The sequence below is a fragment of the Podarcis pityusensis genome (assembly GCF_964106645.2).
Source record: "Podarcis pityusensis genome assembly, chromosome: 16".
NCBI lineage: Eukaryota > Metazoa > Chordata > Lepidosauria > Squamata > Lacertidae > Podarcis > Podarcis pityusensis.
In genome coordinates, this window is record NC_138041.1 from 34,253,814 (window position 1) to 34,325,902 (window position 72,089).

Here is a 72,089-nt window from a genome sequence, read left to right on the forward strand (position 1 = left end):
ATTTGAAGATGAAAATGACTGCCATTAGTTTAGAGCTGCTCTCTCTATCTCCTCCAATGGCTTGGACAATGGCACAGGAGGGATTTTAGTTTCATAAATATGATGATAGAAAACTCGACTATAGGTCTCCAGTGAGCACTTCCCACCATACACTCAGGAGCTCTCGTTTTCAACAGTGATGACAATTAGTTCTGCCTAGTGTTCCTAATTGAAGACAGATTGAAACCTTTGTATGTGTGTGATGGCCTGGGAATCCGATTCAGAGGCTGAACCTGAGGGATCCCAGCCTGCACAGGAGTCCCCGCTTCCAAGGCTGGCTGAGCTGGGGCAGGGGCTTGAACCTGAAGGGCCCTCACCTGTGCTGGATCCTCAGGAGCAGACACCAGCTGAATCCTCTCTGGCTCCGGAGGTGATCGAGGACCCATTGCCTGCAGGTGCTCCTCTCCCAGCCCTGTCAGGGGAAGGTGAGGTTGCCTCTGGGTCCAGTAACCCTCCAGCCTCTCCCAAGCTGCAGAGGCTCAGGGCAGAGAGGCGGAGGGAACTAAGTTCTCACAGGAGGAGTGCTCACCTTAAGGCCAGGAGAGGCGGGTCACCTGTGGGCTGGGACCGCCCTATGCCTCAGAGGCGATAAAGGTCAGTCAGCCCAGTCTTAGGTTGCGGGAGCAACATCGTAGGAAACCTGATCCTGCCAGCACCCTGTCCTGCTCTTCCAGGGTTCCTGACCATGCCCAGCTCCTTGCCTTGGACCCCGCTTCGCCCTTGACGGACAGCCTCGACCTAGGACCAGAGTCAGACCATGCCGCACTGTAACCTCCCGCCCGGGACCAGCACAATGTGTGTGTGTATGCGCTCTCTCTCTCTCTCTCTCTCTCTCGTACATCAGGATGTTGAATAGATCTAGTATGATAGCTCTGCCTCGCAAATTCCTACATCTACCTGCTAAATGTGACCAAATCGTTGTTGTTGTTATTTAGACTTGTTAGTCGTTCATTGCCTAAAGATCTCAAAGTGGCTTATAAGTCAAAAGAAAGTAATTCTTCATGCTGTGTAGAGCTAAATGATGGAATTCACTCCCACAAGAGGCTGCCATGACCACCAACTTGGATGGTTTTGAAAGCAGATCAGATAAATTTATGGAGGGGATGGCTAGCAACAGCAACTAACCCCAATAGTTATGTTCTACTCCCACTATTGGAGGCAGTATGCCTTTGAATCACAGTGGCTGGGAATCACATTTAGGGAGAGAGCTGTTGGGCTCACGATACGTTCGTGGGCTTCTCAAAGGCATCAGGTTGGCGACTCTGAGAAGAAGATGATGAACTCAATGGGTCGTTGATGTGACCCAACAGGCCTCTCCTTATGTTTTTTATGTGCCTCCACCTGCATGCATCAAAGATGCTCCACCTCTTATCGTTACATGATTGCAGGGATTCACTCTCCTAGATGCCATAGTCACTTTTGATGGAGTGGCAGACTGGAATTGCTAACCACCTTGAACATTTTTTTTTGGGGGGGGGGGAAGGACAAAGTATCTCCCCCCCCCCCCAAATCAATACATGCATTTTAACCTGTCTTTGCTTTCAACTTTCTGACGAAAGCAGTGTTGTGGGGGGGTCTGTATACCCAAACATATGTTAGAAACATCTAACTCCCAGGTGATGGCCCACAAGAGGTTCCCACCTTTGCTGAAACTAAGCCAGGGAACCACAGGCATGCTTTTTCCATGATGGAATTAAGGGTGGGATTTAAATGTAAAAAGAGAAAGAAAGGAAAAGAAAACAAGAAGGAATGAAATAAGATGGTTGATTCCAGTGGGGTGTTTTGTCCTATGAAAATGTGTATATACAGTGGTAAAGGTAAAGGTAAAGGGACCCCTGACCATTAGGTCCAGTCCTGACCGACTCAAGGGTTGCAGCGCTCATCTCGCTTTATTGGTCAAGGGAGCTGGCGTACAGCTTCCGGGTCATGTGGCCAGCATGACTATGTCAGAAATCAAGCCTTTATCAGGAGAAACTGGCAACTCTCCCAGGCACCCGGCTTGGTCTCCTGTTGACCTCCCTGTCTGCATTCCCCAGCAGGATACAGGCTAGGTCGCGATAGGCGATTCTTCTCGGCATGAGAAGAACACACCCCCTCTTCCCTGCCCCCCCCCGGCAGGGGAAAGAAATAGACAGAAACGTATTTACATTCCTTTATTTCTGTCTTTGCAGCATTACAAAAGCATGACTGCTCTCTTCAAGCTCCAGCAGTCGAGAGAACAAACACTTCCTGTACTTCCTGTACAAGAGCAAAAGGAAGAGCTCATATTACACTCTGAGCTAATTCCGGTGCATTGCCCTGTGAATTGACTGTTTCCCACGGAACAGTCCTAACATTGCATCATGTGCTGTTTTCAAGCTAGCAGCTCGTGGCTGCATTGCTTCTATATTGTAACAGACTAAGCCGCTTCTGGCAAACCAGAGCAGCACACGGAAATGCTGTTTACCTTCCCACCAGAGCAGTACCTATTTATCTACTTGCACTTTGATGTGCTTTCAAACTGCTAGGTGGGCAGGAGCTGGGACTGAGCAATGGGACCTCACCCTGTCGTGGGGATTCAAACCGCCAACCTTCTGATCAGCAAGTCCTAGGCTCTGTGGTTTAACCCACAGTGCCACCTGCGTCCCATATACAGTGGTACCTCGGGTTAAGTACTTAATTCATTCCGGAGGTCCATTCTTAACCTGAAACTGTTCTTAACCTGAAGCACCACTTTAGCTAATGGGGCCTCTGGCTGCTGCCACGCCGCTGGAGCACGATTTCTGTTCTCATCCTGAAGCAAAGTTCTTAACCCGAGGTACTATTTCTGGGTTAGCGGAGTCTGTAACCTGAAGCTTATGTAACCTGAAGCTTATGTAACCTGAAGCTTATTTAACCTGATGTACCACTGTAAATACAAAACATTATATCTATATCTATATATCATCTATATCTATATATCTATATCTATATCTATATCGCAAGAAGAATAGCAAGGGATCACAATAAGAAATATTGAGTGGGAGCATAAAATGTTAAGTAAATGGGATTTCACTCCAAAAGCAAACCCTTCTACTGCAGCACCCTGTAAAACAGATCTTATCACTTTGCTAGAATAACACAAAACTAAGGTTACCTATCAGGTTTCTCATTTATTCAGCAACATCTATTTTAATAACTTCTGATTTTTAAAAGATTAATTTCTAACCTCCAGTGGGATGCACCAGTTAACCTCTTGGCGTACAACAAATGTGCTTCCATTAAGCTGAGTGTTTATTAACATTGCCCCAATTAAGCAGCAGTCATTGACACCAGTTGACTTTACCCCGCAGGAGTCACTCGGCAGATGTCCCAGCAGACCACCCGCCTCTTTGATGGATCATCCTGTTTAGGACAGACTATACTATATGCACGATATTTGCAGAGGAATTTAAAGGTGCTTCTTCCTGAAGTGCCTTCTAGCAACTGGCAGCACATCAGTGTCACATCCAAATGATGGATCTTAGCAAACAGCCATCATTGCAGCTCCAAAACAAAGCAATTTCAGAAAGAAAACAGAAGTGTGCAACAATGTTCGCAAGACAGGAGGCTCCGGGGGACAATTTAAAGGCCCCTCTCTTGTCCCTGAGGGCTGTAACCACGAGGACTATGAAATTAATGAAGCTTAAGCTTCTAGGCCCCTAATCTCAGAAGGGGCCCAGAAGTAACTTTAGTTCACATTGCTTAATTTTTTGGGTCTAGCAGACCTCATTTGAGTGGCACAACTCAAATGGATCATATTTTTGTTGTATATATTGCAACAATCCCAAAAGTTTGACAGTCAGTAGCACAGATGTTGTAAAGGTGTGGTGGTTTGTCGTAGAACAACCCCATTGAAGACGATAACAGTGGTTATCCAGATCTTGTTGCTGGTTGTGAAGGTTGTGAAGACCCACAGTTCAGAAATGTGGGTCCACCACTGAGGGTTATCCATTTCTTTGGAGCAAGGGTGGGGGGATTTGTGTCTCTCCAGATGTTGTTGGATGTCAATGGTGATGGATGATGGGAGTTTCAGCCTGGCAACATCTAGAGGTTTCCCAACCCTTTCTTGAAGGGAAGGGAGGTGTTACATTTCTGAATTTGTTATTTTTTTCACTTTGGTCTTCACAGCCAGAAGCATCACTGAGAAACAACAACACTGGATGGAGTGAGCATTTCATAGATGCCCCTTTGATGCTTTTCCTGTGACGCTCCAGATGTTGTTGGGTACCAATTCTGATCATCTCCAGCCAGCATAGTCAGTGTTTAGGGATTATGAGCATTACAGTCCAGCTGGAGGGTCACCAAGGAATAAGTGGGTAGAGCCATGGATGTGACTTTCAGGCATGCAAAAGCCAGAGGGTTCTCCACCTACCCACACACTTGCCCATCCTAAGTTGAGAAGAAGAAGAGGAGGAGGAGGAGGAGGAGGAGGAGGAGGAGGAGGAGGAGGAGGAGGAGTTTGGACTTGATATCCTGCCTTTCACTCCCCTTAAGGAGTCTCAAAGTGGCTAACAATCTCCTTTCCCTTCCTCCCCCACAACAAACACTCCATGAGGTGAGTGAGGCTGAGTGACTTCAGAGAAGTGTGACTGGCCCAAGGTCACCCAGCAGCTGCATGTGGAGGAGCGGGGAAGCGAACTCGGTTCCCCAGATTACGAGTCTACACTCTTAACCACTACACCACACTGGCTCTCCAGCTGAGGGGAAGCAAGAGGCACTATTGCAGTTCAAGAACATATTGAGGCAGGCAAAAGTATATGGGAGAGAGCTGAGCAGGGTCTGTGCTAGGTGTGGCCTAGGAGAGGGAGGATGTGCTCTGAGCAGGGGACATGTTGTTGGGGGAAGAGTTCCAAAGGCCAAATAGAGATGTATAAATGCAGACATAGACTGATAGATGTAAACATGTAAAGTCACATGATGTCCCCTCAGAAATTATTCTGGGACAGATCTAGAAGCAAAACTCAATCAGCCAGAAGCAGGTTAGAAAAGAAACACCACTGTTTATCAAAAGATATGGAAAAAGCAACTGCCATTAACCGATGGAGAAAAGAGGAGACATGCACACAACACCTCTGTCTGTTTCGCTGCTTGTTTTGAACCTGAAATTTCTCCTGCATATAAATTGCAGCAAATTGCTATCTGGGAAGAACCTGCTAGCAAAAATCTAATTAGCAGTGACATTTGACTGGAAAGGTACACTTGCTTTAATTAAAATCAACAGAAACGGCATTATCTGCCATTTTATGTAAACACAGCTCATTTTCTTAATCAGGCCTGCCTCTTTCCCCAATTATGTTTTTCAAAACATGTATCTGTTGGAAAATAAACTGTACAAATATTTGCAGCCAGATCATATCCAGTGTATTACTGTTGACATCTCCATAGGATTTAGCTGACACTCTTTAGGATCTCAGCCAGACCTGGTACCAGCATCTAGCACAGGAGGGCAACTGCTGGGGGCCATGAAACCCAGCACAAACTTCCTCCAAAATCTCCCCCCAAAACAGATTTCTAAGGGTCTATTGCTCTGAAGAGAAGTACCAAGCTTGGTGTCTGTCATGCCTAAGTCTGTCCAGACACTGAGTCCTCAGAAGAAGAACCAGAAACCCCACAAGTTGAAGACCTTGGGGAGCAAGCACATTCCCATAGAACCAGTGGTGAGGATCCCCTTGAGAGACCCTTTGGGGGGAGGCCCCCTGAAGACCCCCTGGATATGTCAAAGAGGCAGAATCACAAACCCACACACTGTCCTGAGGAACGCCAGTGCCCAAAGGTCTGGTCCAGAGCAAAAAACCCAATGACCTAGCACATGTCTACGGACCCAGAGTCATCACCTACCTTGGGAGCAAGGGATTTCTTTGTGTGCAATTAATCTCCAAAACTTCTTCACCACCACCAGCAGCTGTGGCTAGGATATAAGCTATGAGACCAGAGTATATAAGGTCTCCCTCTTGAGCCTTCCAGTTGCTGGAAGCGACACAGATACCTGGCTCCTACATCCTAAATGGTTTTCCTGTCTTCTTGAGTTGCACCTTGCCTGGACTTGGTGTGACATTGATCTTGGACTGTTACCTGATTTTGTCAGTGAGCCATATTTTGGACCTGAACTGATTCCCCATGCTTGACCCTGGATTGTTTGGACTGCACTGAACTGCCAGACCTGCTCGCCTTGGTGAGTGTTTTGGTCAAGAGCCTTATACTTCTTGGGACTGGCACCTGGGGCCACCCATTAGAACATGGTCGTGTCTACACAATGCCTCTGGGTTATGTATCCTATGTCATCTTACAGAGGCATTTTGGGAAGCTCAAGATGGTGGCTGCTGCTTTGCCTGGCACACTGGGAAGAGAAGAACTGTGCATTGCTGTCTTTTCCTGTTGCTCCCATATACTGAGATAGACCATTGGCCAATCTAGCCCACTGCTGTCTACACTGACTAGCAGCTCTACATGCTTTCAGTCAGGGGATAATCTTAGCCTCTACTTGGAGATGCTGGGATTGAACCTGGGACCATCTGCATGCAGAGCACATGCCCTATTACCAAGTGAAGGGTTGCTGCTTAATTTAATGCTTCCTCATAGGACAAAATCTCCCCACACTTTCAGAAACCAGCTTCTCATGAAGAAGACTAGCCTTGTACCATCTCTTCGTGTGATTCTGCTACCTATTTTATCCCACATTCTCTGCTTCTTTTTTAACCCCATCTTTTGGACAGCAGCTTACAAGAAAAGCAGGCAATTATTTAATGCTTCTTAGCAATAAAAATATATAAATCCCATTTAAAACAGATCAATACAACCAGTTCAAAAGCAGGGGAAAAGAACTATCCATCATACCTTCAAAAGACTGATGCAAGGGGAAAAAACACACAATTAAGTACCATAACTCACTTTCTGAAAGTCATCAAGGGACAAGTTTTGGATATATTGAAGCAGACAATTCCAGAAAATGAGTACAGCAGCCAAAAAGACACCCTCTCACACATATATATATATTTTTGCTAGAGGCTGAGAATGATTTTGGATCTTTTTCGGTGTATGTGTGTGTGTTCAGGAACAAATCATCCCCAGATCAGAAATCACCACGTCATTTACAGTGGTACCTTGGGTTACAGACACTTCAGGTTACAGACTTCGCTAACCCAGAAATAGTGCTTCAGGTTAAGAACTTTGCTTCAGGATGAGAACAGAAATCATGCTCCGGCGGCGCGGCAGCAGCAGGAGGCCCCATTAGCTAAAGTGGTGCTTCAGGTTAAGAACAGTTTCAGGTTAAGTACGGACCTCCGGAATGAAATAAGTACTTAACCCGAGGTACCACTGTAATTCTGAAGCCAACCTTCCTCTAAATTTTGCCTTCCTCAGCATTTTCTCATCTACAAGAACTCTCCTTCCTCTCTCATTCTCACCTGCACGGAAAAGAGGGATTCTCATGAACCTCCAGAAAGCTCATTGGGTCTTCTCAGCTAGATGACCCCCCCACACTGATGATGTGCTGGGTAATCAGCTCTGATGGTAAGAGCTTTTTGACAGTGGAACAGTCAGCATTGGTAGGTGGTGAACTCTCATTCATTGGAGCTTTTAAGCAGAGGATGGATGGTCATCTGCCAGTGATTCGTTAGTTGTGATTCTTGCATTGCAGGGGTTGGACTAGATGACCCTTGGGGTACCTTCCAACTTGGCAATTCTGTGACTCTACGGTGGTCACACATCCCGCTGATCAAGCATTTGGCAGCAGTAGAAGGGGCCATAGGTGCACAACAAAATATGTGTGCAAGGCAGAGAAAGGGAACCTACAGTGGTGCCTCGCAAGACAAAATTAATCCGTTCCGCGAGTCTCTTCATCTTGCGGTTTTTCCGTCTTGCGAAGCACGGCTATTAGCGGCTTAGCAGCTTAGCAGCTATTAGCGGCTTAGCGGCTTTAAGAAAAAGGAAACAAACTCGCAAGAACTCGCAAGACGCTTCGTCTTGCGAAGCAAGCCCATAGGGAAATTCGTCTTGCGGAACGACTCAAAAAACACAAAACCCTTTCGTCTAGCGAGTTTTTCATCTTGCGAGGCATTCGTCTTGTAGGGCACCACTGTATATTCCTTTCATCATCCCTGATGACACTGGCTGAGACTGATGGAAGTTGGGAGTCCAACAAAATCTGAAGGGCTCCATGTTTCCCTGTCTTAGCAACATGGCTCTGATCCAGTTTCTGTACCCTACATATCTGCTTTGGGATGTCAGGTGATCTGATCCTGGATAGTCTATCTTCTCTAAGATATGCAGAAATGACGATGGTGGCAATCATGCCTGCAGTACATGAGACCCACCAGGGACGCAGGTAATGCTGTGGTCTAAACTACTGAGCCTCTTGGGCTTGTCGATCAGAAGGTCGGAGGTTCGAATCCACATGACGGGGTGAGCTCCCATTGCTCTGTCCCAGCTCCTGCCACCCTCGCAGTTTGAAAGCACACCAGTGTGAGTAGATAAATAGGTACCACTCTGGTGGGAAGGTAAATGGCGTTTCTGTGCGCTCTGGTTTCCATCAGAAGTGGTTTAGTCATGCCGGCCACATGACCCGGAAAGCTGTCTGTGGACAAACGCCGGCTCCCTCGGCCTGAAAGTGAGATGAGCGCTGCAACCCCATAGTCACCTTTGACTGGACTTAAACATCCATGGGTCCTTTACCTTTACCTTTTTACACGTGACCCACCAAGCCAAACACCGTAGACAGCCTTGTATTTGTGCTTGCCAGGAGCTTTGGTAACCCATGTGTTTCTGCAGTGAGCAAGGCCAGGAGCCTTATTAAGACCCTCGGTGAAGACCTGGTGTATACAGAGCTACATTTGAGACCAGGGTCTCCAGTTTGGTGGCTCATCCCAAAACTTTTGAAAATGAGAATTAGAGGATGGTCTCTGCGCACACAGAGAGCACCTATGCTTTTGACTGCCCTAAAGCAGCCATCATTCAACCTCTTCAGAATCTGATATTAGTAGAAATGGGCATGGTGTCTCTCTAGGCCTGAACATTGGCATTTTGGTTATACATTTTTTTAAAAAGAAATTAGCACAGTGTAGATCAAGAGTATCTAATTTGTGGCATACCTCAGATAAGAGTCCAGTTTCCATTCAACTCAGTTGCTGGATTCTGTCAGGAGTGCAGCCTACACTCTAGTAGGACCCTGGCAGAGACACATGCCCGACTGGCATGTTCTCTCCCTCCTGGTCAATCGTTCGGGAGCTTCAAAAGCTTTCTTCTGCCCGAACATCACAACGACAGATGCCAACCGGCACCGGCACACTTAGGGATCCACAGAGTTTGCACAGTTGTGTAACAGAACCCCAGCAACTCAGCATTTTGGCTAATCTACTTTATTTACATATAAACACACACAGAGCACTGCAACAAGGCTCCCTCTCTCTCTAGCATCAGACAGCAAAGAGAAAAAGAACAAAGAACAACAGTCCCACTTCACAGATCACAGTAACAGAAACATCCTGTCTCTGTCACTTCCCACTCTGTGGAGTCAAAACATATACCGTCATGTGAAAGACAACAATCCTATAACTGCAATGATGGAGCAGGAATTCTAACAGATTCCACCTCATCTACCTTCAGATGGTATTGGAATCCAACTCTGGTTCATCCTGACAATATGTCAGGACTGATAGTTGTAGCCAAACAACACCTGGAGGTTCGCAAGTTCACTGGTCCCAGTATAGTTCAAAATATAGTTTAGACCTTGATAGGGGTCCTCTTTGTCCTTAGCAACTCTTGGGCACTGAGCATTAGAGGGCTACAAACTCACCATATTTCTCAGAGCTGAAATTGTTTGCCTACAGGACGTGACTTGAAAGATAGTCAGGCCTATTGCTTCATTGGCAAATAACTCAGTGTTAGTAAGCAAAAATCATTCTGCAAATTACTTTTTCCCCCAGTGACTTTCTCTCGGTTTTCCACCTCCCTGTCCCCCCCACCCCCACTTTGGCAAAGCTTATTAAGAAAGATCAGATTGATGGCAGCAGGAAATTGGAAGCTAAATACTCACAAATGTTGACTAATGGCATTTCCCTCTCTCTCGTCCTTTTCCCCTAGCAGAGAGAAGGAAGGTCTTATGCTCCATCCAAAAGCATTAGACAGAATGTCCATCTGTAACACAATAACCTGGGGAATAGCATTTGTTCAATTGCAAAATGTTATCTACACTGCAGGCTATTTCCTATTGTCTTTCATATGGCCATCAGATGTGGAGAGTCAACAGGAGACCTTCTGTACTAGTACTAGTACTGGCTAGCCTGAGCATCTTGTCATCAAGAGCAGCTGCTCCATAGAGTCACCTCACCAGCAAGGCTACCATACAGGATGTTCCTGCATGCCTTAATGCCTCAAAGCCAGGATGTTCCTGACTTTGCTATCTGCTTCTTATCTCCTTGACTTCTGTTCGGTACCTGCCATGGACTGTGCTGCTTGCCCCTGGCCTCTTAGAACATCAACCAGTCCTGGTCATGAAGGATCTGGTTCAGGAAGGGCCATGGTTTGGTGGTAGAACATCTGCTTTGCATGCAGAATGTTCCAAGTTCAATCCCTGATTTCTCAACTTAAAGCCAAGAACGGCTTTTGGGTGAAGTCCTGGAGGACCACAGTCAAGCAGTGGAGACCAGGGGTAGCCAATGTGGTATCCTCAGATGTTGCTGGATTTCAACTTCCATCAGTCCCAGGCAGCATGGCCAATGGTCAGGGATGATGGGAATTGTCGTTCAACAACATCAGGAGAGCACCAGATTTATTACCACTGGTGCAGACAATACTGAACTAGATGGAGAGCATGCAGAAGGTCCCAGGTTCACAGTAACATAGGAAGTTGCTTATTACTGAGGGGACTTCCGGGTTGGCACCACCGGCAATGGCGGAATTCCTCTGACCGGGAGGAATTTGCCTCGTGGAAATTCGGGTCTGGCCGCCACGGCGAAGGCGGAGACCCACTAAAAATCACAGGCGGGTGAAGCCTGTGAACGTGGGATCCGGCGGGCACCTTTTGTGCCTCCCCTACTTGCGGGGAAACCCGATTTCGGGGATCCGGAGCGATGTGGGGTGAGCGGCGCGGTGCTTCGGATCGACTGCTTTTTCCATGAAGCGAAGCCGCATAGCTGTTGCCGGAGAGCGCTGACTTTTTCCTGTGGACAATTTGATTTTAAAGCAACTACCTGTGAGTAGAGTGAAGAATTGGATTTTTAAATGTTTTGATTTGGCACCGAAACGGGGGAGGTTCAAAACAGGAAGTCCACCTCCTCTTTTTGTAAATAAGACTGAGGCAAAGAGGCTGCAAGCTAAAGTCTTGGAAAGCCCATTGTAAAGGACTAAATTCTCATCAGTAAAAAATATTAAACCCCCCTTGGAAGCAGGAGAAGAGGGGGGAGGCTTTGGATTGTATATTCCTGCAGGAGTGAGTGAGGAAGTTAAAATACCACCGTTCCGAACCTGGAAACGGGCTGCCAGTAAAACCGACGTGCTTTGGAAGGTTCATTGACAGCGAATAGAACGTTCGGTGATAGCTAGCATAAGAGAGATACATTGTTTCTATTGTCTTCGTCTGCACTTAAAAAGGAGTAAAGTAATGAAAAATTGAAACAATCTTACTGAACTTTATTAAAAAAGGAGGAAAGTAACTGAAAATTGAAACTAATTTTGGATTATTGAAACTGTGTTCAAAAGAGGACATACTGACCGATACAAATATAACTCGTTTTCCCCTACTGGAAGCTTTTGAAATTTACTTGATAGGAGCTGGGCTAGGGGATTTTCCAGCTGCAAGATGAGAAAGTGTGAGACTTTGGAATTGACCTTGAATTCTTTAAGTGTTATGGCAAACGGAAAGGAAAAAACAGACGGGATGTCGACAGAGGAGGCCTTAGTGGCTGCATTACTGAAAATAAACGATTCGCTGGAACAACTCCACAAGAAAATAGATGCGAGAAATGTGAAATTGGATGTTGCAAGTTTTGAAATTGATTCAACTGTAGAAAGCTTAAACAACTTGGGACAAAAGGTGAATACCAATTCAGAAACCACTCAGAAACTGACACAGGAATTTACTTCGATACGGCAAACTGCAGATGAAGTCAGGGGAAAAACCCTTGCTGCTGAATCTAAAATAATACAACTGGAGAGGAGAGTTCCATCCATACAAAGACAACTGACATACATTATGATTGAACTTAAAGAAGAACGGATGAATTTGAGGACCAGAGCCCCATCTGAATTGGAAAAGGAAAGCCTGACAGTTTCAGGAGGTGATACTAACATTGGTTGAGAAAGAGAGGTATTTGGGGGTTGACATGACTGTCAAAAATGTGAATCTGCTTAAGGATAACTGTGAAGGATGTTGGATTGAAGAGAAGGGGGATTTGGAAATATGGACAAATCAGAAGTTGTCACTGTTGGGCCGAGTTATTGTGGTGGGGATGAGGGCTGCTGTGCTGTTGGGGATGTTGCTTTTGTTTCAAACACTGCAAGCTTTGGATGGGATGGAGGGTTTCAGGAGGTGGCAGAGGGATGCTTCTAGAGTTGTTTGGCAGGGCAGGAAGCCTCGAGTAAAACTTAAGATATTGATGGATGCCAAAGAAGGAGGAGGACCTGCCCTGCTAGACCTTTAAATTTTGCTGTGAACCATCTGCTTTTTGCTGGTTGAGAGAATGGTTGCTTTCTGAAAACATTGAAGCGTTGGACAATGGCAGATGAAATTGATGGACTATATGGAATTGGCGGAAATGACTGGCAAGATCCGAGACCAGGGTGAAGAGTCGGTGGAAGAAGATTGGAAAAAGTTTAAAGACCATTTATAGAGATATTGTAAAATTAAGGAACGTTAAAAAAATGTTGGAATGAAATTATATGGCTTTAGTAGAAATGTCATAAGGAATTAGGTATAAATAGATTAATAGAAAATTAAAGGAAAAATAAGGTAAGAATGTGTTAAGATAATTATAGGATAGAAAACAGAGTAAGATGGAAAGGAATTGCTGAAACAAATAATAGAAGTGGAATACAAAAAGGGAGGAGGTCGCTGGAAATAAGGGAATGAAATATAAAATATTGAAAATGTTTGAGGTGATTTTAAACTGTTTTTGCTTGTCTTTATTTGTTTATTTGTTTTTTTAGTTCATGTAGTGTTTGTGTATTGTATTTGCATTGTTTTTTCTTTTTCTTTTCTTTTTTCTTTTTTTGTTTGTGTAGAAATGTTAAAAAAGTAATAAATATCATTTTTTTAAAAAAGGAAGTTGCTTATTACTGAATCAAGCCACTGGTTTATTGAGCTCAATATTATCTACATTAACTGATGGTGGATCTTCTTTTCAGCCAGAGGGCCACATGCCCTTTAGGACAAATTTCCTGGGAAGTAGTGGAAGGGGCCAGAGCCCAAAGTGGCTGGGGCAATTAATATAAATGTTACCTTTGTACAGTAGGCTAGTTTCTACACGCACACCTCTCTCTCTGCCCATCAACCAGGCTAGCAAGAGGTGCCGCCAGAGTTTAAGGACACATTCCAACCAGCTGGAAAATTCAAAAGAAGGGTGTGAAGCCAGTGAGATGCATGGCCTGGGGAGAGGAGGTCAGCTGGGGTGAAGTGTGGCCTGAGGAGAGTCCCATGGACCAAATAAAGAAGCTTGGAGGGCCACATTTGGCCCTCAGACCCCCTAGGCCTGGAGTACATAACACTAAGTGAGGTGGACAAGTAGTCAGATGTGGTCCAAGACAGTTTCCTCTTTCTCTGTAACATCTGATTGCTTTCTTCAAACCTAACAACAGGACTGTGACCTGGTGAATATGTCTTGGTAAATGCTGGGAAGCAAGGGACAAATTAAAAGCATCCCCTCACCTTCATTTGAGCAATATTTCACACTCCGTTACAAGTGCCTGTGGACAAGATGTTGTTTGAAAACACTCAGGCATATTTAAATAAAATATGAGTAAATCATGCACATGAGAGGAGCTGCACAAGAAATAAACACTATCGTCCTATAAGACTGGAGGGGTTTTGGCAATGAACTAGGTGGTAATTTATGTCAGAGTTCCATTGGAAAGTGAGCGTGTTCCATCTTTGTTGACTGCAATTGTGGGCTATAATGATGTAAATAAAGTGTAGCATTGTTCGTTTTCGTTTGTTAAGGGTACACTTGTTTGGGTAACAAGTGCAATTCATTATAACTGAGCATGCATTACCACTGACATTTAGCTGCTACTTATGTCATTTTGGTTCTACAAGGGGGGAAAGAAAACAGGGATGTCGACCCATTACAGACTTGCGGCTGGTGAATTATCTTCCTTTTGAACAGAATCATCAATTGATTGAATCAGTGAATAGAAGAGCATTTGCAAAACCTCAATTAGCTAGTTTTCTTTTTAAGGAAACATCAGCCCAAAATGAATTATTAGTCTCCGGGGCAAGCCACCTGTGCCTCGCAGCAGCCAATCTGATGCTTCAGAGAAGCCCACAAGCAGGCCACAAAGGCAGTAGCCCTTCCCTGATGTGTGCCTTCATCCTGCAACTTGTATCCAAAGGCATACTTCCTTTGAAGCTGAAGGTTCTATTTAGAGGGGATGCCTGCTGAAGTCAAAATTGGTAGGTCAAATCCAATGGGCTTGAAAATGCCTGGATGATGGCTGACTATTTTTTGTAATCCCCATCAGTACTGAATAGGAGATAATTGGTAGTGCCTGTGCATGCATACTCACTATGCATGTGCAGGTTGCAAACTCCAGCAGAAAGATATCTGAGTCTATATAGAAGAGTGGAAAGGGAGCCTGTATACCTGCTGCTTGCCCTTCAGCTTAGAGGGCAGTGGCTAAGTGATAGAGCACAAGCTCTGCTTGCTGAAGGTGCAATCTCTGGCATCTCCTAGTAGGGTTCCCTGTCTGGCATCTCCTAGTAGGGCTCCCTGTCTGGCATCTCCTAGTAGGGCTCCCTGTCAGAAACCTTAGGGCACCACCGCCAGTTGGTGTAGACAATATGGAGCTAGACGCAGGTGGCACTGTGGTCTAAACCACTGAGACTCTTGGGCTTGCCGATCAGTAGGTTGGCGGTTCAAATCCCCACGACGGGGTGAGCTCCCGTGTCTCTGTCCCAGCTCCTGCCAACCTAGCAGCTCGAAAGAACACCAGTGCAAGTAGATAAATAAGTACCACTGCGGTGGGAAGGTAAACGATGTTTCCGTGCGCTCTGGCTTCCATCACGGTGTTCCATTGTGCCAGAAGCAGTTTGGTCATGCTGGCCACATGACTCAGAAAGCTGTCTGTGGACAAACACTGGCTTCCTCAGCCTGAAAGCGAGATGAGCACCACAAGCCCATAGTCGCCTTTGACTGGACTTAACCGTCCAGGGGTCCTTTGACTTTACCTTTTAGATGGACCAATGTAAACAGCAGGTTCCTGTGTTCCTGGCATGACTAAGCATCAGTTACTGCCATCTTTGTGCATACTCAGATGTTGATTGCTATTACCTTTTCTAGCACGCCTGCCTCCCCCTCACAGACCACCCACCCAGGCCATTGTACATAAAAGAATCATTTATCCATTACTGTCCTCAAATCATTTCCCATCCCATTTCCCTTCATCCCAACATTTGCCTGATTCTGCTCTATGCTTACGCTTCCTCCTCCTTTTTTCACCACCGGCAACTCCTGCTGCCAGCCGCTTCCCCAGTTTCTATCAGATTCAGCAATAACTCACCCTTAACCAAACATAAAGTCAGGATACATGAAAAGAGCTGATCAGTGAAGCATCCCAGTGACACGCAATATCACGATACACATGGGTGCACAAACATCACTCTCAAAGATGCTCTGACAGAATTTTCTCCCCCCTACCTCCAAAACGCAAACTTATACAAAAAATGTAGTCAACTGAAAATTGGGAGGGGGAAACCAAGTAGCCCAGAGACTCAAATTGACAGATTTATCTATCTCTTGCAGAGCGAGTTACGTATGGAATCTTTGGCTCATGTGCTTCTTGCCTGTAATTTCTACCAGGATTGGTAAATGCAGATCAGGCTTATGCATGTTATCTGGCGTACCTCTTGGCAGATTCAAACAAATTACTAACAGAGACTGTGGCTAGATTTCTCTTTCCAGCTGTAGAAACATGAAATGAACTATCTCCCAATTAAACCTATCCTGACCAGCTGCTGTTCTCATTAATTACAATTTTTAATCTGGTTATGCTACTTTTAAAAAAGTTCACTATTCGCTTCTGTATTTTAAGCTGTCATGTTGTATATATTATTTTAAACATGTTTTAGATACTCCTGATATATGATTTATGTATTGCAACCCACTTTAGGGTACAGTAGTACCTCAGGTTAAGAACTTAATTCGTTCTGGAGGTCCGTTCTTAACCTGAAACTGTACTTAACCTGAGGTACCACTTAAGCTAATGCAGCCTCCTGCTGCCACCACGCCACCGGTACACGATTTCTGTTCTCATCCTGAAGCAAAGTTCTTAACCCGAGGTACTATTTCTGGGTTAATCGAGTCTGTAACCTGAAGCGTCTGTAACCCAGGGTACCACTGTATTTTGTATGTCACAGTATTTTACTGGTAGAGTTGTTGGTTTTATTTTGCTCGGGCCCATCACTACATAATAAAGAATTTGTTTCTGTATCTATCTCTAGTATGGTGCCTATTAATTCTTCTCTCTGGGGTCCTTAAAGCTGAAATGGGGTGAAACCACACTTCCGGTTTAGACAATATTCTGTAACATTTTGTTTTGTTATTCTAAAAGGAAAACAAAAACCTTTTCTCTAGAGAGCAAAACATTCAAGGAGAGTCTATGTTATGAAGCCTTTACCTTGAGTTATCTTCGTTTGCTTTGTCTATTGTCTCCCTTGGCACAATTATTTCATACAACTTCCATTTGTTGTCAACTCTTTTCCAAGGTCAGCTGTCATAAAAGTGACAAAGCTTGTGGTTGCTTAGGAATGTCGCTGCACATTTTGCAGTGACTTCTATCTGTTTCTTGGCCTGATGTCTGTTGCATGGATGATAAATAATAATAATAATAATAATAATAATAATAATAATAATAATTTTATTGATACCTCATCCATCTGCCTGGATTCCCCCAGCCACTCTGGGCAGCTTCCAGGAAAATATAAAACATTATAAAATGTCAAGCGTTAAAAACTTCCTGATACAGGGCTGCCTTCAGATGTCTTCTAAAAGTCTGATAGTTCTTTATCTCCTTGGCATCTGATGGGAGGGCATTCCAGAGGGGAGGGCACCACTGCTGAGAAGGCCCTCTGCTTGGTTCCCTATAACTTCACTTCTCACAGTGAGGGAACTGCCAGAAGACTCTCAGAGGTGTATCTCTGTGTCCGGGCTGAACGATGGGGGTAGAGACGCTCCTTCAGGTAAGAGCACTTTATTTGTGCTCTGGATCAAGGAAAGATAATTTTTTTTAAGGGGTAGTGTTTGAAACCCAGATTTCTCAGCTCACCTTCTAAGCCAGGTCTGGGAAACCTCTTACATTCCTAAATATTAGCAAGACAAAGGAGATGGTGTTGGAGTTTTGGAGGGAGAGAGGGGAACTTGCCCTGTTGTATATTGGGTGTTTGTGTGTGTGTGTGGAGAGAGTCTCTTCCTTTAAATTCCTGGGAGTTTACCTTAGTGAAGACCTCACTTGGAAAAACAATATAACTCAGCTGGTTAGAAAGGCCCAACAGAGATTCCATTTTCTCAGGGTCTTGCGAAAGAACAATGTTAAACAACAATTGACCTCCTTCTACCGGTCCACAATAGAAAGTGTCCTCTCATATTGTATCACAGTGTGGTAAGTTGGCTTGACAGCCACAGACAGAAAATCTTTACAGAGGGTGGTGAACACAGCCCATGATATCATGGGCTGTCCCCTGAGCCTGCTAGATGACATCGCAAGGGATCATTGTCTTAGGAGAGTGAGAAAAATTCTCAGGGACTATTCACAACCCAGCCAACATCTCTTTAATCTTCTACCCTTGGGCAGGAGATATAGAAGTATAATCAGTTGTACCAACAGGCTAAAAAACAGTTTCTATCCGTGGGCTGTTAGGCTGCTGAACGGAAAATAATATAGTGCAACTGACTTTCGGGGTTGGTGTGTTGTGTGACAAGCACACAGAGCACAATGAGATTGTTTGTGTGTGGGGGAGGGAGGCTAGGTTAATTTCATTGTAGACAGGTTGTACATTGACAATAAAGGTATGATGATGTTGATGGTGATGATGGTGATGATGATGATGGGATCTGATGGGAGTTGGAGCTCAGCAGAATCTGATGGGCCAAAAGTTAACCAGTCCTGCTCTAAGTGAACATGATGCCCTCTGGATGATGTTAAACCACAACTCCTATCAGCCCCAATCAACATGGCTGATAGGTAGGGAAGATGAGAATTGCCATCTAAGAGCAGTTAGAGGAAATTACATTGGCTACCCCTGCTCTGAACCATATTGCACTCACTATAGGCTGCAGGGCTTACTTGAGAGTAAGACCAGTAAGTCACTGGGACCTATTTCTGTTCTCAATAGACATGTATATGATCGTACTGTTAACCATTCTGAATGGCTTTGTAGAGAGAGAAATCTAGATTGGGGAAGGGTTTGTGGCATAATCAATGTGTGGAATGCCCTTTAACCCGGTGATAGATGGCTTATGTATATTGATCCAAAGTTCTGATTTAAATGAATCCAGACTGAATGTTCCATTAAAAGTTTGGAGCAAGTCAATCCGGAAACCTCAAGATCAATCTTTTTCTTTACAGGGCTTAACATTACTTTGAGACCAAATAAGACTATGGTGAGATGGGGGGAAAATACCAGATGGCTGAATAAAGAGACAGGTATGTATACTGGGTTGAAATGGGCTACTTTATTTAAAATCAAACCATAAAATACCTGCAGAGGGAAAGAAACAATTGGTGCTGAAAGCAAACTTAAACCTAGAACTGCAGCCAATGGGTGACCAAAACCTCTGCCTGCAGGAAATGGTGATATGACTTTCCAGCCTACCACCCTTCCCAGGCCAGAACATGAGAGTGAGTATCACCATCCATTGGGGCCCTATAGCTCCAGGCAGATGAGGCAAGTTGGACCCAGTATAGACCTTCTGGTAGGTCAATGACTTGTGCAATTCAAGACTTGGACCTGGCTTCTGGTCAAGCCCTGGATATTCCTCAGGTGAGTTTCAACCTATGCAACATGGGGGTTGACTGGATTGGTGCCCAGCTGAGCCACGTGTTCTTCAGGGTTGGGGGCCCATCTTTGCTTAGCCTTTCTCTTCTCCAGTTTTGCAGGAGATAGCTTCCCTGGCCTTCTTTAGGGAGCTTGCAACCCAGAAGCCTCCATTTAGTCTGCCTGCAATCAGGCGTGGAGGCAGTAAGGCATGAATGCAATTATGCTCCTTTCACATCTGCTTGGCCACCTTTGGCACTGACTCTAGCTGAACCAATGGTGCCTGCTCCAGCTTCAATCATATGTGACGTGGCTCCAGGTAAAATCAGGCTACAATTGATTATCTTGCCATGTGGTGATGTGGATGGGAAGCAGGGTGAAGGGAGAGGTAGAAAATGAAATCAAGAAATGGAAAGCTAAGTATGGGATCCAATTCCAGCATTAATTTTAGAAATTCTTCTGGTTAAACCAGAAACTTTGGAGGAGTGGGATGAAGAGGGCAGAGGGAACCCACAAAGGAAGGAAAGGGCATAAAAAGGGAGGTTGTCTCCACTGTAGTATGCATTGATCCTAAGTTCTGTTTGAAATAAATCCACACTGAGCATTTAATTAAAAGTGTGGCGCAAGTCAGTTTGACAGCCTCAAGATTACTCTCTCTTTAATCGCCATGGGAGGTTCTTTATGTATTTATTCTAGCTATTTATTAGTCAATTTTCAGAGCCAAGACCTCACAAAGGCCATGCGCAGAGAGAAATAAGAACAACACTGGGGAGATTTCGAAACGCTAGCAGGGAGTGACCAGGTTGCTGGGGGAGCTGTCCCTGGTCCTGCATAGAAATATAGGAAGCTACCTTATGCAGGTGGCGCTGTGGTCTAAACCACAGAGCTTAGGGCCTGCCGATCAGAAGGTCGGCAGTTTGAATCCCCGTGACGGGGTGAGCTCCCGTTGTTCGGTCCCAGCTCCTGCCAACCTAACAGTTTGAAAGCACCCCAAAAGTGCAAGTAGAAAAATAGGTACTGCTCTGGCGGGAAGGTAAACGGCATTTCCATGTGCTGCTCTGGTTCACAATGGGGCTTAGTCATGCTGGCCACATGACCCGGAAGCTGTACGCCGGCTCCCTCAGCCAATAAAGCGAGATGAGTGTTGAAACCCCAGAGTCATCTGCAACTGGTCCCAATGGTCAGGGGTCCTTTTACCTTTACCTACCTTATACAGAGTTAGAATATTGGCCCATCTTGTCAGTATTGTCTACCCTGGCAGTGGCTCTCCAGGGGTTCAAACAGGGGGCATTCCCAATGGCAGGGATTGAACCTAGGAACTTTTGTGTTGAAAGCAAGTGCTCTCCCACTCAGCCACAGCCCTTCTTCACTAAAACTAGCAAAAGAGGGGCTCATGAAATCCCTGTGCTTAGGCTTGTCTCCCACCCACAACAGTAAAATAATGCAGTGTTTTAAACCACCAAAATCACTAAAAAAAATATTTTAGCATACACGCCAAAACTGGGGGTTTCATTAAAAAATGTATTGAACTCTGAGCCCAGCAAGTAAATTGAGAAAAATAAATCAGTGTTGACACATTTTCAATTAAAAGCACAATCACTGCCTTATGTTGAAGCAGCAGTTAAGATAAGAATTTGTTAAATATTTAGACCTACCGGTGTAGGGTTGTTTTTTTGTTTGTTTTTGTTTTACATATCATACTTCTAGGAAGTTTTGAAGGCAAAGATACGGGACTAAAGCATTGGGAATGTCTCAGACTCCATGAAAGGGTCATGGATGATTATTGTTATAACTTTATTCAGACGTCACATTTCTGTAGAACAGGGTGAGGAATCTGTGTCTCTCCAGATATTGTTAGACTCCAAGTCCCATTACTCCCCAGCCAAAATAGTTGAATGTTATGGACGATGGGCATTGTAGTACAGGGTCATCTAGAGGACCACAGGTTGCCCACCCTCGCTATAGAAGTACGCTCAAAGTAAACAACAGAACAAAAATGAAATGCATAAAGCCATAGCTGAATAAAAATACAAAACAAGGCAATGTAAACAAAACCATAAAAACATAGCAACAGCAAAATAGTGTCATCTACAGTATTTTTCACTCTATAAGATGCACCAGACCACAAGACGCACCTAGCTTTTGGAGGAGGAAAACAAGAAAAAAAAATTCTGAATCTCAGAAGCCAGATCAGTAAGACACACACACATTTCCCCTTACTTTTTAGGAGGGAAAAGTGAGTCTTATAGAGCAAAAAATACGGTACTACCTCCCAAGAGCAGACAGCCAAATACTGAAAGTCTGCTGAAATAAAACCAGGCTTATGACAATGATATATAACAGTACTTTAGAATCACTGCCAAAATATGTTGTTGAGAGGCCATAGGTCAGTGGTAGAGGACATTTTTAGCATGCAGGTTTCAGAGTCAAAACCTGGCACCTCTAGTTAGGACTGAGAAATATCCTTGTCTGAAACCCCGGAGAACAGCTGCTGACAGTATAGAGGCAATATTGAGCTAAATGGGCCAATAGTTGGACTTTGTAAAGTAATTTGCCATGCTCCTAGACCTCAATGTCTTTTATTTTTATCTAGGGCTATTCTCCCCAACATCACCTTAACAAAGCCCTTTTGTAAACATACCTCTGAATAGGTTTCTTCAAGAAATTGCACATTTAACGATATTCTCTTGGTGCTATTTTGCCCTCTAGATGTTGTGGACTACATCTCCCATCATCGCTGACCATTAGTCATGCTGGCTTGGGGTGGCAGGAGTTGGGATCCAACAACAACTGGAGAACACCATGTTGGTTTCCCCTGATCTTGATTCTATGCTTACAGGATGTCGTCGTGACACTGCCTGCTGAGGACTTAATTTTTTAAAAAATCTGCTCTATGTGAGTGGAGCTCTGATGATCAGTTTTTAGAACAAAAAGAAATCTAATTTTCTGCTCAGGTGCGTCACAATTACCATTGTTCAATGCAATCTAAGGAAGAAAAGGCTGGACAGATATTTATACAGGCAAAACTCCTCTCCGGTGTGAACTTTGCTTTTAATGTGACAGCACTATTCATCTCGGGGATAAATATTCTCCTGAGAATTTGGCCACCGGCAAAGTTGGTTACATGATCTGCATTATTTACAGATCATTTCCTCTTGGAATTAATACTGAATCATTTCCTGCTCCCAAGGGGGATTCAAAAAGCTCACCATTTGCCTTGGATGATTGTGTAGGTGTGTGAGGGAACAAAGTGAATTTATAGCAGTTCGTGCACAACTTCTCCAATTGCTGATTATTACTGTTTTAAGCTATTGCATTGATTCTAGGTACTGATACCCATTACTGAGACTCATTATAAGGAGAGAAAGCATAGAATCATAAAATGCATGGGTGGGTCCCAAGGGTCATATAGTCCAACCCTTGCGAAGGACCCTATCAGATGGCCACCCAACCTCTGTTTAGAAATCTCCAAGGAAGGAGAGTCCATCTTCTGACTTAGTCCGTTCCATTCTTGATCAGCTGTTACCATCAGAAAGTTCTCCCTAGTGCTTATTTGGAGTCTCCTTTCTTTAATTTGAACCCATTAGCCAGGATCCTAGCCTCTAGAGCAGCAGAAAACAAGCTTGCTCCATCTTCCATGTGACAGTCCCTTAAGATGTTTGAAGACAGCTATCATATCACTGCTTAGTCTTCTCATTCCCCAGGCTCAACACGCCCAACTCTGTGAACCATTCCTGGAACCACATGTTACAGCTTGTCGATATCCACCTTAAACTGTGGTGTCCAGAACTGTGACACAGTACTCCAGGTGGGAGTGATACTGTCACGGTCTGGTCTACAGGTGATTGAAGTCCCGGCTGAGGACGTTGGGACCGGAGGCAAGATGGCGGGGTGGGAGCAGGAACAAGAGTCCAGAAGCCAGGGGTCTGAGGGTCAGGAAGCAGGGAATCAAAAGTCAAGGGTCCGAGGGTCGAGAAACAAGGAGTCAAGAAGCCGAGGTCCGAGGATCAGGAAGCAAGGAGCCAAACGCAGCAAGGCAAGCAACGTGTTGCTGTGGCAAAGAGCTGAAGGGAAATGCTGAACTTATATCCCTTCCCGGCTCTTGCCACCAGGTGCAGTGAGTTACCAAGTTGCCTCACCTGTGCGGCTGTGCCTTACCTCTCCAGAACAAACTTAGGAAGGCCCCAGTCCTGCGAAGCCCTACTGGTCACAGGGCCTGGCTCCTGCACGCACTCCTGACAGATACTCTTATTTCTCTGTGGGGGAATGTGTGAGGGATATGGAATTCTGAAGGGTGATAACTCATATTGTAAAATTCTTAGTGCCCCGTTTGATCTTGAAGATAGGAAAGACCAACGGCTGGCAAAAGGAAGGGGGACTGGGTCTTGCATTCTTATAAGAACCTTCTTTTGACTTCTGAAGACACAGCTGCTTATACAGGCAGCCCCTTGATCTCTTGACCTCAGTCTCCTGTTTTAATTATGATGTTGCTTTAATGAGAATGTTTTATTTCATATTTTGATTATAGATGTTTATATTTTAATGTGATTGTTTTATGGTAGAAAATAATCTTCCATACTTAAAGCACAATTTAAAAATCCCATTAAAATCTAAACAGTCATAGTTAAAATAGTGGTTGTGAAACTGGCCTTTATACTTAGTAAACTTAGAAGCCTATTTTGACATTAAATTGCTATCATCATGATCATTATATGTATTATTATAATATAACAAATATATATAGACATAAGAATGTAAGGAGAGCGTATTGACATTAGGTTCACGGCATGCTACACTATAAAAGAAAATTTCAAGAAAATGTTTTTCAGGTGGTACCTAACACGATCCAAGCTTGCCAAAATTTATAAACAAAAGGAAATTTGGGGAAGTGGAGGGAACAATGTTCCACACCTGGTGGAGCTGCGAAAAAACTAAGACATATTGGGGCTTGATACATGAAGACTTAAAAAAAGTTTAAAATACCTATACAAAAGGAACCAGAAGCGTTCTTATTAGGCCTACTGGGGAAAGATATACCACAAAAAAGAAAGAATTTTTTCTTTATGCTACAGCCGCCACCAGTATAGCATCTTCCAGCAAATGGAAGAATGAGTCAATACCCACCAAAGATGATGGGATATATAAAGTAAGTGAATTTATTGAAATGGCAAAGCTAACTGCATATATAAGAATGCAGTCAAATCAAAAACTTAGACAAGAATGGCAATGTTTTGAAGAACATATGGACAAACACTGTTCAAAGAAGAACATACTGATATGCCTAGATTAAAGGAACAGAGGGGGGAAAGAAATAATAATAAGATAGACTATACAAAGCTTAAAATATAAAACCTAAAATATTGCAATGTGGATATTGAATACTAAACATATGGAAGTCAAGCTGTAGTGCAGGGAGGTCACGAGGTGTGGTCATGGGATATCAAGGGAGTGGGAAGATTCTTTTTGTATGTGCAAATGGCTGTTGGTCTTTGTGTGTTCTTGAATTTTTTTTTATGCACTATAATTTTTTTTTTAAAAAAAAGAATGTAAGGAGAACCAGCTACATCTAGTCAAGTGCCCATTCAGTCCAGCATCTTGTTCTCACAGTGGCCGATCAGATGCCTGTTTGTGTATTATTTTGCTAAGTATGAAATAGGTAGGAGTGAATTTCTCCCCCATTCCTGGTCCTCAGCCTCTAATTGTGTGTCAGGGACAGGGAGGAGTCCAAATGGTGGTTAGAGGAGGCAGGGGCCCAGGAGGATGGTCTGGGGGAGGGGCCAGTGATTTGTGGCACCAATGAGGCAGGGGGAAGAGTAAGAGTCCAGACTAGGCTTCCTCAACCTCGGCCTTCCAGATGTTTTTGGCCTACAACTCCTCTGATCCCTAGCTAGCAGGACCAGTGGTCAGGGATGATGGGAATTGTAGTCTCAAAACATCTGGAGGGCAGAGGTTGAGGAAGGCCTGGTCCAGATAGTCAGAGACTGGAGAAGAGAAGGCAGGGGAAGAGATGCAGGGAGGTGTAGAGGTGGAAGAGGCAGTCCCAGAGACAATATCTTGTGCCCCTTCCCCTACTGCAGTGATGGCCTAACTTGGCCCTCCAGCTGTTTTGGGACTACAACTCCCATCATCCCTAGCTAACAGTACCAATGGTCAGGGATGATGGGAATTATAGTCCCTAAACAGCTGGAGGACCAAGTTTGGCCATCACTGCCCTACTGTCTCCAAGGATGAGGAGGGGTTTAAAGTGTTAGGAGCAGCTGCAACTTGATAAGTCGCTAGTTTGATTGCATGCACGACATAAGTGCTGATGGAGGTGTGGCTGTGCTGTTGCTCCAAGAAGTCTGAAGAAGAAGATGCAAGGCTAGCTATTTAGCAGGAGCAGTACCTGTAATTCTTGCACCTTAGGAGCCGATGCAATCAAGTGCTTTGCCAATAAAAAACTAAACTTCCAATCGTGTGTCCTCATTGGGAGCTGGGGCTCTTAAGACATTGTGCTATGTTTGTGTCAGTTTCCAGATGCCTTGTTCTTTTCCCATTGAAGCTTTCTCGTTTTCTTCCCTCCCTTCATCTCATTTCATGGATTTCCCCCTTTCATAAAATAAAGATGAACGAAAGCTGATCTCACATGCTCCACTAAACCACACCATGGTGCTTTCAAATACACCAAGGGATCCAACTTGATGAATAAATAAAGCCTGATATCGAGAAGGCATCACAAACATTGCCATATGGCTTTGTAAATTTGATCAAGAGGCTGATTATATTAAGGCCTTCCTAATTGAGAGAATTGCCAATGGAGATATCTAAGCATGATGCTGGTTACAAGACAAAACACATTCTGTCTTAGGCTTTGCTTTTGAGCTATGTTTTGTACTCTTAGTGAATTAACTACTAATTTACTTTTGGCCAGATTTTCATTGAATTGTAAGGCAGCCAATGGATCAGCCAGCCTATCAGTGGCAATTTAGTGGCCTGTGGATCAGATTGACCCTGACATTAGCTCCTTTCAGCTCTTGCTGCTCTATATATCCCAGTTGGAGGTTCTGCTGCTAAAATCATCCTCTACAATGGGGTATGGAGGAAGCAATGTCCCTCCAGATGTTGTTGGACTTCAGTTATCATCAGCCCCAGTCAGCATGGCCTGTGGAAGGGAAGACAGCAACACCTGGAGGGTCCCAGCCCCTGCTCTATAAGAAAAACACTGAAGGCTTTATATTCCCCTGAAACAATTTACATGGGAGACACCCATTCACAGTTCAATAAATGACAAGTCTAAGGGACATCTAAAGGATAAGGATGCAAGAAGACCCCTGTTACATCACCTAGGGGTCTATCTAGATCAGCACAGTGTTTGCAACAGTGGCTAAACAGATGCTCCAGAAAGCCCATTAGCCCACGAGGGCAGCAAATTTCACACACTGTCGCACCCCAGCAGCGGGAATTTAGTGGCATACTGACTCCGAACGGAGAGATTCTCAATATGGATTCCAAAATACACCCTTCACTGGCGGAGGAAGGGAGGCTGTGGTGGGGGCGGACCGCCCCAGGTGCCATCAATGAGGGGGGTGACAAAATGCAACTTGACGCTGCCTGTGGAACAGAGCGGGGTTGAGTTGTATCATGTCGCGTCCAATTCTCAGCGATTGGCCAGGCTCTCCCTGCCCATCTTCTCCATGTACTGCCCTTGGGGGAACCCTGCCTTGCCTCGTGAGCAGCAGGACAGCTTCAAGCGTGGCCACACGTGCGCACACACTGAGGGGGGTGACATTCGGCGTGCTGCCTGCCTGCGACTCCCAAGCCTACCCTGAGCCATCGGGGGAAGGCGGGGAGCTGTACTTCTTTGCCAATGGCCTTCCCCCTTCCCCCTTCACTTTGACAGCTCAAGGGAGGCATGGGAGTTGTGGGCAGGCGGCGCACCAAGTGTCACCCCCCTCAGTGTGTGTGTGTGAGAGAGAGAGCTGTCAAAACAAAGGGGGGAAAGGCTGCCGGCAAAGCGGCTCAGCTCCCCCCTTCCCCTGATGGCTTGGGGGAGTCTTGGGAGTCACAGGTGGGTAGTGCGCCATTGCCCCCATGGCACTGCTGGGCTGCTGGAGGAGGGCAGAGCACAGCTTTCTTTGACGGGGGTGGAGAGGGAGGCAGGATCTACATCGGATAGCTGCCTGCATGGCTTTCTTTGACAGGGGGTGGAGGGAGAAAGGGGGAATGTCAGTGTGATGAGGTGACAAAAACTTTTCCGCACCGGTACCACCTGACCTGTCATGGTCAGGTTTATGGGCGGTCGAAGTCCTGGCTGAGGATGTCGGGACTGGGAGCAAGATGGTGGGGTAGGAGCAGGGACAAGAGTCTGGAAGCCAGGATTCAGGAAGCCAAGGGTCGGAGGATCAGGAAGCAAGGAGTCAAGAAGCCAAACACAGCAAGGCAGGAAGCGTGTTGCTGTGGCAAAGAGCCAAAGGGAAATGCTGACCTTATATCCCTTCCCGGTTCTTGCCACCAAGTGCTCTCCAAAACAAACTTAGGAAAGCCCCAGTCCTGCGAAGCCCTACTGGTCACAGGGCCTGGCTCCTGCATGCACTCCTGACACAACCTTGCTACACCACTGACACCCTTGCCAAAATCTGATTGGTGATCTGGGCTGTTCTGGATTCCACTACATCCCTATCCTCGATGAAGGATTTGGATCTGGTCTGCCTATTCTCTATGCCATGGAAACCATCCTGTAGACAGCTATAATGTATCAAGGGCATCCTGCTTAATAAAGGACTGTCTGGATGCAAGTGAAATGGATGCACTTGATCAAAGGCATCTCTGGACTTTCTCAGGCTTGATGAGAACATAAGAAGATCCCTGATGGATCAGGCCAAAAGGCTCATCTGTTCTTACAGTGGCTAACAAGATACTTATGGAAATCCCACAAGTGCAGAGTACAACAATGGTGATGTCTGAAAGCCTAAACAACCCACGAATCTGCTTCCTTCTGTATGAACTTGCCTGCCCATTGCATTAGACGCTTGGTTGCGAATGTGATCCATGCAGGAGGCACGTTCGCAACCCGCAGCATTCACAACCTGCAACCTGTGCATCGGCGCATGTGCTGGTTGCGATTCGGTGCTTCTGCACATGCGCAAGTGCCGAAACCCGGAAGTAACCCATTCCGGTACTTCCGGGTTCAGCGCGGTATGCAACCCGAAATAGCTCAACCCGAAGCATCTGTAACCTGAGTCACCCTGCTGCTGGACATTAGACAGATGACTATCAGACAGAGGGCCTTTTCAGAGGTAGCACCCAAACTATGAAACATAAGAAGAACCTTGAGGGATCAGGCCAAAGTTCAGCATTCTGTTTTCACAGTAGTCAACCAGATGTCCACGGAAAGCCCACAAGCAGCGCTTAAGCACAGCAGTGCTCTCCCCACTCAAGATTCCCAGGAACTGGCATTCAGAGGCACACTGCCTCTGACAGTGAAGGGAAATGGCACAGCAGTAACATGCATTCAAATTGCAGGAGATACGTTGTTTGTGTGTGTTCCTCCGAAGACTTATCTTCAAGCTGCAGCCCCCCGACAAGAGCTCTGACTCACTCCCATTTGCCTCAGCTGCATCTCGTTAACAAGCATCACATCACTCACTTAGGCCCAAATTTATCTTCCACCCACACAAACCTATTGCTATCTGGCTGTTTGTTCCAGCAAATTACCAACATCAGGGTTTCAACATTTCATTAAACAATGTGGGATCTTTGCCACCTTTTTGAAGTCCTACAAATCTCTTCCTTTGTAGCTAATATTGCTTTGAAACTGACATACTAGCCAGTCCTGAGTTTGCTTGCTAGGCAGGATATAAGTCCAAAAGAAACATCATGTGACAGATTATCAAGCACATAATGCACTGGATTTGGCAGATTTAGTGGGATCCAGGCTTCATCTGAACTGGGTAGAGATAGTCCTGAATCACCCTGTGTTGTCCTTTCTGGAGAGATATGGGGCTGATGGGGGCAGGAAGGCTGCTGTCAGGGACTGGTTGGATGAGGAGGAGTGGGGGGAGCCTCCTGCCCAGGAGCCCTCCAGGGAAGACAGGCAAGATGAGGACTTAGACCCCAGGTCCTGGTGGTGGGACAATGGGGAAGGGTTGAACTGGGAGGTGCTGGAAGCAGGAGGGTGGAGCGAAGGAGTGGGGGGTCAGAGAACACATGTAGGGAGGAATAGGAGGGTACACCTGCCATCCTGAAGCAGGACAGCCTCAATCCTGCTGTCTCTCCCTCTCTCACACCCTGCTGTAGAAGAACCTTCCATGTTGCTAAGCAATGAGCCAGGCAGGCCCAGAGGAGGAGCTCACCACTCCATTGCTGTCTACATCTGTTGATGTCAGGGCCTGGGAAGAGGAGGAATGGTGGAGACCACCTCCCCATCCTGACCCTTCCAAGGAGGAGGAACAGGAAGGCAGTATAGATTTACAACAGGGGTTTGAGGGAGGTAGCAGCTCAGAGGCAGGTGAGGGGAAAAGCTGGAAAATCATGGAACAGCCGGAACAACACCCAGCTGACACGTTGTCATTAGAAAGCGTTCCAGACCCCACATCTCCCAGAACCTGGCGAGCCTTAAAAGTAGGAGAGCAAAAGCTCCAAGGCAGAGGGCACGTAAAGAGCACCCGTAGAGGAGACAAATGAGGAAGTGGGAGAGACAGAGGGTGGAGATTCACTCGGGACAACACCATTATCCAAGAGGCTGGGTTCTATAGCCTCTCTCTGTAAAGATTGAAATAAAAAAGGAAGGTAAGAAACTTTTCCTTGTCTTTATACTTTCTTGGGCAACCAGCTGGGAGCCGCTGACAGCATCCTGACAGTTGGGGAGGGATCCAGAGTGAGAGGCTAGAGAGGAAAGGTGGGGCCGGAGCTCAGTTTCCTGCAACATCTGAAGCTGAAAGAGTTGAGGTGGGAAGTCCTTGCTGGGGAAACAAACCCCAGAACCTTCCTGCTCTCAGTTACGGGAGTGGGAGGAGACAAAGCGTATCCCCACCACCTGTAAGTGTTATTAGGGTTTCAAAAGCCTCACTTAAACATTAGAACTGGCCCCAAACCGATCCAGGGCCAGATCTGGGCCAGGCGTTTCCTGGTTAGGAATGGGGCAAGTGGGCTGTACACAGCTTTTAGCTTCACAGTCATTATCACCAGTTGCTTCTGCTGCTCTTCTTCCTCACCATGGTTACTACTTGATTCAAGCAGGCAGTTTCATCTTCTGGGCTTCCTTCTTGCTCCACCCCCCCTCCCACCACATTGTCCTGGCCAGAGTGAGAAGTAGATGAATGACGAAGCAATTGACAACTGTGAAGAGGAAGGGCAGGTCAAAAGGGGCTCTTGTCTGTGGCTCCCCAGCTGGGGTGTGACTCTCAATGTCAGTTACCTGCACAAAGGTTGGTGTGTTATTATGAGATCCTTGCCCCAGGCAGGTGGCTGCCTGGAAGCTGGAATGAGAACAGCAGATGGTCCCAGCTAGCACATGGCAAAAGGACTGCCGCAACATGAGTAAATGTTACCTCTGACTTTATTAACGGGTTTACTGCTGTGTTGTTGTTTTCAAAAAAGCCTCTTCATTGCTTACATTGACTTTATGAGTGTAGCCCAGGGCTGTGTAATATTTTTTTTTAATGCTGTTTTGGTTTAATTGTTTTATTATGTGAGCTGCCTTGAACAGGAGATCATAAGAAGACCCTGCTGGATCAGGCCCAATGCCCATCTTGTTGAGTATCCTATTCTCATAGCAGCCAACCATAGGTCTTTGGGAAGTCTGCAAGCAGGACATGAATACAGTAGCCTTCTATTGTATTCAGAGACAGTGGAGGGTAGTATGAAGCCATCATGTCGCCCCAATCCTCCTTGAATTTGCCTTACCAGTCCAATTTGTGCAGTGCTGAATGCCAATTTTAGAGCCTTATGCTAGGAATGTTGTCATTTCTAGCAACTCAGTTGTAGGTTTCTAACCCTGCATATGGTTCATGGGGAGCAGATGGTAATAAGAATGTAAAAAGAGCTCTGCTGTGGATCTCACTGTGGCCAGCCAACAGTACTCCCAGAAGGGGATCGGTGCTAGAACTTGCCATGCCAAAATAGTCTATGCATACAGAACTCATGTAGACTTACCTCATTTGACCCCATTATGTTCAGTTTAGGAACATAGGAAGCTGCCTTATATTGAACCAGACCATTGGTCCACCTTGCTTAGAATTTTTTATTACACTGATTGGCAGCAGCTCTCAGGGGTTTCAGGCAGAGAACATTCTCAGCCCTACCTGGATAGGCCAGGGATGGAACTTGAGACTTTCTGCTTTTGCAAAGCTCTGCCACTGAGCTATGGCCCTTCCCCAAAGGCAATCAACGCCTACAAGCCACAATGTTCTCCCTCCACTACTGGAGGCAGAATGCTTCTGAATATTAATTTCTGGGAGTCCCAAGTGGGTATTGTACTGTTGAGCTCAGGTCCTGCTCTCAGGCTTCCTAGAAGAGTCATTTGGCTGACCTCTTGTAAGAACAGGGTGCTGGACTCATTGGACCCAGGTGACCCTTCCTGTGTTCTCATGTCAAAACAGCATCCTCCCCTCACCCTGCTCACCTAAGAGTAGCCAGGACACTCACTTCAGGAGAGAGGTGGTTCCGACATTCCAGATGTTGTGGCACTACATCTCCCATCATCCCTTACCACTGGTCATGCTGACAGGGGCTGCTGGGAGTTGGGAGCCCAACACCATTTCGAAAGCCAGAGCTTTCACAGCCCTCTTAAGAACTTACTGGATGATGTACGGTTGTTATGGTGTAGGACACTGTTTCTCAACCTGTGGGTCCCCAGATGTTGTTGGACTACAACTCCCATCATTCCTAGCCAGCATGACCAGTGGTCAGGGATGATGGGAGTTGTAGTCCAACAACATCTGGGGACCCACAGGTTGAGAACCACTGGTGTAGGATCATGGTTGCCATTCAAGGAGGACCATGGTGGGAAGATACCCAGCTTAATTAATGAAAGGGAAAGCCCCAACTGCGTTGGCAATATAATAAAAAAAATAAAAAAAAATAAAAAAATAAAAATAAAAATAAAAACATCATTTTGTTTGTATCCCACCCTCCTTGGTCAAGGCCGGGCTCAGAGCGGCTAACATCATAAAAACAACACAATATGCATAAAAGCAGACATCAATTAATTAAAATACATCTTAAAATTAATTCAGACAAGTTAAAATCTGGGCAGGTGGCAATTATCAGGTTGGAATTGAGAGTGGTTAATACTTGCTAGGACCAACTGTTTCCACTGATCATACAAGGAGAAGGTTAGAGACCTCCTTCGGGCTTGTTTTATACAAAGGAAAGTAAGTCAAACTGCATCCTGTCCAAAGGCCTGGCGGAACAGCTCTGTCTTGCAGGCCCTGTGAAAAGATTTCAAATCCCACAGGGCCCTGGTCTCTTGTGGGAGAGCGTTCCACCAGGCTGGGGCCACAGCTGAAAAGTTGAGCCAGTCTAATTTCCCTGGGGCCCAGGATCTTCAAGGTGTTGCTGTTAGCAGACCACAAGGTCCTCCGTGGGGCATACCAGGAAAGGCGGTCCCATAGATACGAGGGTCCTAGGCCGTATAGGGCTTTAAAGGTTTAAACCAGCACCTTAAACCTGATCCTGTACTTCACCGGGAGCCAGTGCAGCTGGTATAGCACTGGGTGAATGTGATCCCGCGGCGAGGACCCCGTAAGGAGTCTTGCTGCAGCATTCTGCACCTGCTGGAGTTTCTGGGTCAATTTCAAGGACAGCCCCTCATGATGGATTTTGCAATGGCTGACGTATGAAGATGCTAAGGGGAAAATCTTTTAGTCAAACACATCCTTTCTACCCTTTCAACTCCCTCTCTTGCTTAAAAACTAAATGATGGGGATGAATTATTTCACAAAGTTAAAGTGAACCCATGTCACTTTTAGAACAGGGTTGAAATACAAGGGTAGGATTCCTCAGTGTCGAAGGGGGTGAGTCTGCCCCAGGAGCTACCAACAAAGGTCTCAGCCTTCATAGCTAGACGTTCTCATGTTTGCCTCCCAGCAGATTTGGGTGGTGCTCGATGGACTGCTGCCACACATGTCCTGCTCCGAGTTTCTTTTGGAGCAGGCGTCTGATATTTTTGAGACTTTAAGGTGAAACTCTTTTGCAGAACCCAGTGACCTACCATTGCTTTTTTGGGGTCCACTGAAACTTGGATTTACCATATTTTTCCGTGTCTAACACCCCCCGTATATAAGACGCTCCCTATTTTGGGGGACTCCTAATTATGAAAATGGAGGGAGGATTGCCCAGAGGTGTTGAGCTGTTTCGGGGGGAGGGCAGCCAGAGTTGTTGAGCTTTTTTTTAGGGGAGATTGACAAATATCACTCACTCACTGCTACTTGCACACGTCGCAAAAGCCACCTATCGTCTGTCCCGGCACTGGCAGAAGCCGCCAATCGCACGCCCAATTGCCGCAGTGACCACCAATCAAAACCAGCCCTTGCTGCAGCCACAAATTTCATGACCAGTAGTCATTTACAATCTTCAGCTCAGGGCAGCAACCAATCCCACGTCCCCACTGTGCACTATTCGCGTAGAAGACGCCCCCAGATTCTTAGCCTGCTTTTTTAATAAAAAAAAGCTCTGTGCAGTTTACATGAAAAAATATATAATATTCCTTTTAAAATTACTGATAAAATCAAAAGTTAAAAACAGCAGAAATGTGCCGAAATACAAGTAAAGACAGTAGTTTTTAAATATATTTATAGCACATACCGTGGTTAGTAGGTAAACTCTGTCTAGGACCGGGAGTTAGTTCTAGAAAGTGTAGCGAAGAGTACTTTTGCTCCTTGGAAGAGCCCTGATAAGGCAGATGGGATAGATCCACCTTAACCAAGCAGCGCCAGATTGCTGGAATGGAACCTTTACAGCCCTGGAAGGCCATGATTAGGAATTGGAGCTTTGAGGGAGATTGGCAGGCCTTCAAAAACACTCAGACATATGGCTAGAAATTAGCAGTCAGGATACAGGAGCAACAGGCTGGAAGAGAAGATAAAAGGTTCAGAAAAATGGCAGAACATCAAACAAATGAGTATAAAAAACCTGTAATGAAAAACCGACAACATCTACCCACACATATCCCATATGACAAAAGCCTTGAAGGACAAAGGATTCCTTAATCATACATATTTGAAATAGTGGTGGTGGTGTCTATTAAAGCAGAGCATCTATCAGTTTGATGTTCTTTATACAAAATTATCTTGTAGTAAATTCACAAACTCCCTGACAAAAGGTCAGGGAGGAGGACCAACCTAATGTCCTCCTCCCTGACCTAAAAGCATTTATAGGGGTCAAAGTATCACCTAACATGCACTAGCCTTTTGGTGCACTGCAGATTCTGTTCTTTCTGGAGAAACATTGGCGCTGTGTACACATTGCCATTTACTCTGGCTCCAGTTTGCTGGCATTTAAAGCCATGTACACATGACATTAGGTACAATCCATATCTGTCCTATCGTTTATTGAGAACTGCTATTTGATTTTGATACATTTTCCTTCAAACCAGCTTCCATCCGATTTGGAAACGCAAGACACATTCATTGCACGGGTAAGCTGAGGTTTGTACATTAGAGGCAGCCATTGTGCATGGTCAAATGACAGCTTCAGCTGGAGAGAGGGCCTAAGTGTTGATGATGGGCCAATAGAGAAGAGTCCATTGCAAAGTAGGACATGTTCTAAAGGGTTCTGCTCTGGAGGGTAGGATTCGAACCAATGGATTCAAGTTACAAGAAATGAGATTCTGACCAAAGCTATGGAAGAACTTTCTGACAATAAGAGCTGTTCGACAGTGGAACAGTCTCCCTCTGGAGGTTATGGACTCTCCTTCCTTGTAAATTTTTAAGCAGAGGTTGGATGGCCACCTGTCATGGATGCTTTAGCTGAGATTCCTGAATTGTTGACTCTTGGGGTCCCTTCCAACTCTACAGTTCTATGATTCTATGCAGTGCTTTTTTATGGAAAAAAGAGGGGGGATTCACCACAAAGCTTTTCTTTCTTTCTTTCTTTCTTTCTTTCTTTCTTTCTTTCTTTCTTTCTTTCTTTCTTTCTTTCTTTCCTGCGGGTCCATTCACAGTGCCACCCCCCCCCCGGGACAATGGTTAAATGTAATATGTGATTAATAAACTCAAGCAGACAATGTCAAGCAGACAATGATTTGGATTAGAAATGGCCGTAATTTTATTGATTACTGATCAAGGTGGATTTTTGGCTCAGGCATTGGGTGTATATCCATTCCAGCCCCCCCATTAATTATTTAAATTTAAAAAGGTAAGGGAACTCACTGCCCCTGAGTTCCTGTTCAAAAAAACCCAGATTCTATGTAACTAGCCTCATTTCTGATCTGTGAGAAAATCTTACTTCGTATAATCAGCTACCATGCAGGGATAGCCAATGCCTTGCCATCCAGAAGTTGGTGGACTACAATTCCCATTATGCATTGGCACTGGGGGTGATGGGAGTTGGAGTCCTAGATGATAGATAGATAGATACTAAACTACTTAGAGGTTTTAATGGAAGCAAGTGGTATATACATTTTGTAAAATAAAATAAGTAATTAAAACTAGAGGGCACCAGCTTGAGTGCTTCAGGTCTATCAGATAGTGAATATTGCACTTTTCCAGTGTGGCCAGGAGGAACCCATTGCATACAGATAAACCCAACTTTTCTGTAAAATATGCTGCTGTAATCATTCTGCCACAGGTATACTAGGGTTGAAGAATCTCTCTTGGGTGGCCTTTTTTATTTCGGGAAATAAATTACCTCAGGCTATGCTTACTTGATTTCCACCGAGGGGGGTGGGGAATGAAATGAAAAGAAAGGGTGTCGGGGGGAGGGAAATCACCTCACAAAATTTGATAAAATGAAAAATCCATAGTTTCCCAGCAGCCTTATCCACAAAGGAGTTAAAGTGAAGTAATTGGATTCAGAATGGTTGGCCAATGAGGTCCCCTCATGCAAATCAAATGAGCAATTGTCAGGACCTGCCTCTTGAGACTCGCTGTGAACACTGGCAGAATGGGGCTAAGCTGAAGCTCTGAATTATTTGTGAGGTGGTAGATAGGATTGCTGGTTTCTGTATTTGTTTCATTTTTAAAGGTTTTGTTTTTGAGTGTTGTTGTTGTTTTGGGAACCCATATCCTTCACTAATGATTCCAGGCAAGTCTGTCCATTTCTTTAAGACACTGATATCCCCCACTTTAGCCAAAATGGCCCTCAGAGCAGCTTACAAGGATCATAAAGTCATAGAATGGTAGAGTTGGAAGGGAGCCTGAGGGGCATCTAGTCCAACCCCCTGCAAAGCAGGAATCTCAACTAAATCATACAGGACAGATGGTCATTCAACCTCTGCTTTAAAATCTCCAAGGAAGCAGAATCCTCTACTTGTTGTGGAATTCTATTCTGCTGTTGAATAGTGTCAGAAAGTTCCACTTAGTGTCAGAGATTCAGGTAGGTAGCCGTGTTGGTCTGAGGCAGTCAAAATAATATATATATTTTTTGTCCAGTAGCATCTTGTTGTTTAGTCGTTTAGCCGTGTCCGACTCTTCGTGACCCCATGGACCAGAGCACACCAGGCACTCCTGTCTTCCACTGCCTTCCACAGTTTGGTCAAACTCATGCTGGTAGCTTCGAGAACACTGTCCAACCATCTCGTCCTCTGTCGTCCCCTTCTCCTTGCGCCCTCCATCTTTCCCAACTTCAGGGTCTTTTCCAGGGAGTCTTCTCTTCTCATGAGGTGGCCAAAGTCTTGGAGCCTCAGCTTCAGGATCTGTCCTTCCAGTGAGCACTCAGGGCTGATTTCCTTAAGAATGGATAGGTTTGGTCTTCTTGCAGTCCACGGGACTCTCAAGAGTCTCCTCCAGCACCATAATTCAAAAGCATCAATTCTTCGGCGATCAGCCTTCTTTATGGTCCAGCTCTCACTTCCATACGTCACTACTGGGAAAACCATGGCTTTAACTATACAGACCTTTGTTGGCAAGGTGATGTCTCTACTTTTTAAGTAGCACCTTAGAGACCAACTAAGTTTGTTCTGGGTATAAGCTTTTGTGTCTTGTCTCATCACACATGCTAAAGCTATTTGTGGTCATCTGCATACCATCCCATGCTTTTCCCTGTAGGACTAATTGCAATCATTAACAGTCATCAACAGGTTTACCGTACCCATTGAGTCAATCACCCATCTCCTACTACCCTTCTGAGAAAAAAACCCACCCCACTATATATAAGGGTCTGGTGACTTCCATTCGAGTCCCTGGATTCCTTTAACGGAATACCCGTCACATAGGGATGGCAAGAGCGTTCTCCCATCCCTATCACCTGAACCAGAGCTTATCCGCAACCTTATAAGTCGTGACGATTTGCTACATGGCAGGCGAAACCCAAATGGCAACAGCCAATCGGCCAAGTGGGGGAAATTCCTGCTGTGCCCCTGTCCCAACGACAGACGACACACGGCAGCATAGCAAGGTCAAGCGCAGCAAGTCCTAAAAGTAGGGAGAGGTGGGTGGGTGTTCTGAATGCACACACCAAAAGAGGAAGCTCTGGGTCACGGTGCATGGGCATAAATAGGTCCCTCGAACTGTTTAGACTGCGTCCCATTGGCCAGATTGCACCCAGCTTCGAGGGACCTACCAATCGGATGTTGTGGCTGACCAATGTACCCACCCACAACACAGGCTGTCGGTTGTCCAGGTCTCACCGCAATATGTGCCCTCTTTAAGGGAGGACCCAATTTGTAACTATTTTTTATTATTTTTAAAAAACATAGATATAAAAAACACACATAAAAACACACAGAGCCCAGATTTTTTGCCCCACTTTACAGGCCCTCAGTTTTACTAGATTACCCACTGCTTTTATATTCATGAAAGTGACTCTGACCACCTTCACCTGCAACCATGTGGGAGGGGCTGATCTCCCAATCCATATTGCCCCCTTTTTTCTTTTTGTCTATTTACCTAAATTATATTTTATGAAAAGCACACATTGGGTAATTATGTATAAATTATCAATGTCCTAGGGAGATTAATATGTAGGACCATTGATTGCGATGTGAACATGCAAACTATATACACGGGATTTTGCAGAAGTCTTGATTGTCTGTGAGGGTAATTTGTAAATGTAATTTTGATTGTCCGAGAAGGAACTTTCTTTCAAAGAAAAATCCTTTAAAAAAGATCCAACATTCTAAACAATGGAAAGACATTAGATTTGCAAAATAGCTTTGCAAAATGCTTGATTGGCAAAAAGGAACCTCGCTGCTCTCATCTAATCATCCTAGGAAACCTCAAGGGAATTTCAGCCAGCATGTCTGAAGCTGTGCCAAGTGCACACAGCACCAATAATATCCATTTCAAGTCCTCGAGGTCCTTAAATGTGATGCCTATAGTGGGAGAGTCTTGGGGATGAATATGAAAACTGCAAAAGGGCTACATTTCAAATGAACTTTGCGAGGCATAGCAGGTGAATAGCATGACTAAGCATTTAATAATAATAATAATAATAATATTTTATTTATACTCCGCCCATCTGGCTGGGTTTCCCCAGCCACTCTGGATGGCTTCCAACCGAATATTGAAAACAATACAGCACCAGACATTAAAAATGTCCCTAAACAGGGCTGCCTTCAGTTGTCTTTTAAAAGTAAAATAGTTGTTTATTGCCTTGACATCTGCTGGGAGGGTGTTCCACAGGGCAGGCACCACTACTGAGAAGGCCCTCTGCCTGGTTCCCTGTAACCTCATTTCTCGCATTGAGGGAACCGCCAGAAGGCCCTCAGTGCTGGACCTCAGTGTCCGGGCTGGATGATGGGGGTGGAGATGCTCCTTCAGGTATACTGGACCAAGGCCATTTAGGGCTTTACAGGTCAGCACCAACACTTTGAATTGTGCTCGGAAATGTACTGGGAGCCAATATGGGTCTTTCAAGACCAGTGTTATATGGTCTCGGCAGCCACTCCCAGTCACCAGTCTAGCTGCCGCATTCTGGATTAATTGCAGTTTCCGAGTCACCTTCAAAGGTAGCCCCATGTAGAGCGCATTGCAGTAGTCCAAGCGGGAGAAAACTAGAGCATGCACCACTCTGGCAAGACAGTCTGCGGGCAGGTAGGGTCTCAGCCTGCATACCAGATGGAGCTGGTAAACAGCTGCCCTGGACACAGAATTAGCCTGCACCTCCACGAACAGCTGTGAGTCCAAAATGACTCCCAGGCTGCGCACCTGGTCCTTCAGGGGCACAGTTACGCCATTCAGGACCAGGGAGTCCTCCACACCAGCCCGCCCTCTGTCCCCCAAGAATAGTACTTCTGTCTTGTCAGGATTCAACCTCAATCCGTTAGCTGCCATCCATCCTCCAACTGCCTCCAGACACTCACACAGGACCTTCACCGTCTTCACTGGTTCTGATTTAAAAGAGAGGTAGAGCTGGGTATCATCTGCATATTGATGAACACCTAGCCCAAACCCCCTGATGATCTTTCCCAGCGGCTGCATGTAGAGGAGCATGGGGGAGACGATGGAACTCTGAGGCACCCCACAAGTGAGAGCCCAGGAGTCTGAACACTCACCCCCCCCCCCACTTTCTGGACACGGCCCAGGAGAAAGGAGCAGAACCACTGTATAACATTGGCCCCAGCGCCCAGCCCCTCAAGACGGTCCAGAAGGATGTTATGGTCGATGGTATCAAAAGTCGCTGAGAGATCCAGCAGAGCTAGGAAACAGCTCTCTCCTTTGTCCCTAGCCTGCCAGAGATCATCGACCAGATAAGACAAGCTACATGACGTTTGTGAAGTTCGTTTGTGCTGGCCTCTCTGTGTCCTTGTTGGTGGAGTTGCCAGCTCAATATCTGACTTAATCTCAGGTTCCTCCCCAGGAGGAGGCTCCTTACTGACAAGAGGGACAGGAGGGACCTGTCTCAGGGGTGGAGGAAGGGAGGTGCGGTAGGGGCAGGCTGCCCCAGGTGTTACCACTGAGGTGTCACCGGGCAGCACTCACCACGGGGCCTGCAGTGCGCCTGAGCCACACGTCTCTCCTGGGAGTGACATGGTGGCTTGGGCACCCACAGGCTCAGCACTGCCCCAAACGGTCTGCCCGCCACCTCCCCCTCAGCTGTAGGGCAGCTAAGTGGGAGGAGGCAGGCAGACTCCTCAGAGGCCCCACAGAGCGTCCTGCCCCATATGGCACTACCCCATGGGTGGCTGGCCCACCCCTGGACACACGCTGCCCTAGGCTCCCAATCAGCTTGCTCTGATCTCCACAGAGATTCTTACGTACAACCAGTGCAGAGGGTGGTGGCCTTCAGCTTGCTCCTCCTCCGTCTCAGTTTTGCCCTTGTGGAACCCAGCAGGGAGCAGGATGTGGGAACAAAACTGGAATTGGTTGGCTCTCCTGTCATTGGCTGGAGCTCCACCTACTGTTGGCCTCCCTGCATTCCACCCAATCAGTCTTGTGGGGCACCAGCCATCACTGGTTCTAAGGGAGCCTTGGACATGTGCACTTAACATGCACACCCTGGTCACTCTGTCTAGCACTCTTCAAGGTGGCCAGGCCAGGCCAAAATAGCACCAGCACAGAGCCTGCCAAGCCAAAGGCAATGGAAGGTGACTTAAGAGTACCTTTATCCCAGTATTAAGTCTCCTTAATTACCACTTAAGAGTTTTTCCCCAAAGAAAAATAAAGCAGTTTATAAACACTTTGAATCCAACCAACCAACCTCAAGGACCACCTCTTTCCGTATGAACATACCCGGACTCTGAGATCATCTTTGAGTGCCTCCTCCAGAGGGTGGCAATACGAGAATGGGCCTTTTCTGCAGTGGCTTCCCATTTGTGTGGGGACCCATGAGACCAATAAAAGATGCCACATTAGGGGTGCCACAGGCCCAGGGAGCTACAAGGTCTTTCTATACAGCTATTAGGACTCTCCCCAAGCCGCACCCCTCACTGGACTTGCTCCACGCCTTCCTTGACTATTTTTGCCTCAGTGGAATGTGTCCTGGGACTCTGATCATGATTCTTATTTGTCCAGCTGGAGGATGAAGAGAGCTGGGTGAGTGGATGTAGGAATTACCCTACTGTACAAAGGTAAAGTTTGCATTCATTGCTCCACACACTTTTACCTCTGGCTCTTCTTACCACTGGCAGCAATCCCTGGGAATCCATCTCCAGAAAGGAATGTAGCTCTCAGTCTGAAAAGGGGCCCCAATCCTGGCCTACATCTATGCAGAAGTGCATCAGTTTTCACCAGCCAGTTAGTTTGTTCAAGTGAGTATCATCTGTCAAAATCTTGGGATAGTTTTTAAGGATGTAATTTGCAGGTTTATATCCTAAATGTTCATATTTTTAAAAGCCAGACTCTTCACTGCTTTGTCACTTTTGGGGAGGGGGGAGGGAATTACACCTCATTCACTCCATCAGTATATCTTCCCAGCGAAGATAATTATCTGCCATTTAGACATGAGGTGGCTGTATTTATTGCCACCATTAGTCTTTCCAGGCCTGTAAAAAGTAAAGACAGGTGACAAATCCACTGTGTTCACAGATAATGAAATCATAATTATGCACAGTCTGTAAGATCCATGTGCATAACTCTCCAACTTGAAGCTATAATGTTAGGATGTCATTAAACTCTTACGGCACAGCAGCATGGGAGAGGCGATTTAGTGTGCTGACTTTATTGCAGCCCAATATCACAACATGGGAGGTGCATCCTGCAAAATGGCTGCCACTCAGGAAATCCAATGTCATGGACCAGGACCCAGAATCACAAAAGTTCTGTATTGACAGAAAGATTTTGTGGAACCTGGAGACCTGCAGAGACTATCTGCCTTGACCAGCTCAGGGTACAGTCACTAGGTCAGGAATGGGGAACCTCATACAAATTTGGCCCTCCAGCCTCTCTATCTGGCTCTGGAGACTCTCCCAAGGCCACACCAATTCCCCAGCCTGCTGGCCCTGCTTCACCCACTCCTTGGGTGTTTTTGCCTGACTGGAATGTGTCATTGAACCCTGAGCTTTGTCAGTATTTTCATTCCTCCCATTGCAAGGATCCCCTGGTCATGTTGTTTTACTTTCTGTCTGTGAGAAAGGAGGGGGCAGAAGCTACTCTTTGAGACTTCCGTCTCTAGTACTGCAGGACTTTTCTTTTGATCTGTCTAGAGACGAGATGGCTGCATGAGAGCTGCTTCTCTCGTACATGTTTGTTATGTTCTTTTATTTGTTTAATTAGAATAAATAAATTAGGTATGCTACAAAGCCTCCACAGCTTTGCTTCCGTTTACTCTGCTGCATTTGGGTGCTCACATGAGCAAATGTGAGTCCACAGCACCAGGACTTATTCCCTGGGAATGCTGTGTTGCTGTTCCTGCGTTCCTGTGATCAGATGGTCAGTGAAGGTGCTCCCGTCGCCCAGCCCATGCTGGCTCAGCTGAAGATGTGAGCTGAACATGGGTGTACAGAAAAGCCTATGGTGTTGTAGTGTTAGAGTACTCGGATCTGGGAGAGACCAGAGTTTAGTCATGTAGTTTGTATATAGACATAGTGGATCCAACTTTCGTGGGCTTGCTATCTCTGGTCTGGGCTGTAAGCAGTTATGAGAAATCTCTAGAGTGTGTGCTCTCTCATTCTGGAACTGGGAGCTCTGTTCCACTGACTAGACAAAGACTGAAAGACTGGCTCCCAATATTGATACTGCCACTTGAGCTTGCCAATTGTGGATCAACATTTCCTTGTGTGCCTTAGGAGGGCTGGGAGAGCCAAGCTTACAAAGTTCTGGGTAGCTCATCCAGTTAGTTCCAGGCTTCAGATCCCAAGGTTCCCAGGTCAAACTGTGGATTGATGCCTGTCAGTACCTGAGTTCCTTTTTACCACTGCATAATATTCCCGGTGTAATACATAATGGGCTGGCAGCGCTTCAGTGTCAACTAGGCTGGTTCCCCCATCCCTTTGTCAAGGGTGTGATCACAAAGAGGAAATCCAGAAACTGAGCCAGTTTGGTCCTCAGGGAAAAGAAGGTCCCTGTAGAGGAAAGATGAATAGCTTTTCATTCTTTTTGTGCTCTTTGACTCTTTTTTTTGGGTCGCAACCCTGCTCCTTTTCTATCCTGGGATTCTCCAGCCCAGAAAAATATATTCCGATCAGGAAGCAATTCTGAAGTCACCTTGGCATAGCCGCTGGGAGTTTAAAAGTTGCATGCGGCAGGCTGATGCTATCAATTGAGATGTCAGTGGGAACTGTCCTTTGTGTCACTCCTTGCAGTGCTTGCTGATATCTCCCTCGAAATGAATTCTGTGCATGAATGCTGGCATGTGCTGGCTTGCTGCTCTTGAATGCTGGAAGAGAAAGTTCAAAGGTCTGGGCAACAGAAGATAGTAGTACAAAAGCTAACCAGGAGAGTAAAAGCAACCTTTATTAGAACCCAACAATGCATTACGAAAGAGAGTTTGTGAGCTGCACAGTTTTGACAGAACTCTTTATCTGGCCAGAGCATTAAGGAAAAAAAAAAAAAAAAGGATGGGAATATTGTGCTTACATTTCTCTTGCATAACAAACCTTGGGGGTGGATGTTTATGTAGACAAAAAAGCACCATCCACTGGCAAGAAAATAGGAATCACATAAAAATTCTGATGAATTTTCATGAGGTATTCATAAAATTGCAAACTGGTGTGGAAATGCGAAAAACTGACTTTAAGGCTGGAAAAATGAAAAACCGGAATTGACATATCCAACTAGGGTTGCCGTGTGTCCTCTTTTCTTCAGACACGTCCTCTTTTTCAGGGGTGAAATGTCTGCCTGGGTGCGTATTTTTAAATTTGCCAAAATGTATTTGGCTATACTTTCTGGATGAGACATAGACATAACTGTCCCTCTCAGCAATATACCACAGCTTCTATAGCCTATATATAAAGGTAAAGGTACCCCTGACCGTTATGTCCAGTCATGGATGACTCTGGGGTTGCAGTGCTCATCTCACTTTACAGGCCGAGGGAGCCGGCGTTTGTCCACAAACAGCTTCGGGGTCATGTGGCCAGCAGGACTAAGCCACTTCTGGTGAACCAGAGCAGCGCACGGAAACACCATTTACCTTCCCGCTGGAGCGATGCCTACTTATCTACTTGCACTTTGACATGCTTTCAAATGGCTAGGTTGGCAGGAGCAGGGACAGAGCAATGGGAGCTCATCCCATCGTGGGGATTTGAACTGCTGACCTTCTGATTGGCAAGCCCAAGGCTCTGTGGTTTAGACCACAGTGCTACCCGTGTCCCTATAGCCTACATATAGTAGGGGTATTTAAAATGAATGAGAGTTGTCATAGCATCCTCTTTTTTGCTCTTCAAAATATGGCAACCATCCAGACCAGTAGAAAATTGTGCGTGTGTGGAGAGAGAGAGAGAGAGAGAGAGAGAGAGAGAGAGAGAGAGAGAAAGAAAGAAAGAAAGAAAGAAAGAAATAGAAGCATTCCACCAAGTAATATACCCTGACTTCCAGCAGCCTGATGTGGAACAGCCCAAGAACAGTTTAGCCACATTATGAGTTGTTTGTCTACACAGGGTAGAAATTGTCTTCAGAAACTGAAGGCTCAGTATAATACAGAAGAATTAGCTCTGTGCGCTGTTGTCTTCTCTCCCCCCCCCCCCCAATCCTCAGAGCATGCTGAGAAATTACTGCTGAAACCAGCCCATTGATTTCTGCTCAAGATGAGTTAGAGAATGTAAGTTAGTTTATCTCTGCCTTAAAAGGGCATCCTGAGAGAGATGAGTGGAGGGGGAGGGGTTTTTCTTCAAGCATATGTTGACTTTTCTCATTTTTGTACTTGGAGATCAAAATATACTGACCCTCCACTTTATAGACAGTGGTGGGTTGTTTTTTTAAAAACCAAAAGAGACTGCACTTACCTGGGAGCAAGTCTCATTGAACTTAGTATGGCATTCTTTTGAGTAGACATAGGTAGGCTTGCCCTATAAATCTCCTGCTGAGATGGAAATTTGAGGCAGGAAAATGGCGAGCCCGTCTTGATTCAGCTTCCCAAAGTGGCCTGATTCATAGGCAAGGTCAGCCTTGATTGCAAGATGAAGAACGTTCCACTTTTTTCTACTCAGTGCCACCCTGATTGCAAATGACATTAAAATACCCAAGGGAGAGTGGATTGTCCTGCTCAGAAAATCACTTTCCACAGCTCTCCTAAGACAGTGCAGTTTCAGACAGTAGGTAAAGACTGCATGAGTGAATACTCCAGCATATTCCTTGCTCATAGAGAGCTAGTATGTCAGGGGAAAGTGTCAGGATCCTGTCTGACTTGGTCCCTGGAGAGATCTCTTTGGATGAAAAGGCATGGGACCCTACAGAGGGGCCTGGGAATAGCTCACTAGAGCAGTCTGTAGTACAAATCTCATGAGAATTATAATTGTAATTATTAATATGATTATTATTATCATTATATCCAATCTTTTCTCCAAGTCTTCTAAGCAGTTTAGGGCAGAAGATGTGGCACTCCCCTTTGCATCCTCACAGCAGCCCTGTGAGGTAGGTTAGCGATAATGTGTCTGGCTGAAACTTGCACAGAATTGTCTGTTGTGGTTGTGACTGTCGTTTCAATTCATACAGCTGCCCGCGAATGAAATTCTCTATGTGTCTTACAAAGCAGAAGCGCACACGTCATGCGATATTAAAAATACATCAATATAAGGCAAAGCAATAAAAATAGCAGCATAAAACTTGCCTTCTAGCAGACGCAGATTAAAACAGTTTGCTGCTCAGCATACAACCACATTAAACAAAGTGTGAGCATGAGGTTTATTTCGAACCACACTAAAACAGCAAAGTCCTAGAGTTGGTTTTAAAGCACCACTGTAAAAGGGCTGCTTCAGTAGCTAAACGGGGCTTTGTACCTGACCCAGTTCTTCAAAAACACACAGAAGAGAGAGACATAGAAAGACTATATGACAGCCTCTCTCTCTCTCTCTCTCTCTCTCTCTCTCTCTCTCTCACACACACACACACACCATCAGCAAAACAGTAGGAAAATAGTTGAATGTGTCCAGTCTTAATTCTCCTTCCACTCAGTACTTCCCAGTGCAGGAATGACACCAGATCAGGAAAACACATGGTACTGACCATCTGCGGTGCTGAACAGATTGTCTGGACATTTTGACAGAGGCTGGAAAAACAGATGGAAGGAATATATTCACAGAATCACAGAATTATAGAGTTGGAAGGGACCCCAAGGGTCATCAGGTCCAACCCCATGAAATGCAAGATGTAAGCAGTAAAGTAGTAAAGTAAAAGTTTATTGCTCACTTTTCTAATTTGGCCTTTGGCATAGATATACACATGCGTACACATATACTGTAGCCCTAGTCCAGGAACTGTGTCCTTGGCTGGAATGTGTCCTTGAACTCTGATCGTATCTCTCACTTGCCTGTTTTGAGGATAGAGAGGAGTATGTGAGTTTGTGTGTAGAAACGAGCCTTCTTTGCATATATGGAATTTACCGGTACCTCCATTGCTCTCCCCACATTTGTCTCTGGTTCCACCCATCACTGGCATGTGGCTCCTGGAAAGCTGTCCAGAAGTGAACACACCTCTTGGGCTGAAAGAAGTTCCACATTTCTGCCCTAAAGTAAATGCAGAGACCACATTAGGCCATGGCTTGGGCTGGTTTTTTGTTTGTTTGTTTTTGCCTCCTAGCCTGCCCTCTGAAATCCATTGCTCTTTGTTCTGGGATTCTGGCTTGCCATAGGATTGTCATAAAATCATAGAACTGTAGAGTTGGAAGGGACGCTGAGGATCATCTGGTCCAGCTCCCTGCAATGCAGGAATATGCAACTGTCTCATACAGGGATCGAACCTGCAACCTCGATGTTATCAGCACCACGCTCTAACCAGCTGAGCTACCTAGGCTGACATGACCCTGGGAGTGTATTCCCCATTCTTCAGAGGGAAAGGTTGTTCATAAAAATCACACCATACAGAACTGTTGGGATGCTACGGGTTCAAAAAGTAGGTGAGGTGAGCACTGCTTATAAACTGAAAAGCAGCCTAGCTTTTCTGCATGTAGCAAAAATCACAGAGGAACCTTCCCCCCCTCTCTTACTCATTTATTGGTCTCTAGGACCACATAAAAAATGCCTTAGGTGAGTGATCCCTGGATTGTAGTTGAAGAACAGCTGCTGTGAACCAACAAACAAAAAAACCATCAAAGGGCCACAATGGTACCAAATTACTTGTGGGCCACATTTTTTGATCACTCTCTTCATAAATAATTTGGACCAAATAAGCAGCTGCTCTTTTCTCTTTCAATTAAAACAGCCAAGCTAAGCCTTCAGGAAATGATCAGCGGGAAGGGGGGACTGCCTGAAAATGAAAACGTTTGAATGAAATGTGCAGGTGCTCCTGCAGGCTGCTGTTAAAATGTGTGTAAATGTGAAGAGTTCTCAGTAGTGTTGGTACAGCAGAGTTGCTAAGCTATTAAGCGGCACACCAGAAAGTTATTGGTTCAAAACTCACCTCTGATACAAACTTACTAGGCTTCTTGGGAGAAAAGCGATGACAAACCTAGACAGCATCTTAAAAAGCAGAGACATCACCTTGCCAACAAAGATCCATATAGTTAAAGCTATGGTTTTCCCAGTAGTGATGTATGGAAGTGAGAGCTGGACCATAAAGAAGGGTTATGATCGCCGAAGAATTGATGCTTTTGAATTATGGTGCTGGAGGAGACTCTTGAGAGTCCCATGGACTGCAAGAAGATCAAACCTATCCATTCTGAAGGAGATCAACCCTGAGTGCTCACTGGAAGGACAGATCCTGAAGCTGAGGCTCCAATACTTTGGCCACCTCATGAGAAGAGAAGACTCCCTGGAAAAGACCCTGATGCTGGGAAAGATGGAGGGCACAAGGAGAAGGGGACGGCAGAGGACGAGATGGTTGGACAGTGTTCTCAAAGCTACCAGCATGAGTTTGACAAACTCCGGGAGGCAGTGGAAGACAAGAGTGCCTGCCGTGCTCTGATCCATGGGGTCACGAAGAGTCGGACATGACTAAATGACTAATCAACAAGGTGGCTTAAAGCAGGGATCAGGAACCTCAGACCCAGGACCCCCATGCAGCCCTCCAGACCTCTCCAGCTGGCCCTTGGGACTCACCAAGGCCTCACACTCTGCCCAGCTACACCTCTTTTACCCAGACCACACCCATCACTGGCTGTGCTTTGTGCAAATCTCAGCTGAATCACAATTATTCTCTCCAATGACAGAGGCAGTATGCCTCTGTATGCCAGTTGCTGGGAAGCACAAGTACCCTCCAACATTTCTCCAATGAAAATATAGACGTCCTATTCCATAATAATATTAATAATGGCAATGCTTTTATTTATACCCCACCCATCTAACTGGGTTGCCCCGGCCACTCTGGGCGGCTTCCAACCTATATAAAAACATAATAAAACATTAAACATTAAAAATATTTCCAATACAAGGCTGCTTTCAGATGACTTAGGGGTCCCTAAACGAAAAAATATTAGCAAGGGACTCAAAGAATGAAATTGCAAAACAAAAACCCAAAATATTGCATACGCAGATTTCATCAATATTAAACTATGAGATAGAAAATAAAGTGGATGAAACAAAGGGCGTTTGAGTTTGCCAACAAGCCAGGAAAATTACTGGTGTGGCAGCTGAAAAAGAAACAGAAAGAAAAAAATAATACAGTGGTACCTCAGGTTACAAACGCTTCAGGTTACAGACTTCGCTAACCCAGAAATAGTACCTCAGGTTAAGAACTTTGCTTCAGGATGAGAACAGAAATCGCGTGGCAGCGGCATGGCGGCAGTGGGAGGCCCCATTAACTAAAGTGGTGCTTCAGGTTAAGAACAGTTTCAGGTTAAGAATGGACCTCCAGAACGAATTAAGTTCTTAACCCTGTATGTATGTATGTATGTATGTATGTATAATAAGTTTGTTTTGTGTTTCGTTTTGCATTTGTGAGTATTGTATTTATCAATAAAAGTCTAAAAATAATAATAATAAAAAACATTAAACATTAAAAATATTTCCAATACAAGGCTGCTTTCAGATGGCTCAGGGGTCAGATAGCTCCATACCCTCCAAACTTTCTCCGATGGAAATAGGGACGTCCTAAGGAAAAGTGGGACATTCCAGGATCAAATCAGAAACCTGGGTGGCTTCTGTAAATCCAGGACTGTCCCTGGAAAATAGGGATACTCGGAAGGTCTGAAAGTTGAGAGTTGTGCTTGTGGACTTTCCATACGCAACTGGTTGGCCACTGTGAGAGGAAAAGATGCTGGACTAGATGGGCCTTTGGCCTGATCCACCAAGGCTCTTCTGAAGTTCTTGTGTGTATCAAAGCTGAAGTCAGATGGAAGGGATTTGTGAATGAATACAGGCAAGGTTTCCATAGACCAGAAATCAAATGAAATGAAGTATCTAATTACAACTCAATTGCACATATGAAGTGCTCTGAACGCTTGAAAGCACTATAAAATGTTAAGTAGGATGATATTTGATAATTGGTTGAACTTATGACTGGGAGGGGAATGGAAAAACTCCCTGGACAGGATCGGAGAACCTCCTGCCCACGAGACTGATGTGGTCCACAAGACCTCCCTATCACAAATACCAGCAAGTTAGCAAAGAAAAAGGAAGAGAGGGAAGGAGGCAGGGAGATGAGAGGGAAACCAATCAGCTGACATTGAATCATAGGGCCATCTGGTCCAACCCCCTGTATTGAGAATACAATGACCGCTCCCTGCTTAAAACAGGGGGCGCCCTTTGCATGGACGCGCGCAGCCCCTAGATCTGGAGCGGCTCCAACAGCATAGGCTTGGTTTGCCTTCCCTCAGGTGGGATACCTGGAGGTCTCCGCCTACCTCAGTCAGTTGTCCAATCCCACCTGGGGGAAGCGTTGCCAAGGAGACCAGGCCAGGTAGGGGAGGGATTACCTGCCCACACAATAGAGGGAGGATCTTACCTGGGAATCCTCACTTAGCTCCAGAGCTTCTCCCACCCTACCCACCCTCAGTTAATGTCTTATTTTGCAGGTTAACTTTTCTTCACAGGTTTTGCAGGTTAACTTTTCTTCACAGGTATGCGGGCGCTGCTATGTTAAGGTCGCTGTTAAAGGGCCGGAAAGGAATTTCCCTGCATTGGCAGGTTTTGCCTTTCCCGTAGCAAAACGTCACAACTTTGGCGGTATCAGGCCTTGGGCGGAATCCTTTAGTTCATCTTCCTCTTTGCGGCGGCGATACCAGGGTTCTCCGTTAAAGGGGTTTCTGAAGGGAGGCTTTGACCGTATGCTGAAAGGTCGTCATTGCTCTCCCTGCGGCGGCGGCGTAACGGGGGCGGCTATCTCTGCTTGAACATATGTTCTCCAGAGCCGGCCCATCCCCCCCCCCCACACACACACTGGATAACCCTGATGCTCCCTAGGTCCCCGGCTGGGGACTGGGGAGGGAGAATGCCCAATGCCTGAGCCAAGGTCTACCCACATTTGAAATTTAATAAAGTTGTGGCCAATTTAATCCCATAGCACGTTGTCATGAGTCGTTATTCCACATGACGGGGGGACCGCGCGGGATCTGGGGACTCCGCCTGTCCACGCAATAAACATTGGGAAGAACTTTCTGATGATAGAAGCTGTTCGACAATGGACTACCTTGGAAGGTAGGCTTTCCTTCCTTGCTGGTTTTCAAGCAGAGGTTGGATGGCCAGCTGTCAGGGATTGTTTAGCTGTGATTCCTGCATTGCAAGAGGTTGGACTAGATTTTATGAATAAACAACAATACATCCAAACATATGGATCAGTATAAGCCAGCCAGACACAAAGCAGTTGTTCATTAGGAACATGTCTAAATCTAGCCAGAGCAGCGAGGTCCTCAGGCCATTGCTTTGCAGACCTGAGTGTTTATCCTTCCAGGTAGAAATCTCTTAGCAACAACAAGGGCTTGCAAAATCCACTTTTGTTGCCTTGCTGTTAATCCGCAGTGCTGCAAGAATGTAATTCAAATTCACATGAACATCTGAAAATATCAAGGGTTCCGCCAGGAAAACGGCAGGCCGAAAAGAATGTGTCATGGGAAACGTTCACAGAATATGCCTCCCCCCCAGCCACCCACCCATGCCCACGCAGCTACACCCTGTGTAGAACTGGCTCTGACACTGAACTGAGCTCCTCAGGCCTCTCAGCTTTCTCCCCTAAACAAGTACAAATCATTTCTATAATAAAAATAAATTTTTATTTATACCCCACCCTCCCCGGCCAGAGCCGGGCTAAGGGCGGTGTCAGGGAACTGACATTGGAGCGAGAGGCGAAGGGGAGGCTCCTAGATGATGCTGGAGAAGGACCCAGCAGCAGGGGGAGAAACAGCTCAGTAGAGGGGGAAGCATTTAAGCGCAACACCAGGGATAAAGGGGGGCAGATGGGGGAATCGGAGAGAGGGCTCCAGGACTCTTCACTGGAACTCAGTGAGGAGGGGACAGGTCCTCCGCTACCCACGCCCTCCCTGCGCAGAAGACTCCCGCGCAGTGAGAGGAGGAGGAGACTGGGTGTCAAACAACTTTTATGTTGGAAGAGGTTCAAGAAACGCCCACTGACGGATTCTGCCAGCGACTGAGGCAGTCACAATTAGAAAGGGCTGTGCAGTCAGAAAGGTTTAACAAGGCAAATTAGCCTAGAGAGGCACCAGTTTACACACGAGTAACTCATACTCATTACAGGCGGCTAACACCAGTAAAATTACAATAAAAACATAATGGGGGAGGGGGAACCAATTTAAAACACAGGTTAAAAATAGAATTTAAAATGCAGCCTCATTTTAGTAGTAGGCCATAGATCAAAACCATAAGGGGAGGGAAACATAAGGGTCAGACTGAGTCCAAACCAAAGGCCAGGCGGAACAGCTCTGTCTTGCAGGCCCTGTGGAAAGATGTCAAATCCCGCAGGGCCCTAGTCTCTTGTGACAGAGCGTTCCACCAAGTCGGGGCCAGTACTGAAAAGGCCCTGGCCCTAGTTGTGACCAATCTAACCACCTTGTGACTTGGGACCTCCAAAATGTTGTCATTTGGGGACCTTAAGGTCCTCTGCAGGGCATAGCAGGAGAGGTAGTCCCATAGGTGTGTGGGCCCTAGGGCTTTAAAGGTCAAAACCAGCACCTTAAACCTGACCCTGTATTCTACCGGGAGCCAGTGCAGTTGGTAAAGCACTGGATGAATGTGATCCCATGACAAGGACCCTGTAAGGAGCCTCGCTGTGGCATTCTGCACCCGCTGGAGTTTCTGGGTCAGCTTCAAGGGCAGCCCTGCGTAGAGCGAGTTACAATAATCAAGCCTGGAGGTGACCATCGCATGGATCATTATGGCAAGATCAGGGCGAGAAAGGTAAGGGACCAACTGCTTGATACGCTCATTCAGAAGACAATCCTCTTTGCATGGTGGAATATTGGGCACATGTTCTCATGCACCCTTTCCCACCACCACTCATGGTTTTACAATGTTATGTTGTCCTGCAGTCATCTGTCATTATCACTATCACTGTTGCACATACTGGACACTGGGCAAGGATTTTTTGTTTTTAATGGCAAAGTCCCTGCCCTCGGGCTTGCAATTTAAGTGGCAAACTTCAATAAGGAAAGGGTATGGAGAGGGAAAGGGACACGGGTGGCTCTGTGGTCTAAACCACTGAGCCTTGGACTTGCCGATCAAAAGGTCGGCGGTTCGAATCCCCATGACAGGGTGAGCTCCCATTGCTCAGTCCCAGCTCCTGCCAACCTAGCAGTTTGAAAGCATGCCAAAAGTGCAAGTAGATTAATAGGTACCGCTCCAGCGGGAAGGTAAACAGTGTTTCCGTCCATTGCTCTGGTGTCAGTGTTCTGTTGCACCAGAAGTGGCTTAGTCATGCTGGCCACATGACCTGGAAAAACTGTCTGCGGAGTGGACAAACACCAGCTCCCAGCGAGATGAGCACCACAACCCCAGAGTCATTCACGATTGGCCTTAACTGTCAGGGGTCTCTTTACCTTTACCTTTATCTTTATGGATAGGGAAGAGTGGGGGGAAGCAACTGCAGGTAGCAAAACTTTCCGCTTGTGTAACAACCAGTATAATGGACCCTGGGGAAGCAGTTCTGAAAATGGTAGCTGTTAAGTTGTGGGCGAACATATCAGACGACACAGCGATTCTTCCAAAGCAGCTCTTTATTTGTAAGCTGGAACAGAACTGAACTGAGGAGCTCAGTCAGCCTGCTTATATAGAGCTCCACTAGAATGCAACAGTAACCATTTTCTGTAACTAGCCAATCACTGAACGTCACTTTCAATCCTTCATTTGCATACAAACTATCCAATCACTGAACGTCACTTTCGACCCTTCATTTGCATAACTATCTACAGTATCCCCCTACTGGCCCAGGGTGAGAACTTCAGTACATAACAGTAGCTGTTCTCAACCAGACCTAGGGAAGGAACCTGATCATCTCACTGCTGCTGCAGTCTGGTAGAGAGGCTATCAAGGGATATAGTTCTGAGTGGGCAGAAGCCCAGTGCCAATTGGTCCAGCCAGGCTGATGGAGGGGTCTTTGCTATCCCACTGGTCTCTCTGCAGTGGCCATTTGAATTGGCTGCAGTTACGGATGATGATGATGATGATGATGATGATGATAATAATAATAATAATAATAATAATAATAATAATAATTTTATTTATACCCCACCCATCTGGCTGGGTTTCCCCACTCTGGGCAGCTCACAGCATATATCAGAACACACTAAAACATCAAACATTAAAAACTTCCCAATACAGGGCTGGAAAGATATGGAAACAGCTCTGGGAAGGGAGAAGCCAACTGGCAACTCGTCCTGTTCACAGTGTTAGAGAAGTCCCTGCGGTCTCACCTCTCCACAGCAGCCTTTACTGTGAAAGCACTCGGACTGTGTGCAGCCCCTCACCCCTTGCAACATAGGGCAATCTGAGTTCAGGTGAGGGCTAGTGTTTAATTAGGATTTTTGAAACCCTAATTAAACATGTGGTCAGAAGGAGGAAGGAGATGTAGTGTCTCCTTCACTCCTTTTCCCAACTGCAGCCCTACAAGGAGTATTCAATCCTGCGGGGTGCTGTTTCACAACTGGGGAAGGCACTTGCGAAGCAGCACCATGCAGTCTACACTGGACTGAATCCTCCATTCATCAGCTGGTGAGTGGAGTATTCAGCCATTCTGGGTTCTGTTTCCTGTGTAGGGAAGCATCTTGGGGCTGCCTCCTTACCCAACACTCCTCCCTCGACAAGCTTGGATTGCTCTGGGCAGCCCAACCAAAGTCAGGGCTGTCTCCACCTGACTCAGGCAAAGCCTGGATCCCTCCCAAATCTGCTCAGTTTTGTTCAGAATTCATCTGAATCCTGTGCACAGCCTTAGAAAACACCACTTATTCGAATCTGTAGGATTTGTGTATTAGCCAATTCTCCAGGGCTTTAAATTCCTTAGGAGTTAACAGTGACCTGAATTTCCCTGGTATTTCAGAGACACAAAAGACCATTTCTTAATTAAAGTGAGGAAAACTACACTCCTACCTCTGGCTCCATCTCTTTTGCATTTGCCTTTTGTGCTACAAATCTTTATAATTTAATTTATTTTGATGTGACTGTGGTAAATCTTTTTTTTTTTTTAAGGCTTCATGGAGCCACAGTTTATCTTGTTTCTCCCCTGTAAAGATCATAAAATTAAGAAAAGGTAATTTAATTTGTCAAGGCACTGGCCTCATATGCCATTTTCAGTATTCTCATAATGTTATTGATTACCTAGAAGTTTTCAGCAAAGAAGATTTAAGACAGCCTATGATTTTCTCCCTCACTGTCAGCAAAGGGCTGGGCTAGAGGGACTTATGCCCTAATCCACTTGAAATTCAGACAGAAGGGAGAGTTTCAGCACCGATGACCCTTTGTATTTTGGAAGGGTCAGAATTAGGGACGGGGGAGAAATTCATGGTCCACCAGGGGCTCCAGTGGCTGGTGATGCCATATTCCCCAGGCCACACCTATCTGTTCATCAGCTGTTCATCACTCAAAATGTAAGTTGATGGGTGGAAAGACAGGGTTAAATCCTGCATTTGCTGGATGTGCCTGTTCTGGGTGGGGTTAAATCATGCTCAGTTTAATGCAAAACCCTTCAACTCTCCCTCTCTCCCTCGTTACACACAGTGGCGTAGCGTGGGTTGTCAGCACCCAGGGCAAGGCAAGTAATTTTTGCCCCCTAACCCGTGGATTTTAGCAGGGGGCAGAGAGCTGCGAGTGCGAGCGCGCGCCCCCAGATGTTGCGCCCAGTGCGGCCGGCCCCCCCTGCACCCCCCACGCTATGCCACTAGTTACACATACACTTAGAACCTCAGATGCAGAAAAATGATAAATCTAAGCTGAATCCCAGACCAGGAGACTCATGGCATGGCTGGTGGCAGGAAAACCATCTGTTTCTGAACCCTATTTAAGACCAGCAATGTATCAGGTTATACCTTGGATCAACGTCAAACTGGGGCTCTGTAAAAGTGTGGGACACCCAGGCTAGCTATGAAAAGAAAGTACCCGCTCATTGCCTTGTGGTTGATAGTACAACATGTTCTGCTCGGCTCCTTGGGCAGCCCCCCCTACTGTCTAAGCACCCTTTCTCTGAAACCTACTCTTTGTACTGCTGGATAGCTCCATAGTTGCTCCAGCAGAGAGGGAAATCTGAGCTGCAGTTTCACTAGTGGCTGTCACGGAGAGTTGAGAAGGTTAAAGTAAAATTTCTGAAAATGCATTAAATGCACAAGTTGATCTTTTGTTGTGCCCCAAGACTTTACTGGTCCTTCCAGCATTCCTTCCTAGCCTTTCCCTCCTAAATGAGCAACTGAGGTTGGCCTTTCTGACCCTTCTTTCGCCCCTACCAACGTCTCAATGCCATTTAGGCCACTGTGTTTCATAGCCTGGTCCTGTGCTCAGAGTCTTCAACTGGAGTTAGCTGGGAAAGCTACCTGTAGGTCTATGCAGGTCATCTTCCAGGAGAGAAGGAGGAAATGAACATGGATCCTTTTACATGCAAAACCTGTGTTCTACCACTGAGCTACACCCCCCTCCCTCAGGTTGTGTTTACATTTCTAAAATATATGAAATAGAACCCTCACCAAGCCATAATAATAAACCTTTTTATTGGAAACAGAAATCTCCCAAGACCTAGCTAATGAGGATGCAAGTTATCGATTAAACCTTCATTTCTAATGACTGCAGGCTTCAGTCAGGAAGCACACCAGGTACTCAGTACTAAGCCTGCAGCTAGATTGACCACGTCTATTGGATTCCTTCCTGAAAGCAGTGTATGCTCTGCAAAGCTTGTGTCCACAACAAAAGAGGTGTCATTTCCACTTACATCCAGGCTGTGGGTCTGTGCAAGGGAAGCACCTCTTTATAGAAAGGTTTACTAGAAGCCTTAATTGAAGCTCAGCTGACTCCAGGGATGATGGTAATGATGTTAAGATGTTATCTGGGCATCCCAACAGCAAAACCTCAGAGCCGCAGACAGGAGAAAAGGATGGAGAAACATACTGCAATTTTATTCAAGCCGTAGAGAAATAGATGTTTTGACTTCTGGACCAATTTATCAGAAGATCATGCTGACACTTAGGAGCATTTGTCATGCCATCACAGAGATGAGCATTAAAATCTTCCTTGCAAATCACCAAAATCTTCCTTGCAAATACTTAACTGGCAATGTTATTTTTGATCCAAGCAAGAAAAGAAAGAAGCATTTAGACCATGTCTTCTGATGCTCCAGAAGTTGTTGGGCTCCAACTCCCACCAGCTAAAACTGCAGCTGCTAAGGCAATCCAAACACCTGCTTGCAGGCAATGGAGGCACTGCTGTCTAGTCTACTCCTCCTACCAGAGCACACATGAAGGTGAGTAGAAAGGTCTTGCTGCCTCACCACCAACCAGAGCACCATATTTCCAGGCAGATGAGTTAGTCTGGCCTCAAAGGTAACCTCAGGACCATTTAGCAAAAAGAATGCAGAAAATGGGCAAACATTTCTTTAGCTGTGATTTTACCCATTTGGTTTGCTGGAAGGTTCTTAAGATGGTCCTCCAAAGAGGAACTTCAAATGCACATCTGCATCCAATTTATGCATCTGCTTCCCAATTTGTGTGAAGCTACTTCGAGAAGAAGACTCTCTGGAAAAAACCTATCCATTCTGAAGGAAATCAGCCCTGAGTGCTTACTGGAAGGACAGATCCTGAAGCTGAGGCTCCAGTACTTTGGCCACCTCATGAGAAGAGAAGACTCCCTGGAAAAGACCCTGATGTTGGGAAAGATTGAGGGCACAAAGAGAAGGGGACGGCAGAGGACGAGATGGTTGGACAGTGTTCTCGAAGCTACCAACATGAGTTTGACCAAACTGCAGGAGGCAGTGGAAGACAGAAGTGCTTGGCGTGCTCTGGTCCAGGGGGTCACGAAGAGTCGGACACGACTAAACGACTGAACAACAACAACATTGAGAAGTGACTTGGATGTGTTGATCTGCTTTGCTGGGTGAAGATATATTTCTTTTATATCTTTGGTCCCTTTTAGCACAGACACTTTGTGGGCGGAAATGCCTAACATACTCTGATACACAGGTGCTGGGAAGTTTTTGCCTCTGCACATGAGTCTGGGAATGTTCTGATCAGTTCACATTGAGTTCAGTACCCTGACCTGTTCTTAACGCATTGTTGACCACATCTACGGAACGCGATAGTTATGTTCTTTCATGTCATGCAATATCAATCATTAGTAATAGTTTAAGCCTTGATTATCAATCACTAGTTAATAGTTTAATAAGGAGGTTTCACGCCTGTCCAATTCTGTGTTCCCTTTCCCAACCTTTAATCTATTGATGAGTAATACCTATATTCAACCTTTGCATTGTATTTGTGTTAACCAATCAGCAACAAGCACATATGTGGTAATGCTGTAATATTCAATAAAAGGGACTCTCCGAGACATGCTTGAGAGATGCCTCCCGTATGACACCTTGCCATTCGTCTGTCGTTTATTTCAACCCAACACACAGGTGCCGGGTTGCCCCCAAGATTGAAGGGGCCTGGCATGCACATGTGACATAACATCACGTGCTTCTTGTGATGCCACACAGGCTAGTGCAGCTTTCTGCTAGGCTGCACTGGTTCCTGCACAGCATCTCCCAATATTGCCACAGCTGTGGCAAGGCCCACTGGGACCCGCCGCAGAATATTGAGGGGGCCTGGCCCCCTCTTTGATAAGAATCCTGCTTGCATATGGAGTACTGGGGTCTGACAAAAGCCACTTTCCTGCTAATTAAAGGGGCTAATGGACCTGTAAAGCGTAAGGCTTTCATTGTAATTAATTACAAATAATTCATACAAGGCTAGAGGGAAAACAAAACCCTACTTGGGAATGGGAATTTAGTTGAAAAGTGAAACCGCATTAGTAATAGAAGTAGAGAACGCAGGGAAGATGTTATGTACTAAGCTTGGATCCTAGAACAATAGGCAGGTAGGATCGTAGAATGCAAGGGATGCGGTGGCACTGTGGGTTAAACCACAGAGCCTAGAAGGTCGGCGGTTCGAATCCCCGCGACGGAGTGAACTCCTGTTGTTTGGTCCCAGCTCCTGCCAACCTAGCAGTTCAAAAACACATCAAAGTACAAGTAGATAAATAGGTACCGCTTCGACGGGAAGGTAAACACCGTTTCCGTGCGCTGCTCTGGTTTGCCAGAAGCGGCTTAGTCATGCTGGCCACGTGACCCAGAAGCTGTACGTCGGCTCCCTCGGCCAATAAAGCGAGATGAGTGCCGCAAACCCAGAGTCGGCCACGACTGGACCTAATGATCAGGGGTCCATTTACCTTTTATCGTAGAATGCAACAACTGATTGGCCTGCAGGAGAAGACCAGTCAGGCTCCAGGAGGGAAGCAGAATCAGCTAATCAAATGGTACTCATTGTATACATAATGTATATAAAAGCTTGAGGTTTTGGGGAAAATTCAATCACTGTTTTACAAGCTGCAATAAAGAGCATGAAATCACTGCAGGACTCCAAGTATATTTCAGAAAGGTTGGTTCCCAGCTTCCATGGGAACTGCTTCAATAGATCCTTGTTTTCAAAAGGGTTGAGGGTCAATAACTTACTGGTTATCTCCTGATTGCTGATATGATGACAGGTGACAGAGAAAAGAAACATTTCCTTTCTCAGTGGCTGGGAGACGTTTTGAAAATCTGCAGTCCTTGGCAGAGGAGAGTGGGAACGTTGGTTGGATTCCCTCATTTCACATTCTGCTTGCAATGCAACGATTGTCTCAAACATGGAGATGTTGGTATGAAAGTTGTTAATTAAGGATGAAATTCATTAAGGTAATTAATTAAGGAGAAATTTGTTTGGCTCACATTTTAATGCACACCTACCTAATTTGTACTCCCCAAAACAAGATGTGAACTGAAATTTGAGCATTCTTTGGGATTTACACTTCTCTTAATTTTGCCATGCAAATCTCCACCCCCTCAAATGCATGTAAAAAGGTATATATAATTTTATTTCATTATTGTTTTGCTACATTTTTAAAAACAACTTTTTATTGGTGAGCCCAAAGTGAGCTCAACTGACCTACATCTGAGTAGACACATAAAGGACCTATGCACATGTCAGGAAAAATGGTTTATGCATAGAGACATTGGAGTCAAGATTACATTAGATAAATGCTTCACAAGTGTGGGGGCTGAATATTTTTTTTGGTCACAACAGAAACCCATAAAAGAATAATAATTGAACCAGGCGATCATTATTAAAAATATTGCTTTTCATTCCTAGAGATTTTAGAGGCTCATAACTTCACCGGGGGAGGGGGGTATAGAAGACATAGCAAGGAAGAGAGCACCTCTTAGGCCTGAAAAGCAATTATTATTTTTATTAATATACTCTCAGTCTTCTCTTTATTCCTTGCTGACCTTTAAGCAAACACATTGTTCTGGGTTTTTCTTTTTTTCTTCTTCGAAGAAAAGGAGTACCAACAATAACAGTTTCTTCAATGAAATTGAATTCATGTTATGAATATTGACTAGATTTGGTGGTTTGCTGAGGAAGATCACTGACATTTTCTGTGGCACAGAGATATTTTCCCAGCGTAATGAAATTTATGAGAAAAATGTGTTTTAAGAAGCAGGGTTAGGTGAAAGATTTCATGTCAATTGTCACCCTCCAGACCTCATTTTCTGGCCCCCAAGAGTCGTCCCCCCAGGCCACACCCCACTCCGTTCCTTTCCACTCTGTATTTTTCTTGGCTGGATTGAACTGTGACTGTTATGTACTGAAGTTCTCACCCTGGACCAGCAGGGAGATACTGTAGATAGTTTTCACTCAGGTCCACATATGCAAATAAGGAATTGAAAGTGACGTTCAGTGATTGGATAGTTACAGAAAGTTGTTACTGTTGCCTTGTAGTGGAGCTCTATATAAGCAGGCTGGCTGAACCCTTCAGTTCAGTTCTGTTCTGGGCCTGTGAATAAACAAGAGCTGTTTGAAGAATCGCTGTGTCGTCTGATATGTTCACCCACAACTTAACAGTGACATTGCCTTTTGCTTTCCTGCCTGGGGAGATGTGCACAGGAGTGTAGAAACATCGGACTCCTGCACAGCCTGCTGCACAAAGGTAACAATCAAACTCAGTTTTTGCCTGTGCCCCCTTCCTCATGTGGGAATGTTCAGGGATGCAGGAGAGGATATATTGTGTGATTATATCCTTATCCAACTTGTGTTAACAAGTTCCACAATTTCAGCAGAGTAACATTCCCCTTATGTTAAACTTTGCAACGGATGCGTTTGCTCAGGCTTGCTAAAGCCTCTATAATAACTGTTCTGGTATTTTCCCCTTATTCCCTCATAAAATATAAGAGACGACACAGTCTTTTACAAAAGTATAAAAAGAGTTTACTCACATTCTGTTCACAATCAGATCCCAGAAGGTAGACTTAGCTTAATAAAGTAACATACACTTGGAATCTATCTCAGAAGAAGACAGTCCCTTTGTCCTCTCTTGGCTGGAAGCCAAGAGGGCATCTTTGGCTTAGTAGATGTTGTGTCTTCGATGCATGTGGTGAAAGAGAGAAAGACGGCTGCCCTGCCCTGTGCTTTTGTTGTTACCTGCACAGGTGAGGCCACACCCACTTCTAGTCACATGCAGAGGAAGTCTGTCCCAGCCCAGAAGGAAACAGGAAGTTTACCTGCTGGCTGGACAAACATTCCTCCCCATGTGTAAACATGTTCACTCTAGTAATGTTGTACTTGACTCTTGTGTTTCACATCCTACACCTCAATCACTGGCAACTGGCTCCTGGAAAGTTGTCCATGGAGCAACATGTCCCTCAGGCTCAGGGGGAGGGGGTGAAGGTTCCCCACTCACTCCTGTCATACAGAAACAAAACTAGAGATTTGCCCAGTCACAACACAGATTATTTCACTAATCTTAGAATTGATGTCCTTGGAAGTGCTGGTGAAAGCCCTGCGCAAGTCTTATCTCTGCGTCAAGCTATTTGTTACACAGGAGTTCTGTACATATGAACATATGTCTCGTGAAAAGCGTGCTGGATTAGGGCAATGGCCCAGTCCGGCAACCTGTTCTCACTGTGGCAGACCAGATGCCCAAGGGAAGCCTGAAAGCTGGATATGAACACAACAGCTGTCTGGGCATTATTACTATTGGCAAAACGTATTTGGTGTTTCACAACTTTCTGACTAGTTGCAGGACCTTAGCCGGACCTAGCAGAGTAAACGCAGAATCCACAGAAGCAATTGGTGACTTGGCTGCAGACAGGATAGATGAAGCAGGAACCAGGAACTTGTAGTTAGGTGTTTATTATATACAGTGGACTATTTACAGGAACAGAACACGGATCTTTAGCTAGTTCTCTCTGACACGACTCACAACTCCTACACTCACTGACACACAGAACTCTGAACTCCTGAACTACTGAACTCTGAACTAACACATTCCAGTTAGTAGGCCATTAATTATCACTCCCTTGAGAGAGCTTGACCAATCAGGGAGCTGTCTCCATGTCTCTGTTATCACCAGGCAGATTTACTCCTTCACATGACCTTTTGGCTGTCTGCCAAACCTTAATTGCCTCTGTGTGAGTAGCTGTACGTACACAGTTTCCCAGCAATTACTGTTTTACTCTGAAAGAGCTTTGAAAGGTGGGGGTGGGGTGGGGGGGAGAGACTACGAACTATTGCTTTATATCCAGCCTGGTGCAACAGCCCTAAGGGGTCTTAAGCTCTTTGTGGATTAGGGCCCTTGTATTTATGGGACCGCCTCTCCTGGTATGCCCCGCAGAGGACCTTAAGGTCCATGAATAATCATAGTTTAGAGGTCCCGGGCCCTAAGGAAGTCAGATTATCCTCCACCAGGGCCAGGGCCTTCTCAGTGATGGCTCCGACCTGGTGGAATGCTCTCTCCCATGAGACTAGGGCCCTGCAGGATTTAACTTCCTTCTGCAGGGCCTGTAAGACAGAGCTATTCCACCTGGCTTTCAATTTGAACTTAGCCTGATCTTTTATTCCACTTCTTTCCCTCCCCCTCTCCCTTTTATTAAGATTACCCGCTCTGCGATACCACAGCTAATTCTCCCCTGGTCTCCTTGCTGGCCCAAATAGGACTAATTTAGCCAGCTAGCCCTGGTGATCATCTAATCTTTATTGGATGGATTTCCCCCCTAAATTGATTTTTGAATTATGAATTTATTGTTATTCACTTTTTATGCTGTATTTTATGCTGTTTTTTGTTGCATCAATTAAGTATTTTAAATTTGTTGTTAGGTGCCCTGAGCCCGGTTTTTTGAACTGGGAAGGGCGGGGTATAAATAAAAAATTATTATTATTATTATTATTATTATTATTATTATTATGTGGGGTTGGGGGAAGGACACTTGAAAAGAAAAACACTGAGAAAACTTTCAAATGAAGTGGGTATACAGTGGTAGCTTGGGGTACAGATGCTTCAGGTTACAGACGCTTCAGGTTACAGACTCCACTAACCCAGAAATAGCACCTTGGGTTAAGAACTTTGCTTCAGGATGAGAACAGAAATCGCGCGTTGGTGACGTGGTGGCAGTGGGAGGCCCCATTAGCTAAAGTGGTGCTTCAGGTTAAGAACAGTTTCAGGTTAAGAACGGATCTCCGGAACGAATTAAGTTCTTAACACGAGGTACCAATGTACTACTACTAATACTTATAAATCTGAATTAAAACAGCAACAGCAATAAGTAGGAGGTGTGTGTATGTGTTTTTGTGCCTGCACACATGCACTGTTTGCATAATATAATATAAAATACCCATAGGAAAATAGTGATAAAGGTCCACTGTCATCTCTACTCTTAACTGGTCAGTTCACCTGCCTGTCTGCATGAGTGTTTGCCCAATGACTGTGTGATCTGGGCCAAAAAGTTTCCTCCCACCCTTTAAGCACATGCTGACCCCATTTGATTGGAAAATTACTGTAATACTCAAAGAGGGAGAGGGAGAGAGAGATTGTGTGTGTGTGTGAGAGAGAGAGGCCCATCTCTCTCGTGTCAGGTCGATATTATGGTTGCAATTCTCTTTCCTCTTCCATTGTATTTTGTGAAAAGCTGTAATTACTTTCTTGTCATCTGAAAGGCAAGGCAACAATTCAACATTGTCGGGCGAGAGAGAAGGAGGTCTTGAGCAGTGATTTTTGAGGGGACGACGTGCCACTTCCAAGCCAGAAATAACCGCATATTGCACCCTATTTTTATTTATTTTATTTCTTAACAACATCTATATACCACTCAAGAATTAATGCTCTCTGGGCAATGAACTATATACAATTGGGACTACAATATCTGTGTGCAATACTACTGCCTTATCCTACTCTCAGATTCCACAAACTTATTCTATACTCCACTTACCCAACTATCCTTTATCCTGTACTAGTAGGAGGGAACCATTTTTGGCTTGAGGGCTGCATGCTCTTCTGGACAGCCTTCTAGGGCAGGGCAGCAACCACCCCGTTTTGCTCCCCACCCCACTGTCTTCCCACCCCCTCTCTGCTGTCCTGCCATTCCACCGGCGCCATGCCTCTCTTACCTGCATTTCACGACAGCAGTGGTTTCTGGTGAGGTCTTGCCCAAGCCTCGTGAGAGTTCATGTGCTCCATGAGATCTCTCTCTTTTTTCTTTATCGAGTTATATTGCAAATACATACAAATCAAAACTTTTAACTGTGAAAAGAAGAAAAAAGATTTAAAAGGTTACAAAGAACAAAAAAAAGAAAAGAAAAAGAAAGACGAAAGAAGAAAAGAAGAAATCTAAATAAATTACATAAACTAATACAATTAATGAAGATGCTGTAAGAAAAAAATCATAGATTCAATCATTATGAAACTAAGACTTTGCAAACCAAATACATACACTTTAAACAGTTACCTCTTACATATCGTCTGTTTTCCTAAGACGCTAACACTTCTTAGCTATTTCATTTTTCATTTTTCCATCAGTCTCATGACAGTTCATTATTCCTAATTGAAACCAACCTATCTGTATTTCAGTACCTCCCTCATATTTATATAGGCGAGGTCTTGCCCAAGCCTCATGAGATTTCATGTGCTCCATGAGATCTCACAAGGTTTCGTTGAGACCTCTCCAGAAAGCGCAGCTGTTTTTGCAAGGGCCACTTCTCCAATGCCTGTGGACGTGGCAGAGCAAGAGGCGGAGGCAAGACGGACCCCATCTCTTGCAGACCCTCCAAGTGCCCCTATTTTCCACTCCTGGATTTACAGAAGCCACCCCAGTTTTTGATTTGATCCCAGAATGCCCCCCTTTTCCTTAGGATGTCCCTATTTTCATCAGAGAAATGTTGGAGGGTATAGACCTCCCTGTTTTCATTGGAGGGTATGGAGTTATTGTTGGAAAACTAGCCCCCTCGGGAGAGGCTGGCCCCATCTCCCAGGCTCCCGGGGCTTGTTTACTGGTGATCTACTCTGGCTGTCGAGATCCCGGCAATCCAGGAAGACCTTGATAGGCGACATTTCCCAGCGTGGAAAATGCACACCCCCTTCCCTCCTTGCATACCAGCAAGAGAAAAGAAGATAGTGACGCATCTCAGCAAGGCAAAAATACTGAAGGAAAGGGTAAAGCTGGTTTGGTTAAAAACCACAAGCTTCCAACTTCTGATCACCACTCTTACTGTCAGTGCAAACAATTGGCTCTGCTCATTTTATTTCTCTCTGCGTTCTAGGAAACTGGGGAGAGCAGAGCTGGTTGCCGCAGGAAGGGGAGATTCCTGTTCACTAAATCCTTCCGCCTCTTCTGCTTCTTCTCCCTCTGACCACTCATTGTAGTCCCACCACCAATCCCCTGGGCTGTAAGCTTCCTTCCTCTTGGGGCGTGTGTGTGTTTCCATCTGTACCCAGCCAGCCCATTCAGATGTGACTCCCCCCCCCCAAAAAAAACCCCAGTCTTGGTAAAAGTACAAATTGGGTTTATTGCTGCACAGTATCAACAGTTTGTTGAAGAGGATAGCTCTTTGCTTTATGCTTCCACACCCACACTGTTCATAACTTTGCTGTCACCCAGCAACTGCTGCCCACCAATTGCTAGGTTTCCGCCCCCACCCCTGTGTGAATGCTCCATTCTTTCAAAGGTATCTGTAAATATTATCACAGCTAATGAGTGGGGAGAACTTCAGGAGAATGGAGCATCTCAGTCTCATGGGTCTGGCAGGGGCTGTTATTCAGAGCAAAAGAGGAACCTTGCTAAAGTGGGACTTTTCCAGGGGTGGGAGAATAATCTTGTGGATTGAACCAAAAGTCCACCTAGTCCAGCATTCTACTTCTAACTGCTCTGGACAATTGGGGTGGAACTGGATGGCAGAACTGGATGGTACTGGGAGAAGAGCTGTAACTGAGCAGCAGAGCACCTGCTTTTCGTGCAGAAGGTTCCCAGTTCAATCTCTGGCATCTCCAGGTACGTCTAGGAGAGGACCCTTGCCTAAATCCCTGTAGAGGTGCTGCTAGTCAGGGTTGTTGTTGTTGTTGTTTAGTCGTTTAGTCGTGTCCGACTCTTCGTGACCCCATGGACCAGAGCACGCCAGGCACTTCTGTCCTCCACTGCCTCCCGCAGTTTGATCAAACTCATGCTGGTAGCTTCAAGAACACTATCCAACCATCTCGTCCTCTGTCGTCCCCTTCTCCTTGTGCCCTCCATCTTTCCCAACATCAGGGTCTTTTCCAGGGAGTCTTCTCTTCTCATGAGGTGGCCAAAGTATTGGAGCCTCAGCTTCACGATCTGTCCTAGTCAGGGTAGACAACACCAAATGAAATGAACTAATAATCTGACTTGGGGTAAGACAGCTTCTTATTAGAGCAAGGGCTGTAGCTCAGCAGTAGAGAATTTACTTTGCATTCATAAGGTCCCAGGTTCAATCCCCAGGACCACCAGGTGAAAACCTGTGAGGTTCCTCCTCCAGCAAGTCTATTGAGAAATTTCAACTCAGGGTGGTCTCCAACTAAGTCCTACACAGAGTAGACCCATTGCAATTAATGGACCTAAATTAGTCCTCATCCTTAATTTGAATGGGTGTATTCTGAGTGGGATTAACATTGGATTGAACCCTTTGTTTCCAGGCATCTCACCAATTAAAAGTGAGGATTCATCCATTTGGATGTCAGGATTAATAGGCAGATGCAGTCCATTTAGCTCAACATAGTTTACACTGACCTTCCTCAGTCTTATACCTGGCTGATGTCTTGGACTAGAAGTACCATCATCCCTGGCTACTTACCATACTGTCCAGAGCTGATGGGAATTGTAGTCCAAAGTAGTTGGAAGGCTGCAGGTTGGGGAAGGCTCAGGGCCGGGGACCCAGTGGCCCTCCAGACGTTAGTAGGCTACAACTCCCAGTATCCGTTTGTCCATGCTGGCAGACGTTGATGGGTACTAGAGTCCAGCAACATCTTCAGGACCAGTGATTCCCCCACCTAATGGGAAAAGCTAGTCTTTGGGCTCATCCACACTTTCATCTGCTTCAACACTTTCCCCTGGGAAAACCCATGGTTTAGCACTGAATTGGAACAAATGGCAACCAGTTTTTTGTGTTGATTGCTGTCTGTTCAGATTTAGCACTAAAGAGTGGGTTTTTCAAGGGTAAGCAGTTGGGCAAAGGCAAAACCACTCAGACCATTGTTTTCTAGGCACGGGACAAACAGGAGTGTGGACGAGCCCTAAAATGGTTGGCATCTGTTCTCTAGGATTTCTGATGGGGTCATTCCCAGCCCTATCAGGACATGCCAAGGATTGGCCCTGGTTTCTTTTGCATGCAAAATCTATTGCCATTGAGTTACAGCAGAATTGTTGAACCTTAGAGGACCAGGATTCCTTCACCATGTCAGAATGCCACTGGCCTCTTTGTTTATTCTGGATGCGTGTTTGTCAGTGCTTTCCATTACAAATGGCAAGGCCTGGAAAGCTGTATTTTAAGACATTCTGGGGATTTTGTTTTAATTCCTAAGAATGCTCAGTGGAACCATTTCTCAATAATGAAAAGTATGAATGAATGGAAAACAATGATACCCAGGTATTTGGGAATTGTGTGTGTATTTCTGCATTATTTATGAATGAATGAATGAGGGATGATTATAAATAATGATATATATGAATTTTATGCCACAGGGGCATGAGCTGTATTGCTAATGTCAAGGCTTCTACAAAGCAAAAGACAGAAAACATTGCCACCTAGTGTCAATGAAGACTAGAGATCACTGATGGAGTTCCTCTACTGCCTTCATTGTCACTGGGGTTTTCTTTTTAACATGTCTTCTTCTTTGCATTGGCAATGCCATCCATGAATCCAAAAGAGAACAAGTTGCTGTGGAACCTTTGCAATAGATGATGATCAAAGGGATTCACCTTTTAGGTGCTTTGCATGAAGAAAGTCCCTGAATTCTCAAGGTAGGACAGGAAAGGCACCTGTCCCCAGTCTTAGCCTTGGAGATCTACTGTCCATCCGTCTTGACAGTACTGAGCCAGATGGACCAATGGCTTGACTTGTACTTCTTTTGGACCTGGGTTACAGGCAGTGGGGGCTGGTAGCCCCTGGACCTGCTGGGGCAGCCTGTGGCCAAGGAAGTGATGTGAGTGGGTTTGATAAGGTCACATGGGCAGGACCAAGGTGTTCTGGTTTTCTCCCCATCTTCCTCCCCTGCAAATGTGTGGACACTAAATCTTTGGAGTTGCATAAGCATTTGGTGCCTAACTAAACTGAAACGTGTCTAACTTTGCTTTAGAAGGGGGTCCCTGCTGTCACAATTTCTAGTGTGAGTTAATATCACAATAACCACACATTACTCAGAAGTAAAGGTAAAGGACCCCTGACAGTTAAGTCCAGTCACGAATGACTCTAGGGTTGCGGCACTCATCTCAGTTTACTGGCCAAGGGAGCCGATGTTTGTCCGCAGTTTTTCTGGTCATGTGGCCAGCATGACCAAGCCGCTTCTGGTGAAACCAGAGCAGCACACGGAAATGCCATTCACCTTCCCCCTGCAGCGGTACCTATTTATCTACTTGTACTTTGACGTGCTTTCGAACTGCTAGGTTGGCAGGAGCTGGGACCAAGCAACAGGAGCTCACCCCGCCGTGGGGATTCGAACCGCCAACCTTCCGATTGGCAAGCCCTAGGCTCAGTGGTTTAGATGGCTCCCAGATAGGCTGTAGCCTGAACTGGTTAGTCTTAAGGGCGCCACACAGAGCTTTTAACAAGGCCATCCATAAACAGGAAGCCCTATGGAAAAAGATTATTGCACCACCCTAACCTAGTCACTTCTAATCTTTCTTTGCAGAATGTGGAGGGATATTAAATGGACTAGAGTGTAAGAGATCAGGGTTAAAATCACCACTCATCTGTGAAGATCCCTGAGTGACCTTGGGCTAATCACTGTCAGTCCATGTCTCAGGGTTGTGAGGATAAAATGTGGAAGGGGATAATCATAAATGGCATGAAAGGAAACCAGGCTCACTTGAATTAATTGGTTCAGCACAAAATATCTGGTCATGGAATGGTAGCAACATGAACCAGCCAATTCTGTTGGTGGCTACCTTAGGCTGCAATTCCAACCATGTCCACTCTGGAGTAAGCCCTGCTAAAGTCGGTGGAGCTTACTCCTATGTAAGTGGGGTTAATCTGTTAACCACATTTATATCACCTCCCAAAGCAGATGTTCTCTGGATCCCTTCCAAAGCAAAGCAATTAAAATGTTGATTAAAATCGAAACACAATTAATATGCATTTTGTAACACAATTAACAGTGTATTTCAGATTAATGCTTTTCCAAGAATATGCATTAAAATGCATATGTTTCGAGAGACAATGGAGTGCACCTCTGGGGGTGAAGTCAAACTGCTGAATTAGCAGCACCAAAGTGACCTCCCCAGGGCACAAGCCTGGGCAGTGTGTATAGAGGTCCTGGGCTGCCCAAATAAGAAGTCCTCCCTCTTGGTCTCACTGATAAGGTCCAGAGGAAAGCAGAGCAATATGTTTGACATCAGCTTGGCTGTAGGCGTTCCCCTGGGGAAGCCTGCCCAAGACCTGGTGGTGTAAGCCAATCACCAGCGGGTGGTCAGTCAACCCCCTGGCCCCCTGGCCGGATCACCGCAGGGCCTATGGTCAGTCCGCAGCACCGCCCACAAGAAACGGTGAGTGGACTTACAATAAAAAACAGCATGACACCATTAAAAGCAGTCAGTGCCCAAAAGCCCATTGGAACCATAAAGTCTTCACTTGCTGGCAGAAGAACAATAAGGAAGGAGCTAGTCTGGACTATCAGGATCCTGCCCTTTGGCCTTTGCCTGAACTACAGAGCAGAACATATTGCTCCAGCACCCAGCTCAAGATGACTGATCTTGGGGAACTTGAGTGGAGGGGACCCTCCAGTTCTGGACTTGGCTGCAGCTGCCTTTTGACACAGCTTTGGCCAGCGTAATAGCTGCATGTGGCCTGATACATAAACGTGAGAGAGATGCCTGCCCCTTGGCCCCCTTCAGACCATGTTCCTCAGCCCTTCTGCAGCAAATAATTACCTCAAAGCCTGATCTGGCTGCATTCCTTTCCATTTCCATGCAAGCAATTAATTTAATTTAACTGAATTATGAATATCAAGGCCTTTCTGCCAGCTGCTGCTCCTGGGGAGGAAGGCCGGCGGGTTCCTTAATGCAGCCATTTGCAATATTAAGCTCCCTTGGATTTTCAATTACACATCAAATACAAAGGAAACATTACTTACTCGGCCAAGCCCTCAGGGAAACTTTGACGTCTCAGCCCTGCGCTGTTTTCTGCCATCTGTCCAATGGTATTACGCACATGATAATGGAATGGCGCTGGAAGACCGCCAACCTTGCAGACTTTTCAATTGAAGGAAATGAGCTAAAAGTGAAGTTTTCTGCTACAGTGCCACCAATGTGGCTCCGTCAGTATTGAGGTGCGTGTTGGCAAAATCACTTTTCAGATTGTTGTAGGGTTGTGTGTGTGTTTGTGTGTGTGCATACCCTCCAATAGTAGTTGGGAACCTCAGTCCCAGCGGCCAAATGCAACTCTTCAGACCCCTGTATGTGGTCTTTGGGACCCTTTCTTGGCTACACCCCCTCACTTACCTTGCATCGCACAGGCCCTGCTTCACACACACCCCAGAGTATTTTCGTCTGGGTGGAATTTGTCTTGGAATTCTGATAACATTGCTTGCTAGGGATTGGTGTGTGAGTGTGTGTAGAGACTACCCCCCTATGCAAAGGTAAAATGGCATGTAGCCCTTGGAAGGCTTCCCAGGATGCAGTGCAGCCTTTGGGTTGAAGAGGAGTGCCAACCTCAGGACAGATGAAAATAGGAATATCCCTAAAGGTAAAGGTACCTCTGACCATTGGGTCCAGTCGCAGACGACTCTGGGGTTGCGTGCTCATCTCGCTCTATAGGCCGAGGGAGCCGGCGTTTGTCTGCAGACAGCTTCCAGGTCATGTGGCCAGCAGGACTAAGCTGCTTCTGGCGAACCAGAGCAGCGCACAGAAACACCGTTTACCTTCCCACGGGAGTGGTACCTATTTATCTACTTGCACTTGATGTGCTTTTGAACTGCTAGGTGGGCAGGAGCAGGGACCGAACAATGGGAGCTCACCCCGCCACAGAGATTCGAACTGCTGACCTTCCGATCAGCAAGCCCTAGGCTCTGTGGTTTAGACCACAGCACCACCCACGTCCCTAGGAATATCCCTACTCTTGTATTAAAATTCAGCTCCTGGCAGAGTCAGATTTGCAAGTCTGAGTGGCCCCAAACAGGGTGGCTATTGCTAAGAGACGCCTGGCCATGGGTTTAATTGGTCACAATGGCTGGAGCTGGAGGAAGCCATGCTCTAATTATGTGCTTCAGAGCAACTGACATAGACACAGTGTCTGGCACTGTGAGGCACTGTAACCAAATGGGTGGCTTTGGTCAACGGCTAAATCTGCAGTTGCTCCCACCTCACTGATGGTCACCAATGGATGAGAACACAAGTTTTGCTTGAAAAGGACCCAGGTTCAATCCCTAGACTCTCCAGGAAGGGATGGGAAAGAATCTGGTCTGGTTGCTGCTCACCACTGAAGATAATGTAGTCTTGTTGGACCAATGGTCTAACTTGAGACAGCTTTCTATGCCCTTCTCATATTGTCCACAGGCAGCCAGGAGATGTCAGTGCTTATGGGGCCTGTTAGGGTATTTGGGCCTCAGCAGCTGGGT